Source organism: Populus trichocarpa, chromosome 16 (genome assembly GCF_000002775.5).
Source record: "Populus trichocarpa isolate Nisqually-1 chromosome 16, P.trichocarpa_v4.1, whole genome shotgun sequence".
NCBI lineage: Eukaryota > Viridiplantae > Streptophyta > Magnoliopsida > Malpighiales > Salicaceae > Populus > Populus trichocarpa.
In genome coordinates this window covers 11,403,247-11,460,844 of record NC_037300.2, presented here as the reverse complement: position 1 = coordinate 11,460,844, position 57,598 = coordinate 11,403,247, and the positions used below count along the sequence as shown (strand labels likewise).

At 33.7% G+C, this 57,598-nt stretch overlaps 3 protein-coding genes across 29 annotated transcripts; 1 reads left to right on the top strand and 2 right to left on the bottom strand.

The window, feature by feature from the left end:
- The first annotated feature begins 3,456 nt into the window (after positions 1-3,456).
- Positions 3,457-7,541, top strand: LOC7466050 (protein NRT1/ PTR FAMILY 8.1). Its single transcript, XM_024587109.2, has 5 exons — positions 3,457-3,714; positions 4,670-4,787; positions 4,901-5,118; positions 5,366-5,916; positions 6,483-7,541. The coding sequence occupies exons 2-5, from the start codon at positions 4,685-4,687 to the stop codon at positions 7,318-7,320; spliced, it is 1,710 nt and encodes a 569-aa protein (XP_024442877.1). The 5' UTR covers positions 3,457-3,714; positions 4,670-4,684; the 3' UTR covers positions 7,321-7,541.
- Positions 7,542-8,473: 932 nt separating this feature from the next.
- On the bottom strand, positions 8,474-12,764 carry LOC7487453 (pentatricopeptide repeat-containing protein At3g09060). 27 transcript variants are annotated; one of them, XM_052448017.1, is made up of 7 exons: positions 10,514-12,764; positions 10,173-10,343; positions 10,029-10,083; positions 9,843-9,956; positions 9,492-9,557; positions 9,204-9,321; positions 8,474-8,990 (listed from the first exon to the last, which is right to left on the bottom strand). In XM_052448017.1, the coding sequence occupies exon 1, from the start codon at positions 12,598-12,600 to the stop codon at positions 10,516-10,518; it is 2,085 nt and encodes a 694-aa protein (XP_052303977.1). In that variant the 5' UTR covers positions 12,601-12,764; the 3' UTR covers positions 8,474-8,990; positions 9,204-9,321; positions 9,492-9,557; positions 9,843-9,956; positions 10,029-10,083; positions 10,173-10,343; positions 10,514-10,515. The 27 variants fall into 27 exon arrangements, with proteins under 27 accessions (XP_052303977.1, XP_052303976.1, XP_024443686.2 ...); XM_052448016.1 differs by lacking the exon at positions 9,492-9,557; XM_024587918.2 differs by having other exon boundaries at positions 9,443-10,083.
- A 24,736-nt stretch (positions 12,765-37,500) lies between these two features.
- LOC7466049 (protein OCTOPUS) lies at positions 37,501-39,952 on the bottom strand. Its single transcript, XM_024588019.2, has one exon. The coding sequence runs from the start codon at positions 39,757-39,759 to the stop codon at positions 37,690-37,692; it is 2,070 nt and encodes a 689-aa protein (XP_024443787.1). The 5' UTR covers positions 39,760-39,952; the 3' UTR covers positions 37,501-37,689.
- Positions 39,953-57,598: the final 17,646 nt, after the last annotated feature.

Below are 57,598 nucleotides of genomic sequence, written 5' to 3'. Positions count from 1 at the left end.
TCACCGTATAAAGGAATTTGATTAGCTCATGAATTTCAAGTTTAATTAGCTCTCATTAATTAAACAAAGAGGTGCTAGACAAGGAAGAACTTTGAATCATATATTTAGCCGTCATTAGAGAGAAAGACGAATATAGTAGTAGTATAGTGTCAAAAAACATGCCTTTATAATACACATGCACATATATATTAGTGAAAGCTCAAGTATTTCTAGGAAAGGTGGGATCCTACTGCTCAAATATAACAAAATTGTTGAGTTTTGGGGGGTTGTTGAGAAAGATTAGGCTAAAAATTCTTCGTGATAATAGGGTTGATATTCTTTTTTTTCTTGAGAATTTTCTAATAGTAGGGTTCTTTTTTTTTTTTCTTGATTGTAAGGTTTAACTGATATTTCTTGATCGTGGGGTCTGAACTTGGTGTTTTCTAATTGTAGGGTGGACCTGATACTTCCCGATCACGGGGTTTGAAAACTTGGTGCTTTCTGATTGTAGGGTTAACCTAAAAATTTTTTCTTGATGACAGGGTTGATCTTCTCATTTCTTGAGAATTTCTTAATAGTAGAGTTCTTCTCTCTTTCTTTCCTGATTGCAGGGTTTAACCGATATTTTTTTATTACGGGGTCTGAACTTGGATTCCTTGTTGTTATAGATCAAGGATTTTGTCAACTCTGATTCAACAAAATCTTGCTGGATTTCAGTTAGGGTCTTTCTGAAAAAATCAAAAACATATATGCAATGATTTGGGGTTAGAAGATTTGTTATTTTTGGTTTCTTTCGAAACTTTTTCAAAAATAGAATAAAAAATTAGGTAGCAACAATTCTCATGGATTTTCTTCACCATTTCTATACCTTTTGCGCTAACAACGTTGCCAAGAAAAAAAAAATTATCCATGCAAAAGATACACTTCTTTAAGTTGACATAGAATTTCTCATTTCTTAAAACATCAAGCACATAACGTAAATAGTTAATATGCTCATCTAAACTTTTATTGTACACCAAGATATCATTAAAATAGACTACAATAAATCTGCCTATAAATGCATGCGATATAGAATTCATCAATCTCATAAATATACACGGTACATTAGTGAGACCAAATGGAATAATCAATCACTAATATAACTCATATTTAGTCTTAAAGACAATTTTTCATTCATCTTTTTCTTTCATCCTAATTTGATAATCACTTTTTAAATCAATTTTTACAAAGATACATTATTCATGTAACACATCTAACATGTCATCTAGCCTAGAAATGAGATGAATTTAGACTTGAAATTATAGTACAAATACCATATTAAAAATAGAGGAATAAAATATAAAACAATAAGAAATTATATGGCTTTCAATTTGGTTTAAAAGTTTTGTTTTCTATTTTTTCAAGCCCTAAGTTAGAAAGAAGAGAGAGAGACTCGCTTGAAAATGCAAAGAGAGAGTAAGTGATCGGTTTGGCCATTTTTTTATGACGAAACTCATCGTCTTTCGTGTCAATAAGATCCATTTGACGAGAAGAGCTTGATAGTTGTGTGTTTTGCCAATAAACATGCCTAAAAAAAGAGATTGTATTCTATTTTTATTATTTTTATTGGGTTAGTCTTCGCTTTTTTAGGTGATTTTAGGGTGTGTTGGGGTTATTAGGTGCTTTATGAAGGTTTGTATGGTGTTTATTACGAGTTTTTGGGTAAAAATATGTTGAAAAAATAGATTTTCAACCCATAATACCCACCTTTGAATTTTCAGTCATCATTGTGATGGCTAGATTCTAAGAAGTAGTAGGCAAAGCGCCATCTGACCCTTAAAAAAAAAAATTAATAACCAAGGCCTAAGGTTGTGGGCCTGCCCCAGGTTCGCATGTCTAGGCTGATATTTTTTAGGCATTTTTTTCTTGATTTTTTTTTTAAATTATATCATTTAATGTTGGGTTTTTATTGAATTTTTTTTTTTTTTAGTTTTACCCTTCAATATTTAGTTTGTTTTTAATTGGTCTTCATGATTTGTTTTGATTTTTTTTTATAAGGTTATCACGGTCTTAAATAAATGTTGTGATCTTTGGTTTGTGCTTAATTTTTTTTGTTTTCAATTTCATCTTTCTTTTGACCTTTTCTTTTCAATTCTATCTTTTAGAATTTGGTTGTTTTTTAATTGATTCTCATGATTTGTTTCGGTTTACTTTTTATAAGATTATTGTGGTCTCAAATAAACATTGCGGTATTTGGTTGCTGCTTATTTTACTAGCGTCTATTTTTGTTATTATATAATTAAGTACTAAAATTTTTTTAAAAAAAAATTATTAAATCTAGTAAAGTCCACGAGCGAGCCACAAATTTGACAGTGTAAGCCGCAAGACATGAGTCAATCTAATATATCAACGTCTAAATATTTTAAAAATAAAAAACATGCGATCTTAAAAAAAAAAAAAAAAAGAAGAAGCCAAACCATGTTTTCCCTATTTCTTTATCCATCTCCCATGCCTCTCTTCCGAATCTTATCCATTAAGAGGAAGTGGAGGTTAATGATTAAGCATGACAGAATATCAAAGTTCATCAAGGCTGTTGGAATTGTTACTTTATGAAAACTTTTATATCTTTGATAAATATTGCTATTGAACTAATACTCAAAGTCACATTCTAGCCTTTTTATATATAAATATATTATTAAAGTGTTAATGTTCTAGTGATTTAATAGACACAACAAACATAAGCATTTCAAAATATAATGACATTAATATATAGCACTAGCTTGTAGGGGTTAGCAAAAAAATCAAAAAACCGATTAAACCAAGAAAACTGGAAAAAAAACCTGAAAAAACCGAACCGTGAAAAAAAATTGATTAAACTGATTAGAATTTTTTTAAAAATGACCGGTTTGGTTTTATAAACCTGAAACTGAAAAAACCAAACCGAACCCAAACCGGAAAAAAACCGAGCCAAACTGTAAAAAAACAAAGCCAAACCGAGAAAAACCGAGCCAAACTGAAAAAACTGGTTTGAACCGGTTTTTGTTCTAAAATAACCAAACCAAAACCGGTCGGTTTGAACCGGTTTTGGTTTTAAAAAAACCGGATTAATTACTTTTTTTTTTATAAAAACCAAACCGAATAAAAAATAATCAACCCTACTAGTAGCTTGTAACATTACATTCATGACATAATTATCATAATTAAGGGTATGCGAAGAAAATACAATGACAAAGAATTAATTTAATCCTTGTGATTTTAGAAATTATCAACTAATTTTTTAATCAATTGTGACCAGCAACTTGCTAATGGATTCTTTGCCTTAGTAGTTAATACTATTACCTAAATACCAAAAGTAACATCTAAACATTGCAAGAAAACATAAGGGTTCAGCGTGTGGTTTTCAGAACTAGGGGTACTAACTTAATAATTTCTTAAGAATTAGGGGAGTAAGATGTAATTTATTAAACAAAAATAAGATTCATCCTCGCAGTATCTGACAGATGGTAAAAGAGATTCGCCGAATTCCTCCCTCTCTACTGCACAGATGTGCTTGAGTTGGATTCTGACTTTGTTTTCTATATTGGCTCGAATCACTTTTTATTTGCTTTTTTATCTTGCTTTCTTTTGACTGTTTTTTGAGTGTGTTTATATACCAATACCAATACCAATACCATTAGCATTACCACCTCATCACCTTGCCTGCAACAACCAGAACCAAAAGAGAAGAGAAGGATTCCTCTTGAGAAATCTGTCTTGGTGAACTGTTTCTGCATGCATTCAATGCATGATGTTTTTTTTTTTTTTTTCTGTTTTAACATAGCCCTGATAGGATCTTAGTAGTGATGACTGAACTTTTCCTGTTTTATTGAGAGTTTGTGTAGTAAAATTGAGGATTTTTTTACTTTTCTCTCTCTCTTTTTTCCTCTCAAGAATATTATGATTTATTTCTTTTGTGTTTGATATCTCCAAGTATTGTTATTGTATCTGTGTTAATGTTGTGAATTTGGTTTTTAAGAGTAATCTTCTCTTTTAATCTTTCCCTTTCTCAGATGGGTTTCGACCTTTACACTGAAATAATTAGTCTCTAGTGCTTATGGTTTGGCTTATAGCAGCTTTTTGTATGTGTGCATCTCTCTTGATTTTTATTTTATATAAAGATAATTGTGCTTGGAGTCTCTGGCGATTTGTGGTTATCTCTTTGTTGTATTCTAGTGCTTCCTACCAGATAAAAATGACCCTTTTTATTCTTTTTTTATCTGTTGGCACAAAAAAAAAGTTAATTGGGTTTAGTTGTTTCCTCTGTTTCTTTTTTCCCTTTTTATATAAGCATGATTGCCGAGTTGTGTGTTGAATCTACAAGTACATTTTTTTTTTCCAACTTGAATTCAGGTGAATCAGATTCTCAAATTGCTCTGGATTAGCTTGCATGGCAAGAAGGAAAAGAAAAATATGACTTGTTATGTGTGATGCATGAAATTCTGCATAGATTTAAGTAGGAGGTGAAAGGGGAAAATTATATGAGGTTCGATTTATGAATGTATGAGTGCATTTTATTAAAATGGTCGTGCTAGGATTCCCTATTAAAATTGTCTTGTAAACAATTTTGTCTTATTGCTCTGAGTCTAACGTTGATTTTAGGGATGCTCTGCTTGTATTATAGATAAACTATAAAAATCAAATATGAAGTCTCAACAGAGAAAGCGTGTTGCAGGTCAGGAAAGAAACTATGGCAGAAACTGATTACACAAACAATGGGACGGTGGATATCGAAGGAAATCCAGCTAATAAGAAGAAAACTGGAAACTGGAAGTCTTGCCGCTTTATTCTTGGTATGATATTTTGTCTATCTTTTCCTGGTCGAGCTCATTGTATGATATCTGACTTATGATTCCCTTGTAATATCCATACACTAAAAATTGTTTTTTTAATAATTTCCTTGCAGGGAATGAATGCTGTGAGAGGTTGGCATACTACGGGATGAGTACGAATCTAGTGAACTATCTTGGGGACCGTCTCAACCAGGGAAATGTTGCTGCAGCAAACAATGTCACCAATTGGTCTGGAACTTGCTATGTCACACCACTGATTGGAGCCTTTCTAGCAGATTCATATTTGGGAAGATATTGGACAATTGCGAGTTTTGTTATCATATATATCGTTGTAAGTTTGCTTTAAAAGTGAACCAAATTTCCAGTACACTTGATCAGTGTCTCTGGTTATCAGTTTGCATCGAGAGTAGTTTGGTTTCAATTTATGCTTGCCTGTTTATTTCTAGCCATTCTAGAATTTCCTCAGCAAAAAGTTTGTCCTGGTTTTCACCTTTTCAAGACATTTTATAGTCGATCAAATACATATTTCTTGCGATATATGTATTTGTGGAAATGATGACATCTTATTTTTCTGGTAGGGAATGACACTCCTAACATTGTCTGCTTCGGTCACTGGTCTGAAGCCATCATGTGATAAGGATTCTTGCCACCCGACCACAGGACAAACTGCAGCATGCTTTGTAGCACTTTACATGATCGCTCTTGGAACTGGAGGAATCAAGCCATGTGTTTCATCCTTTGGCGCAGATCAATTTGATGAAACTGATGAGACCGAGAGGAAAAAGAAAAGCTCCTTTTTTAATTGGTTTTACCTTTCAATCAATATCGGTGCACTTGTTGCGTCTTCTGTTTTGGTCTGGATACAAATGAATGTTGGCTGGGGATGGGGGTTTGGAGTCCCAGCAGTTGCCATGGCTGTAGCGGTTGTGTTTTTCTTCTTAGGAAGCAAGCTATACCGAATTCAAAAACCTGGTGGGAGTCCCATTACAAGGATTGTCCAGGTTATAGTTGCATCCTTCAGAAAGAGTAATGTTCAAGTTCCTGCTGATAAATCTCTTCTTTACGAGACTGCAGAGGAGGAAAGTCAAATCCAAGGAAGCCGCAAGCTTGAACATACCAACAAATTCAAGTAAGTGCCCCAGGCCAATAAGTTTGAGATTCACGATGCAAGTTTCTCGAACCCATTAGGTCAAGTTTAGTCACTTATCCCGGTTGTTTTCTGATATTTTATTTTTTCAAATCCACAAAATTCTACATGTTGATTTTATTTCCTCTCCTATTTATTTTCAATTATCTAGTAGCTCCGAAGATTCCTTGATCAACAGGGTCATGCAAGCTCATTTTGCGAATAAACATGTCAACAAATCTCATGTTGCAATTCATATATCCAAGCAATGGTTCTTCTGGGAACTTAAGAAGTGTGTTTCTGAAAATGACCGAGAAACCAAGCAAGGTCGTTTCATACTTTTCACCTTGAATGGAGAGGGAAGTACTTCGCAGAAAAAGTAACTGATGCGAATGTTCACCCAGATTCATGTTACACCTGTGCTATTTAGCTTGCATGCAAACAGAGCATCTCTTCTATCTATCACACTTCCATTTCTCAAATGCAAACCTTGCTCTGAAGATTTGTTAACAAATTTGTTGAATTATCATTTTCTAGCCTTGATCCAATCAACACTTGTTAAATTTCAGGTTCTTCGATAAGGCTGCTGTGAAAACCCAAGATGACAATATAAAGGGCTTAACAAGTCCATGGAGACTCTGCACAGTAACTCAAGTTGAAGAGCTTAAGTCCATAATCAGGTTGCTCCCAGTATGGGCATCTGGAATAGTCTTCTCAACTGTGTACAGTCAAATGAGCACCATGTTTGTTTTGCAAGGAAATACCATGGACCAACACATGGGTCCGCATTTCCAGATTCCATCAGCATCGCTCTCCCTCTTTGATACCCTTAGCGTCATCTTCTGGGCTCCTGTATACGATCGAATCATTGTCCCATATGCAAGGAAATTTACGGGTCATGAACGAGGCTTTACTCAGCTCCAACGCATGGGCATTGGCCTCGTCATATCAATTGTGTCCATGATCACTGCTGGAATATTGGAGGTTGTTCGGCTCAACTTTGTCCAAAAGAACAATTACTATGATCTTAAGTACATCCCAATGTCCATTTTCTGGCAAGTACCGCAGTACTTTCTCATTGGATGTGCAGAAGTTTTTACCTTCATTGGACAGTTGGAGTTTTTCTACGACCAGGCACCAGATGCTATGAGAAGTTTGTGCTCAGCTCTTTCGCTTACCACTGTCGCATTAGGAAATTACTTGAGCACTCTGCTTGTCACCATTGTTACTAAAATCACAACGAGAGGTGGGAAGCTCGGTTGGATTCCTGATAATATGAACAGGGGCCATCTTGATTACTTCTACTGGCTCTTGGCAATTCTCAGCTTCCTGAACTTCATTTTGTATCTCTGGATTTCAAAATGGTTTACCTACAAGAAAGCTACAGGGCATCCTCAACGAGACTGAATGGTTAGTGGACAATGCAGAAATCACATCTCAAATTTTAGCTCTGTTTCAAGTTCCTTTTGCCTACAAAAAGTGTTTGATAAATACTAGTGGACACGTTGAGGATTGCCAATGTAGCACAGCTGATATGTTTGTTTTGTTATATTTTATGGTTGTATCTAAGAATATTGTTGTTTCTGGCCAAGCCAACAAGGTTTTAAATAAAAAGAGTTCTGCAACAACCGATAAGCTTCATTTGTTCTTAGGAAAGTCGTGTTTTGGTGCATACATTTTCTCACATTACCTTTTATTTTTTGAATTTTGAAAAATTATTTGATGTAATTTTTTCATGTCAAGATCAAAATGAAGAAAGAGTTTCTTTCCGGACTTTAAGAGTTTTTTTTCACTTAAATTATTTTTTTAAAATCATTTTAATGTATTAATGATAAAAATAAATTTTTAAAAAAATATATATATTTTTTAATATATTAAAAAAAATATTTTAAAAAACAATCGGTATTACAATTTCAAATACTATATAAAATTTATATATTAATCATCGAGAATTAATATAAAAAATTTGAATATGTAAATATTGTTTTGTATAATCATACATTATTAAGTATTATTAGGTGATACACACCGACAATGAAAATATTGTTTTGGTTCATATTTTACGACAAAATTAAATATTGAAATATTCATCAATTTATTTTAAATGAAAAGAGAGAATCAAACAAGTGCGTAAAGCATTAGTTTTTACTTTTAAGTAATTTTATATTCAAATTCGAATTAATAACCTTTTTTTTTTCATGTTTTAAACCTCTTAGTTTTAACTTTTTTTTTTAATAGTAACTAATTTGTTAATAGTTTTTTAATTTATTATTATAATTTATCTTTAATTCTCTCTCTTATATACTAAATAAATAAATTGTATATATATTTATAAAAACTAAAATCATTTATTTTTACAGAGAAAAATTAGCTTCTAAAATAAAAACATATAAAAAAATTAGAGAAAATATTTATATTAACATGTATCTTTTCCTTTTATTAGAAAGATCAATGAAAAGATTTTAATAATTAATTAGTATTAAAAATTCTTTTAAAAATTTTAAATTTATTTTATTGTGTAAATATTATCCTTTTTATTTCTTGATTAAAAAAATCATAATAACCCAAATCGCATCTTTTATATTAGAAATTAACTTGAAATTATAGCTAGGGTTAGTAAGAATAGTATTACACTAAAAGATATAGGTCCACCCAACGAAAGGCCCAAAATGAACAAATGCCATATAACGTCCCTCTCCTCTCCTCCCCTCTCTCTCTACCCCTGCCTGGACACTAGAAAGCCATCCATTACAAAGAACTCCATCCTGTGCATTTGCAATTCCAATGATTCCAACTCTGAGGCTTCCCACCTGAAGGGGACACTAAACATGAGCTGCTTGCCAGGATTTCCATGCTTCAAGCTCAAAAGGTCCGTCTCACTGACTACTTGGACGAGAGATCAGCTTATCTGACTCAATTTGCTGAAGAAGCCAATGCTGATGAAAATCATGATAGGCTAAAGGAAATAACAAAATGGTTTTGCTCAGCAATTCTGTTGATAACCTGCTTCTTATTCATTATTTTAGCTTAGCAGATACTGGCAAACATAGAGAGATAGATGCAAGATTTTGAGGAATCTGCAAAATTGAACAGAGTGGAAATTGAGAAAAATGACAATAAGGTAGCAGATATTGAAGGTCAAATGGAGAAGGACCGGTATGAGGGGATGTTCTTCAAGAACCTGGGCCAGAAAGCACCAGTTGATAAAGCAAAAGCCAAGGAAGGAAGCACAGAAGATTAAATATCTGATTAAAGCAAAAGCAGGGTTAAGAACAAGGAAAATCATTTACCTAGCTTTAATGGGCGTCTAGGCATTGCGATTGCCAATTCCTTCATCTCTTCTTCACCTGATTGGAGAAAAGTTGTATTTCTTGGAGCAATTTTAGCAGGTTTGATCAATCAGTTGAGCTATGAGCAGAGATTAACATTAGACATAGAAAGAGTAGAAAAGGAACAGACAGACAGAGAAAAGTGAAGCTCTCCTTTTCCCTCAGTATAATGAATTTATAGTATAAAATCATAGACATACCATTTTGAATGAATATAGCATGATTCAATAACCCCAAGTGAAAACTTACAACTTGGATTTGATACATCAAGCTACTTTCTTTTGCATCATCTTGCATCTGATCTTGCTGATATTACTGCATCACCAAGATCGAGGTAACTGGGTTACCATGCCTGATGCTTTGCCAACTATCCTATAACTGTTATCAAACCATAGTTCTCACGTTGTTATGACTATTTTCTGAGAAATGTTTATCATCATTTTTGTTGTAAAGATTTTTTTCTGGCCAAGCACTTTCGTGAGATTGCTTGAACTGTTCACATATATACAATAGGATGCGGGATGGTTTGCCACTGTACAGCTGAGCAAACCAGAGAAAAAAAGCCCAAGAATTCAAAGGTCGAGGAAAAAGATCACATACTTGGGACTCCTATTGTCAAGAAGCTTGATGCCGATCATCACTCCTCCATAAGGGTTTTCTAGTGGAAGATTCCGAAAAGGTGTACCAAATAATGGAAGAGAAGATTTATGGGCCCTGAAATAAAATGATGAAGCAAAAACTGGTTGTTGAAGGGCTAAATTGGCAATATGGGCTGTGGATACTCACTGTTTGCCTTGCAGGTAGTGTCCAGGTTTTGTCATAAGCAAATATACCACCACATCTGCAAGTTTTTCCATAATATTAAGAAAACAATGTTTGAAAGGAAGTTCCACTATCAATAAAAGTAAGCAAAGTGTAGTTGCTTGTGACCTTCTGGAAAACCTCATACCAGTACGGACACAATTGCTTGCTATTATCCATAAAAATTCCCAGAGCACAGATAGCAATTCCTTTGAAATGGATGCAGAATAACTTTTACCTCCTGAATCAGGGAAATGTACTAATCTTAGCATCACTCGAAACTAGCCACGAGACTGGTAGCTGAAAGACAGTGCAGGAAAATCTTGTCAGTTCAAAATGGCAAATCCTTAAATCTCTAGTAGAAGTAGAAAAGTGTATGATAAGATAACTTCTTTTCCTGTCTTATTGATCAAATCTATGAGCATAAGAACTACTCCTACGTAAATAAAAATATAGAAAAGAATTCTTACTTTCAGGACAATGAATCAAGAGGTCCCAGCTTTAAAACGGCTCTGACAAGTATATACCATGTAATGGAGGTTGGGAGTATTCCGTGTTTCAAGGCATCATCGAAGAGCGCTATGCCATCTGATATTCTACCACAAGAACAAAGCCCTTTGAGTGTAATATTGTAGGAGATTATATCCGGTTGAAACCCATTCTTGAACATGCAAGCCCAAATCACTGATGCCATCTCGCACTCTCTGGCTTTATAAAGCCCATCCATGAGTGTGTTATGCGTAACAAGATTGGGAAGACAGTTTGACTGCTTCATATTTGAATAGAGCAGCAAAGCATCTTCAATTTTTCCTGCAGAGCAAAGTCCGTGCATCAAAATGTTGTGCATGGTTACATCAGGCTCCAAACCCTTGACAAGAACTTGACGCCACAGGTTGAGGGCCATATCAATCTTTTTGCCTTGACAGAGGCCATCCATCAATAAGCTATAAGTGATCATGTCTGGCTTCCAATCTTTTTCTAGCATTTCCTTTACAAAAGAATATGCATCGCTAAATCTCTCTGCCTTGCACAGACCATTTATAAGAGTGTTATAGGAGACAACAGTAGGAGAACAACCTTTGGTTTCCATTTCTCTGAAAAAACAAATTGCCTCCTCAAGTTTGGAAGCTCGGACAAAACCATTAATCAATGGATTGCAAACATGAGGACTCAACTCACAGCCATACTTATCCATCTGATGCACTATGCCCAATGCTTCATCTACTCTCCCTTGTTTGCTTAAGCCATCGACTATCGAAGAATATGCAAAAGCGTCCAGCTTATCTCCTCCATCTTTTGCCTCTTTCAATATTTTCAAAGCCTTATTCAAATGCCCATTCTTACACAACCCGTGAATCAAAACTCCATAAGTTGTAGAATCAGCTCCACTCCCCCTCCTACGCAAGAGTTCCCAAACAGAAATAGCTTCTTCAACCTTCCTATTTTCAAACAATCCTCTGATAAATATGTTATAACTAACAACATTATGACAATTCTCCTTCCCCATCATAACCCACAATTCAAAACTCTCCTTAATCTTCCCTGCACGGCAAAACCCATTAAGCAATGCATTATAAGTAACAACATCAACCACCACACTTCTCTTGACCATTTCTTTATAAACCTCCACAGCTCCATCAACATTTCCCACATCGCATAACCCACATATCAAACTGCTATACGTAAACAAATCCATTTCACACTCATTCTTCTTCATTCTCTCCCACATTTCTAAACTCTCATCAAACCTCCCCATTTTACACAACCCATTAATCATAACATTATAAGTAACCACATTTGGATAAACACAAGACCCTTTAACTAACCTTTCCCAAATCTCTTTCCCCTGAACATAATCCCCTCTCTTAAAAAACCCATCGATCATTATATTATAACACATCACATCAGGAACTAAACCTCTTTCAAACATTTCATCAAACACCTCAAGTGCACTTACCAAATCCCCACTTTTCACCATCCCATTAATCACAGTACCATAGCTATACACATCAGGCTTTAAGTCCTTACTCCACATCCAATCCAACAACCCTTTTGCCTCGACAAATTGTCTCTTCTTAACAGAAATCTTGATCAAAATATTATATGTTTGCAAATTAGGCAAGATGCCCACTGTTTCAAAATAAGCAAGAAAAGACTCTGCTTTTTCTAACAGATTTGCTTCAATAAAAGCATTTAACAAAGCATTGTAAGATCTTATTCCAGGCTTGCACCCAAAAATCTCTTCCATTTTTTGGAAGCAATCCAAGGCTTCGTTTGGCATCTTGCTTTTTGCATAAGCTTTCAAAACTGTTAAAACAACATCTTCTGTGCATTTACATTTCTGGGTTTTGATTAGTTCAACTATTCGAGTCACGTGGACCACGAGTTTTGGATCAGAGAGTCGACGGAGAATGAGGAGAAAAATGTGTGGCGAGTGAGTGTAACCTGGTTGGCGACTCGCTGAGTCGAACAAGGCGAGTGCTGATTTTGGGCTTTTTTCGGCTTTGAGGAGCTTGAAGAGTTGTCTTGCTGAGAGAGGTTTGGGGAGCTCGACCATGGCAGTTGTAGTGAAGGTAATTTTTGGGGTTCCTGTGTCATTTTCTTATGACATGTTGCTGTGGTTGGAGGATTCTAGGTTGTGGCTTCAAGAACGGTTTCAAAAAATATTATACAGCAAAAACAGCATTTCAAGGTCTGTATGGCTTCGGCTTCGGCTTCGGCCTCGAGGTTGGACGGCTTAATCACGACTATACCTAATGTAGTCATCTTTGGGTTACTATCCCTCCACGTAAGCCCATATGTATTAATTCACTAATAACCGGTTATTACCGTAGTAATAGTGTTTTTTAAGATATTTTTTATTTAAATATATTTTGAAATAATATTTTTTTTATTTTTTAAAATTTATTATTATATCAGTATATTAAAATAATATAAAAATATCAAAAAAATTAATTTAAAATAAATATAAAAATTTTCAAAAGTATTTTTGAAATAAAAAAATAAATATACTTTAAAATAAGCAAACCCTTGATATAGACATCCCCATATGCTTGGACAAAGAATGAGGCCTACCCTCGCCAATCACCTGAGTAGCCTTCTAGATTAACTCAAGTCTATGACTTTTTATTTGGTTATATGCATTAAATACATGTGTAATTATAAAATTTATTTAGTTTTGAATATAATTTTTAAATCCAACTTGAAATCAATAAAGAGCAAGTCATAAGTTATGGATTAGATAAATTTACTTGAATTATTCTTGTGAGATGTGTTTCATTCAACTCCAAGAGTTTTTAAAAAGTTTTATGCAAAACAATTTAGATTTTTTTTTTGTCTAAAGCAATATCATTTCCAAATAAATATGGGTCAACTTAGTTAATATGTGACCTAGGCTTTAGATCACGTCTAATAACTATGAATAAATGTATGCTCCATCACATTTAGAATTAAAAAAAAAAAACTTTCAAACACACATGAACATATTAATTTTATATTTTTTTTATTAATTTTCTTTAACAATCATAAAATATTTTTTAAAACAAAAAAAATGATTCAAGTTGAAAATATCATATTTGTTAAAATAAAAACGAGATACATTAATAGAAAATTTTATCTTGATAATTTTTTTTCTCAAAACGATTGTATTTTTAAGTTTAATAACAATGTTAAAGAATTCTCTAAGACCTGGATATTTTTTTTATATTATTTTAAAAGCATTGGTTTGCGTGGATATACAAACTAGTTATAACCTCAAACAAAAATTAGGAATGTTTTGAGGTGTAGGGTAGATTAACTATGATGGTATATATGATAATGGTTAAAGAACATGTATTTCCTTATTGAAATTAGAGTTGAAAAAAATATTAGGAAAAATTTCACAACTAGCTTTTCTAGGTTTTGAGATTTTAGATATATGACAGATTTCATAACTAAATTTTGGTTATTAAATAGATTAAGGTTAGCTTTTGGACAAAAGATCAAAAACTCAACCTCACCAATTATGTTGAACATGTATTTTTTTTAATTAAAAAAACTAATTTTTTTAGAAAAGTTACTTTTCATTGAGACTTGGATTACTATTTATTATAATAGTATAATTACAAAATGCCCTGAATAGAAAAACTCTTTGAACTAGATTTTAGAGGTGAAGTGGTCTTTTCATTATGATACAATTATCTCTTACAAATTATATGGGTTAGATTTGTAATTGTTTTACAATAAAATTACTAATTTAACCCTAGAATAATATAATCTAATGCCTACTACTCTGGAATCTTTTTAGAAACACCTCATTTCCAACCTCATGGCCATGAAACTGGATGTTTACACTCTAATTCTTCCATAGAAGTCTCTGACATTTTGCCCTTGATCAGCTTCCCTGCATTTTTAGATTCTAGATTGATTGAATTTGCACCTTTAAACATATGAATGTGAAGTAATGGGCCTCTAAATTGAGCAAAGTTGGATCCGAACGAAAGGTGTGCACCTCCTCTACCCACGTCAGGTGGTTTTTGATGATGTTTACATTAGAGTTGCTCCGACGAATCCTCAAAAGCGTTCAACCCAGTCAACCTTGATTGTAACACCTATTTTAAAAAAAAAAACACCCATTGTTTTTCGTGTATTTACACTTAAAGCTTCTCAAAATGTTCTTATCAATGGCTTTAAAACCTCCTTCTCAAGATCAAAAGGCTTGAAATAACTCATTTCCCTCTAAGTCTAGCAAAACCATCAAGTACACCTAAAACCAAAACTACCATTGCAAAACCAGTCTAGTACAAGAGCTTCCAGCTGTTATCTTTTGTCCAAAATCCTCTTACTTTGATCAAAAGGTTTAGATTTAATCAATCTATAAGGGAATCCACCAAAAAAACCTATAAATACCCTATAAATACCCCTGGAAATAAGAAAAGAAAAGAAAAGAGGAAAAACTTCGGGAAATATTCTATTAATGGACCATATTCTAAAGGTTCAAAAGCCTAACATAAAAGGTCTAACAAACTTTGCAAAGAAAGAGAGTGAAAGGGAAAAGAGAAAGGAAAAGAGGAGAAAAAACAACAGCTCATAGTCAGCAAGTTTGGAAAAGGTATGACCAATTAAAAACTCAAGGTGGAGTCCATGTGGCCTGCTCATTCATGTTTAAACATCTTTTGATGTTTTTTTAAACTTGTTTTAGTGTTATGATGTTTTCTTGTTTTATTTTGATTAATATTAAAAAAATATTACTTTCATTGTTTAAATTTTGTTTGGAGTTATTGTTGATGTTACCGAGTGTCAAGATAATATGTTTGTGACTAAGTTTGATAAAATAGAGGAGTTTTGGATTCTGCCAAAGGTGGTAGTGGGTGTTTAATGCCTTTTTTGTTTTTGTTAGTTTATGTTCTTGGTTCCTGTAGAACCCTGAAAAACACACTTATATATATATAAAAAAAACATTATGGTGAGTATAATAATAATAGTGCAATTAAATAAAGAAGAAGGAAAGAGTCGGCAACCCACCAAAAAGAAAAGAGAGATTTGAAGACCTAAAGTGGAAGAAACAAAAAAAGGAGGACCAGACTTAAAAGGTATGAATAAATGAGGGATGGGAACATAAAAAAAGGGGGGAGAGAAGAAAACTATCATCCCTTGAAGAAGCAGAGCTAACAGCAGAAAAGAAAGAAAAAGGGAGAAGAAGAGTCACTCACTGCCTCTTCATTTTCTCTCAAGAACAAACAAGGAGAACCACATGCAATCCACCATATGAGAGGTAACTAGGAGTGTGAGGGAAGATTTAGACATCAAAAGACAAGGCAAGAGAAGAAGAAAGCCAAAAAAAAGCTGGCGACAGCAAGGAAAAAAAAAAGAAGAACAACCTAAACATTTGAGGGAGAAAGGGGTTCTAAGGAGCAGAAAACACTAGAGCAATTTCAAACATTATGGGTAAGTTGCATGCATGAAAACAACAGCTCTAGGTTAAGTTCTTAAGAAAATTTCTGGGTAAGTTAAGGTGAGGATGAGTGTAGGGGAGAGGTAGAGAAAGGCTAAGTGATATTCTTGACCTAACTAAAGGAAAAGGAAACTAGGGGAAGGTCTGCAGACCTTCAGCCAAATATTAACAAAGAGGGAGGAGAAATATGTTGAACATGTACTATTTTTTTTAATGATTAAAAAAACTATTTTTTTTAGAAAAGTTACTTTTCATTGATACTTGGATTACTATTTATTATAATAGTATAATTACAAAATGCCCTGAATAGAAAAACTCTTTGAACTAGATTTTAGAGGTGAAGTGGTCTTTTCATTATGATACAATTATCTCTTACAAATTATATGGGTTAGATTTGTAATTTTTTTACAATAAAATTACTAATTTAACCCTAGAATAATATAATCTAATGCCTACTACTCTGGAATATTTTTAGAAACACCTCATTTCCAACCTCATGGCCATGAAACTGGATGTTTACACTCTAATTCTTCCATAAAAGTCTCTAACATTTTGCCCTTGATCAGCTTCCCTGTATTTTTAGATTCTGGGTTGATTGAATTTGCACCTTTAAACATATGAATGTGAAGTAATGGGCCTCTAAATTGAGCAAAGTTGGATCCGAACGAAAGGTGTGCACCTCCTCTACCAACGTCAGGTGGTTTTTGATGATGTTTACGTTAGAGTTGCTCCGACGAATCCTCAAAAGCGTTCAACCCAGTCAACCTTTGATTGTAACACCTATTTTTTTAAAAAAAAAACACCTATTGTTTTTCGTGTGTTTACACTTAAAGCTTCTCAAAATGTTCTTATCAATGGCTTTAAAACCTCCTTCTCAAGATCAAAAGGCTTGAAATAAATCATTTCCCTCCAAGTTTAGCAAAACCATCAAGTACACCTAAAACCAAAACTGTCATTGCAAAACCAGTCTAGTATAAGAGCTTCCAGCTGTTAGCTTTTGTCCAAAACCCTCTTACTTTGATCAAAAGGTTTAGATTTAATCAATCTCTAAGGGAATCCACCAAAAAACCTATAAATACCCTATAAATACCCTTGGAAATCAGAAAAGAAAAGAAAAGAGGAAAAACTTGGGGAAATATTCTATTAATGGACCATATTCTAAAGGTTCAAAAGCCTAATATAGAAGGTCTAACAAACTTTGCAAAGAAAGAGAGTGAAAGGGAAAAGAGAAAGGAAAAGAGGATAAAAAACAACAGCTCATAGTCAGCAAGTTTGGAAAAGGTATGACTAATTAAAAACTCAAGGTGGAGTCCATGTGGCCTGCTCATTCATGTTTAAACATCTTTTGATGTTTTTTTAAACTTGTTTTAGTGTTATGATGTTTTCTTGTTTTATTTTGATTAATATTAAAAAATATTACTTTCATTGTTTAAATTTTGTTTGGAGTTATTGTTGATGTTACCGAGTGTCAATATAATATGTTTGTGACTAAGTTTGATAAAATAGAGGAGTTTTGGATTCTGTCAAAGGTGGTAGTGGATGTTTAATGCCTTTTTTGTTTTTGTTAGTTTATGTTCTTGGTTCCTGTAGAACCCTGAAAAACACACTTATATATATAAAAAAAAAATATGGTGAGTAAAATAACAATAGTGCAATTAAATAAAGAAGAAGGAAAGAGTCGGCAACCCATACAAAAAGAAAAGAGAGATTTGAAGACCTAAAGTGGAAGAAACAAAAAAGGGAGGACCAAACTTAAAAGGTATGAATAAATAAGGGATGGGAACATAAAAAGGGGGGGGAGAGAAGAAAACTATCATCCCTTGAAGAAGCAGAGCTAACAGCAGAAAAGAAAGAAAAAGAGAGAAGAAGAGTCACTCACTACCTCTTTATTTTCTCTCAAGAACAAACAAGGAGAACCACATGCAATCCACCATATGAGAGGAAACTAGGAGTGTGAGGGAAGATTTAGACATCAAAAGACAAGGCAAGAGAAGAAGAAAGCCAAAAAAAGAACAGCCTTGTTAAGCATATTCTTGTGAAGCCTAATCCCTAAATGAACTATGTCATCATGTGTGATTGTTAACATGAGAAAATGATGAAATTATATGGGTAATAGTGGATGAAGAAATGAAAAGAAATGCATAAAAAATGATGGTTTGTGTGCTGAACACCCAAACCGGGAGAAAATCTGGGCTATTATGTTAATTATTGCACCCAGGAATTGACATAAATAGAGGTATAATCTGAAGTATCGGCCTTCATAAAAGTTGTAGTCTAAGATGTTAGCTTTCCGACGAGTCTGGCCCCGCTTAATTTAGAGCTTTAGAGCTCCAGATATAGGTAAAGATCTGAGAGGAGGTTGAGTTGTCACCCCTGCTGGCAAATTTGGCCAAATTGACAAAATGGTGGAATTTTGCCACATTAAGAATATAATTTGTTTTTCCCCCTTTGTAAATATGTAGCATCATGTCTTGACTTCCAAAAAAAAAAAGAAACCATATTTGAAATTGAATTAGTGATATTTGTTATGACTGTTAATGAATCGAAATCCTAAAAGATAATAATAGGAGGGTAAATGAAAAAATAATGGTAAAAGAGAAATGAATGTTGTCACCATTTCTATTACTATGTTGCGAAACGTGATTAAAAATGGAATAATAATGGATACTTGTGGATTCAAGAGGAATCGCAAGAGGAGTACAACAACAACAAGGGAACGCAAACCGAACTTCTATAGCATGTAGGTATTCTACAACTATATCTTCATTACTTAATACGATTCTAATTATTTGTTTGGATTATAAATCTTTTGCCTATGAATGAGACCGAAAGGAGAAAAGATGAAATGACATGAATGTGAATCGAAAAACTAGATTTGATTTATGAGTTCCTCTAGAGAGAATGGACGAAAATAATGAGTTTTCATGGATAATCATCCCTTGGATTTGATTAGTCGATCCCAAATAGGGGAGGCTAATGATGTTATCCAGGTTGGCTAACATCAGTATGACCAATACAGGGAAGGAGAAACATTGGACTTGATTAACTATTCAGGTTAAAAATAGTTAATGATATCGTCGGTTGACATTGGTATCGGCAAACTTATGGAACTTGATTAGCTTTCTTGAGGTGAAAGCTAATGATGTCAAGAATTATTGACATCGACATACCTGAGGATATTCCAAGGTAATATGGAACAATGATTAACTATTTCAATTCAAAAATAGTTAATGACATGAACGGGTTATGTTGGTGTCAGCATTCCCATAAACTTGATTAGTCGATTCTAGAATGAGCGACTAAAGATACTAATGTGAGTCATTAGTATCGGCAATGATCTTTCTGAATTGGGAAAAAGTGGCACGATGATGTGCTCCTGATGAAATTTGGGATGTTTATGAAATGAAAAATAATGGGTGATCCTCAGAAGAATAAATAGGAACATAATCGTAGAAGGCAAATTAATAATTCAAGAGTCATTGTTGTGCATGGATTAGTATATGATTAAATATATATGCATGTATTGTGTAAATTTCCCTTTTCTATTTTATTGTATGTGTATTTTATTTATTCTAAAAATTATAAATTGCAAGTCCTTCCCACTCACATCAGGAGTAGTATTTAGGTCCCCTGGTTTACTTTTGATTGAATTAGGAATGTAAGAATTATCTATGTATTTTGTTCCTAAGTGACCATGTAACTCGGAACGTAATAGTGTCATCCTTGTAACTTTGTGTTTGGAATACTGGATAACATTAGTTTGTGTTTGGAATTCAAATATTTGTATGCTTCTCTCATTTGTTAAGTTATGTATGATAAATGTGAAAGAAATTGAGTAGATAAAATGTCATATCTACATTCTTGAATATATTGTTGAGTTGGACTTGTTGTGGTTGCGATATGATTGAGATGTGAGTATAAGATGTGTACAGGACGATAGTCGATAACTTGGGACCTCCTGGTATAAGAGAGACTCTACCGAAATTTTAGTGGAAATTTCGATAAACCTTAAATAATAGGGAAAAAATTACCCACAAATTCAGTAGTATAATTATGTTGTTTAATCCCATAAATGGGAATGTTATACCTGAGCATGGTTTGGGTTCCAAGTGTTCAAAAAGTCAGTTTTGAATAAAAAAAAATTGATGTTTTTATTGGCTATCACTTGTAGCAATTATAAAGATGGAATTTAATGTATGTCTATGATGATTTAATGTTTTTTGTTTGTTCTTTATATTCAACTATGCTTGGTATTGGTGATGTAGCATGTGAGAACCAAAATAGTGTGTTTAAAAGCCTATAAGGCTAAATCTGGGTTTTGGCATTAGTTCTTCAATTTTTGGAAATTTTCCAAATTTTGAGTTCATGTTCTCCGCATGAACTTTGCCTTTGCTTCTTGTTTTTAAGCTGTTTTGATTTAATTCTTGGCACAGACATGTTAGCTTGTTATCTTTAGCAAATATTCTAGGGTTGAAACACATCAATAACATGTATTCATGCATATAGATTCTAGGGTCATTTCAACTTTTCAAACACAATTTCATCAAATCATGGCTTTTGAGTGTTAATCAAAGAAAATTTACGCTTGATTCTTGATTTACGCATGATTACAAACAAAATATTGCCCTTGATTGCATGAAAACTTGTCAAGTTTGGTATTTGTGTTTTCTAGGTTTCGATTTCAATATTCATCGTGTTCTTCATGTTTGATATATTTTTGTTAGAAAATTTTATGTTTTGTGTCTTTTTTAGTTTTGATCTGTTTTTTGTTTAATTGTTTATTTTGCTTTAGTTTCAGGTCAAACCATAATTTTCGGTTTAGTTCAGGGTTGAACCAGTAGTTTTGAGTCAACCCGATTGGTTTTGTTTTGGGTCAGGTACTAAGCTTTTTTTGGTTGGTTACTTTTGCTGTTGAGGAACTTTTGGCCTAAGGTGTGGTTTGGAGCATTGTTTTGAAACCCGGACCGGCCCGGCGAGTCGACCTGGGACCCGGCCGACCTGGGCATGGGACCGGTCCGGGTCTAAGCAAAAACCCGCCTGGAAGTTGGCCCGGCGAAACCCGGTCGACCCGCTGGGTCGACCCGGCCTATTTTTTTTATATATGCATAGAGGTTAAACAACGTCGTTTTGGCTGACGAAAATGAACAATGCACTGAAGATGCAAGCCTGCAATTGCAAACAGAGAAAACCTAATAAAGAAAAACAATTTCAATCCCGAATTGCAGAGGAGCAGAAGACTCTTGATCCCTTCAATAAGGTTAGACTTTTGCTTCTCTTCACGAATCTCCTTCTTTCACTCTCTCTTTTCTTTGTTCTTTGCCTTTTTTTAAACCCGCAGTTCTTGATTGGGCATCGATTAGTAGTTCTTGATTCAATCATCAAGATTCAAAACTCCCTTCATCTCCCACCGATCAGCTTAAATAGCGGTTCACTATGAAATACCTGTTGATCTTTGGCTATTGTTGTGTCACCTCTGAGTTCACTCGTGAGCCACCATGAATCTCTGCCAGGGGATTCACAATCAAGCCACCACCACCCTGAAGCCGTAACCTTTGGTTCCCCAAATTAATTGTTTCAGAATGGCCATTCCTATCAGCTCTATGGCGCACAGCAGCCGATAATGGAGTACCCCTGGATGAATAAATCCTTGAGTTTGAATACCAGCCTTTTGTTTTCTTCAAAAACCTGGAGCTCAAGAAGTCTGCACCAGGTAGTAAACAACATGTGGTTTTGTTGGAATCTGTGTTGGTCATCCTTCCACTAGATAAAGCCAAATCATATGATATCTCATCCAGCGTCAACTCTAGGCCACGCACTGGATGAATAAATATTATAATTATATAAAAATGAATTAAAAATATTTTTTTGGGTTGACCCGGGTTAACCCGGGTCAACCCATCTGACCCGTGACCCGATCACTGAACCGGGTCAATGACCGGGTCGGGTTTCAAAACTATGGTTTGGAGAACACACTCTTAGACCTATTTTGATAATTTTGCTTTGAATAGAACATAGTTTTTTTTTTTTTTTTGCCATACAAGCCCCAAATAAATTCCAAAACAAAATTCTAAAAATTTTTAAGGACTAATTTAAAATTATTTATGAGTCCTTCACATGTTTTCTCAGCAGTTGTATTTAATATTAAGGTTGTAGACTTATACTGTAAGATAATGACCTGATATTAAAATACCCGCTTTTGGTCAGAATCTTAAAATTTTCTAAAATTTCTAAAAAAACTTTTTTAAAAAAAATACAAAAAATATGTTTTATTTGGTGTGCATACGGCCAAGTCTCTCAAAAATAAAAATAAAACATATTTTGGCTTTAAAAAATATAAAAAATGCATGGTATGATTTAACATCTTTATTTTATATACATAAAAATTCAAAAAATATCTTTGCATGTAATGTTTTTGGATTTAATAACTAATTTATTAAATCCACGAGAACTTGGTCAATATTTCAAAAACTCTAAAAAACTTTTCCAGAGAATTAATGGTCAATATTCTATTATTAATATTAGACCTACAAGTAGGCTGATATTTAAATATCAGGAATTGATTATAAAATTCTTAGAATTTTTTTGGATATTCACCAATTTTAATTGAGAGTATTTTTCACCATAATGTATAAATTGTGGAAAACCCTTTCACTTTCTAGGATAGATGAACCCTGTCAGGACATTTATATGAAATTTTTTTCATAAGAATTTATTTAGGTATATGAACCCATAATAAATTCAAAATATTAGATTTATTCATAAGCATAAATCTTTGTTTTAAGTCATAGACGAACCATCGGCTAGGAATCCATCAATACCTTTAAACTATATCTAGAGCATACAATGCAACTTACCTCAAGTAAGGTGCTTTAGGGTGTTAATACCTTCCCTAGTTACAACCAGTTCTTACCCAATAATTCCATATAAGATCAGTCCATATGTGTCTCCTAGTGACCTTGAACAAGACAACTAGGTGGTGACTCCTCGATTTTGACATCCTGTTATGCCATGCACGCACATGCGACAAGCATTACTATAAAAAAGAGCTCAACTAAGCTCTTCATCATTACTTAAGCGAAAAGAGAAAGTATCAAAACATATATAAAGAGATTTAATGAAGAAATGATCAAAGTAGAAGTCTTGTTTGAACATGTGGCTACAAAAGCCTTAATTAGTAGAGTGTATAACTACTCCTTGTGGAAAAGATTGTTTGCACTCCTAGATGTAATTTTTTTCAAAGTTAAGCAGGTTATAGAGAAGCATATACGGGTAAAGAAAGTGTATGTGTGTGTGTCTTTATATTGCAATATGCAACATGCAACTGAAAATGATATATTTATAATCTAATTGGACGATGTTTCATCTCAAAGATTGAAAGTTATCTCATGGCTAATCTTATTTTTAAAATCAAGAAAAATACACGCACATGAAGATTAAGATTTTATTAGATGGGTTACTCATGTCTACTTATGCACGTGATATTAATTTTATCTTTTGAATATAATTTTTTTTTAATATATAAATTTTTATTTAACGATAAAAGATATGTTTAGATTAATTTACATGTTAATCAAGACTAAATCCTCCCTTTAGATTAGATTTTAAAGTATATCTAAGAAGAATTTAATAAAATAAATTCTACCACAAGATATGTTTTTTAAATTTAAAAAAACTAGTTAATATTAGTATTATTAAACTTAGTATGGCCTCACAAGTTGAATTGGTTACCTATCTACTGACAAGTTAAATCTTATCTAGAAGATACAACATAGGAGGATCTTGAAGAACTTAATATGCAGTTTCCAGAATTCAATACGTAGGCTTGAGAAAGAGGCAATCTTATGACCTTGAATACTGTGAATTCTTGTGGACAAGAATACATTCAAGGAAAAAGTATTGTAACGAGCTTCATTGGTAGTTCAAGAAAGCTAATTGGTGCCTTTAAGGATGCAACTTAAGAAGCACCATTAAATGAAGTATCATGCCTATTGTGATTTGTTGTCTGCTTCATTCGATTAATGGATGTTTCCAGGTTGGTTTAAAGTGTTGGAAATAATAGTGGAAACAAAGAAGAAAGAAGATTGGAAGGATAAATGGTAGAGCTGCAACTCAATACCAGAGGCGATCTTATTATTTCTTTGTTCTGGTTTTTCTTACTTATAACACAGAAGAGAAAAGGATTATATAACAAGGGTTTAATTAATAAAGTCTAGGAACACTTAGACTTCCACAATCTAGGGAAAACTAAAAGAACAAGAGGCATAAAAGTTAACAATAAAAGACATTAAGAATTATAAATTATATTTAACATTGAGAAGGCGAAGTAGCTCATCCCTGGACATAAAGTTTTGATCTACTTCTTCTACATGTGAAAGTCCACCATGATAAATTGGAATTGTTGGTGGCAAACAACCATACAACATCTGAAAAGGAGTCATCCCGGTGGACACATGATAGGTAGTATTGTATTGTAGTTCAGCCCAAGAAAGATAGACACTCCACTTGTGAGGCCATAGATGCACTAGATAATGAAGATATTGTTCCACACAGCGGTTGACCACTTTGGATTATCTTTCAGTTTGTGGATGGTATGCAGAGCTGAGTTGCAATTTGGTGCCTAACATCTTGGAAAGCTTTTGCCAACATTTATTTATGAAGATGGGGTCCTTGTCACTTATGATAGACATTGGCAATCCATATAATTTGATGATTCCTTCAACAAATTTCTCAGCCACAATTTTAGCTGTATATGGTTGAGATAAAGCTTTGAAATGGGTAGACCTACTCAACCTGTCGACAGCCATCAAAATTGTGCCCTTGTTGTGGGAAACTGGTAGGCCTTCAATGAAGTCTAAGTTGATATCATCCCACACTTGACTTGGAATGGGAAAAGGGTTCAAGAGGCCAGCTGGAGATAACATTTCAGATTTCATTCTTTGACATACCTCACATCTTTTAACATATTCTTGGACTGCTTGATGTATTCTTGGCCAATAGAACTGTTTTAATGGCCGCTTGAATATCCTTAAGACTCTAAAATGTCCTCCAATTGATGTGTCGTGAACTTCATGCAGTAGTTTTTCCTGTAAGGCTGCTAGAGAAGGAACGACCACCCTTCCTTTAAAGAATAGCAATCCATTGCGCCATGTATATGACCTCTCTGGATAAGTCTTGGCCATGTCGCTCGTTGACCGGATATATGAAACTATTTCTAAGGCTTTCCTAATTTCATCCCATAAGGATACCTCTGGTACGTATGTCTAGATGATGGAGAATGGGATTGTTAGGCTTGTGAGAGAGGACATCTGCAGCTAAGGGTGATCATTTTCGATTCGGTTCAGTTTTTACCTAAAAAAATAACCAAACCAAAACTAGTTCAAACTGACCGGTTTCGATTCGATTATTTTAGAGCAAAAACCGAAACCCAACCGATTGGTTCGGTTTTTTCAGTTTAGCTCGATTTTTTCCAGTTTGGCTCGATTTTTTTTGGTTTGGCTCGGTTATTAATTTTGGTTCGGTTTGGTTATTTGATTTTAGGCTTATGAAACCGAATCAAACCGGTTGGTTTTTTTAAATATTCTAATCGGTTTAATTGGTTTTTTTTTTCATGGTTTGATTGTTTCAATTATTATTTTTTTCCAGTTTTCTCGGTTTAATTAATTTTTTGTTTTTTTTGCTCACCCCTATCTGCAACTGAATTCTCTTTCCATGAACGATAGATGATCTCATAATCATATCCCAAAAGCTTTGTCACCCATTTCTATTGTTTCAGAGTAACTACACGTTGCTCCATGAAATATTTCAAGCTGCGTTGATCTATTTGGATGACGAATTTCCTTCCCAGCAAGTATGGTCTCCATACGCGAATGGCCTCCACAATGGCTAGCATTTCTTTGGCATAAATTGACCAAGATTGTTTTTTAACTCACAATGCTCTACTCATGAATGCAATAAGCTTGCCTTAAGATAAAACTTCCCCAATTCCATCTCCTGATGCATCTGTTTCAATAGTGAAAGAGTCATTGAAATTAGGCATTGGTAATGTAGGAGTTGTTGTTATCACTTGTTTGAGAGCCAAGAAAGCAGATCCAGCCTCATCATGCCAACCAAACTTTCCCTTTTTGAGGAGGTTGGTATGTGGTTGTGTTATGATGCCATAGTTTTGAACAAACTTATTGAGAGTTGGTCATGCTACAATGACTATAATTTTGCTATCATCAACCTTCACTCATTAATGAGTGACAATGTGCCCCCAAATACTTTAAATTCTTGTTGGCCAAACACACATTTGCTTGCTTTGGTAAAGAATTTGTGATACCTCAATGTTTTCAGGGTCTGTTTAACATGCATTACATACTCATCTTAGGTGGGATTATATATTAAGATATCATTAAAAAACAAAAACCAAGATAAACTTTTAAAGATAAGGTTCAAATATGAAGTTCATGATGGCTTGGAATGTTGAGAGTGCATTACATAGGCTAAAAGACATTACTAAATACTCGTAATGGCCATTATAAGTATGAAAAGCAGTTTTAGTTTTAGAAATATCAGGAGGGTCACTATACCATTAAACAGTTTTACCGACGGACTATTCTTTTCAAACCTTTCAATGTGATCAACATTCAACTTGTTGGAACATATATCTTTGAAGAAATGACTGATCTCCGTTAGTGCATCCCATATCCCCTTTGGCAACAAATCACGAAAAGCTAATGGGATGAGTGTTTGCATAAACACATAACAGTCATGACTCTTCATTCCATATAATCTGCATTCCTCCGTATTAACCAGCTTTGATATGTTCGAGGCATGTCCATCGGGGAAACGCAGACTCTTAAGCCATTTGTAGACTAGTAGTTGTGCGTTTTTCTCTAGCAAGAAGCTTGCTCTTGGTTTTGCGACCCGTGACCCATCACAAACCAACTCCATATTTTTACGGTTACAGAACAGCGCTACATCCAATCTAGTCTTGATGTTGTCCTTTGTCTTCCCCTTCACATTCATGACGGTGTTGAAAATGTTCTCAAACATGTTCTTTTCAATGTGCATGACGTCAAGGTTATGGCGGAGAAGATTGGTCTTCCAATAAGAAAGCTCCCAAAACATACTTCGCTTCACCCAATTATGGGTCAAACCAAAACCAGGAAACTTCTGCTTACCTGATTGGAGACCAAACACAATGTCACCGTACTCTAACACAACATCAAACAATTCTTCACCAGAAAGACGCGGGGGTGCAACATCATTTTCAACTCTGCCAACAAAGAAATCCTTTCTGTTCTTTCTGTACCTGTGGTTATGTGGCAAGAAACGACGGTGACAGTAAAAAAAAGAAGCTTTACCCCCGTTTGTTAGCGTGAATGCCTTGTTGTTCTTCATACAATATAGGCATGCTAGCTTTCCATGCATGCTCTAACCAGAAACCATTCCATAAGCTAGGAAATCATTGATAGTCCACATCAAAGCCGCTCTCATAACAAAATTCTGTTTTCTCAAGATGTCATAAGTCAAAGCTCCAAAGGACCACAACTGCGTCAACTCATCAATCAACGGACGAAGACAAACATCTATATTCCGCCCCGGACTGCTCGGACCTGGTATGACCATAGATAAAAACATGAACTCCGGCCTCATACACATCCCCGGTGGCAAGTTATAAACCGTCATTATGACCGGCCAACAAGAATAAGGAGCAACAAATGACCCGAATGGGTTGAATCCGTCTGTACACAACCCAAGACGCACGTTCCTTGATTCAGCTGAAAAGTGAGGATGCATATTGTTAACGTGTTTCCAGGCTTCACCGTCAGAAGGATGAACCATCACTCCATCAACCGCATGGTGTGATTGGTGTCATGTCATGTGCTCAGCAGTCCTTGGTGACATGAATAACCTCTGCAGTCTAGGTGTGATTGGGAAGTATCTAAGTTTTTTATATGCCACGAGAGTCTTCCCTCTACCAGTTCTGGGTTTGTAACGGGAATGCCCGCATGTCATGCACTCGGTCATCTCAGCATTTTCAAGGTAGTATAACATGCAGAAGTTAGGGCATATATCAATTTTCTGGTATCCTAAACCGAGGGGTTTCATCATGGACTTGGCAGCATAGAAGTCCTCTTTCAGTCTGTTCCCTTCAGGTAAAATGCTTCTCGCCCATTCAATAATATTGTCATAACCAGCCTCACTCAACCCGTGATCTGACTTGATGGTGAACACATGTGCTACGGCTGATAACTTACTGTGGTTCGTGCAGCCATCCCATAATGGTTCGTCAGAATCTCTTAACATATCAAAAAACCTTGTTGCATTTGCATTAGGTTCTTCTTCTACGATTGGACATTCCCTGACATTACCTTCACTCATTCTCATTGCATCTATAATCATATTCCTATAAGGATTATTGTTCTCATTTTCAACTTCATGCATGTTGCTAGCACTAGAAGTTGACCCAACCACCTGTTCTTCCATGCTCTCATCAGGAACAAATAGTTCTCCGTGAGCATATCAACACAGGTAATCCTCCATGAACCATTTGGTTAGAAGATGCATCGTTATAACATCTTAATGCAGAAATTTTAAATTTTTACACTTCCTGCATGGACACCTAATACCGCCATCAGTAAAATTCCTCGGAATAGATGTTGCGAAATTAATAAAACCCTGGACACCGTTACAATAATCCATCCTCCGCAATCCTTGGGGTGAGTCCCGATACATCCATGAACGATCATCCATGACTTCTATTGAACCTCTATAAAACATAACAAAATATTGGTTTTCCCCGAAATTATCCAACAAACTAAAACAACACTTATGTTAAATATTCATTATCAATTATCAACTATCAACGTTCATACATATAAATTTATACATATATAAATTTACAGAAATCACAATTTCGAAATAGAATTGATAACAATTAAACAAGACTCGTTAAACAAGCTATTAATTATTTATTTCATCACAACACATTTAATCCGATGTAATTCAAACAAAATTTCAACAATTTACAAACAAATATAATTTGACAAAATCTAAAACAAACTATAACAACTACAAAATTATACATTCATACTACAAGTTTCTTTGACAAATAACAATTAAATAAGTACAAACATTAACGAAATACATATACTAAAACAATAAAATTCACAATTAAATATTAAAACTAAAAAGGATAGATTTACTTATAAAAAAAATGATAAAATCTACAAGAAATGGATATTGTGACCACGTACAAGATATAAGAAACTTGAGTGCTCGTGTTGAGAATAGTGGAGAGTTGGGATGGGTGGTTGACTGTAGTTTGGGAGGGGAGAGGTGGGATGGGAAAGAAGAAGAAGGAGAAACAGAGGAAGAGAGTGTCAGCAGATGGGTGGGTATATAATGGTTTTTTTCGATGGAATCACCGACGGAATGACTCCGTCGGTGATTCCGTCGGTGACAGTGCCACGTCACTATACGGCTATCTCAGTTTGAATCCCTCGGTCATTCCGTCGGTAAAATCGTTTGACGTCACCACGCCGTTGCATATTTCCAGACAAACTGTATACCCCATCGGCGAAACGGTCGGTATATACCGACGGAATATTTTCGTCGGTATATACCGACCGTTTCGCCGACAGATCTATGTCGTCGGTATATACTGACAGATTTTGAAACGGAATTATTTCCGTTGGTAATTATTACCGATGGAAAAATTCCGTCGATAATTCTGTTGGTTTTCTCTGGTTTTCTAGTAGTGGGTGTACTCTTAACCAGCTCTTAGGTCAAGCTTGGTAAAGTAAGAGGCTCCATACAGCTTGGTAAAGTAAGAGGCTACATACAATTCCTCCAACATGTCATCCACCTTGGGAATAGGAAACGATCCTTGACAATAGCTGCATTGAGTGCTCGGTAGTCCGTCAAAAATCACCAACTTCCATCCTTTTTCTTTACTAGAAGTACTGGTGAAGAGAATGGACTGGTGCTAGGAGAATGCGCCCGGAATTCATCATCTCTTGAACCTGCTTCTCAATCTCTGCTTTCTAAAAATGAGCATATCTGTATGGACGTACATTGATTGGCTCAGTCCCTTCTTTCATTGTAATGCAATGATGTATCTCTCACGTAGGTGGCAAGCCTGAAGGTTCTTGGAACACATCTTCATATTCTTTTAACATTGCTTGCATGCTTGGCTGTAACTCCTATGACGCCTCCTCCAATGATGTAATTGTCACGGTCGGTTGTGGACATACAGCAAACAATGCATGCCCCTAGATCTGATTGTCCCAAATAAATTCCATGGTTAGCTGCTTCTAATTACAGACCACAGATCCTAACATCTCCAGCCATTGGATGCCCAGCACAAGATCTAGTCCTGATAAGGGTAAAGAGAAAAGTTTGAGATAAAATTTGGTGCCTAGTAAGTCTACCAATACTTTGTCAAAACACCCTTGACATGTTAACTTCTCTCCATTAGCCACTCGTACAATGAATCTTTCTGCAGACACCACTAGCAGCCTGAGCATACTTGCCAAACACTCACTGATAAAGTTATGAGTTAAACCACTGTCAATTAACACTACTGCTTCTTGGTTAACTTCTGAAGCTTGTTGAACACTGGTTTCTTTACATTCTACAGCATCCCTCTGATCCTCTAAGAGTAACAATTGAGGTTTCTTGCATCTATGCCCTGCTGTGAAACGATCATTGCAATGGAAACAAAGGCCTTGCGCTCTCCTCTTTTGCATTTCCTCCCATGATATTCGCTTGATTGGAGTAGCAGGTGTCAAGGTGTCATCACGAGCTGCTGGAGGAAGAGCCAAAGGAGCTCGTGCAGGTATGGGTGGTCGTGTCAATTTCCGTTGTCTTCTGAGCTGATCATCCCTCACCCTTGCTAACCCAATAGCATCCTTCAATGTCTTTGGTTTAAACATCCAAATCCCGTCAGTTATTTCAGCCTTTAAACCTCCCATGAATGCTCCTATTAAAGCTTTCTGAGTCCATCCTCGAACTCTGCTACAAAGCTTCTCAAATTCTTTTGGTAGTCCCTCAAAGTCCCTACGCACCTGCTTGACACGTGAAAGAGCTTCATCGAAGTCTTCACAATCTGATGGTCCAAATCCAGCCCACAACTCTTCTTCAAACTTCTCCCATGTAATGATTTACCCTTCTTCTTGAAATGTTCTGCGGATCCATTGCCACCATTGGTTTGCCTCCCCTTCTAGATGGTAAGCTGCTATGGCCACTTTTTGAAACTCTGCTATGTCTTGGTATTCGAAGTACTGTTTCGCACGATTGAACCATTATGTCGGGTCATTTCCTGAGAATTGTGGAAACTCTAATTTTGCTGTTTTAGAGGATACAATCTGTCTTCTGCCCTCATTACCATCACGATAGTAGTTGTCATGGTTAGAGGATTCTTGGTTGTGAAGTAAGATGCTGGAAATGCGATTAAAGGGTCTCCTCCAAATGCAGAAGCTTGTCTGTCATGCCAGTCTCCATTGTAACCTGGCTCTGATACCAATGATGGAGGCAGTTTGTTGAGAACGAGGATTCTATCAAGTGTTATTCTCTTAAGGTGAGAACGAACCACAATTTGAACACTGCTTCTACCTAAGTTCTAGGATCTAACTGACTACTCGTAATGATCATAAACACACGTTCTACAGAAGTGGAGAAAATGCAACAGAGTGGAATTCAGAGCTAGAATCTCTTCCATGCCACGATACTTCATGTCTGCAACCGTTATACGTGCTTCATGTCTGCAATCCTTTCCCACGTTCTTCTTATCCATGATACTTGGGGTTAGTTACCGAACTTTTATTATGAAAGCTTAAGACACCTCAATCCCAAACACACACACGGAAAGCTCAATGGCAAAGCTAACTTGAATTCAATGGTCAGCTGATTCCGCTTTATTCAAGAAAAAAATTAAATACGAGGTGCCACTTTTCCCTCCCCTACATTCTCTTGAAATACAAAACAATAACATATTTTTTTCAATTTATTTTAATTTTATTCATATATGTTAATCTATCCATGTGTCTCAATTTCAATAGTGGTACCAAATGGTTGATACTCTTGACATACTAATGTTTTTACACTAATGTGTTATCAACTTGCTCTATAATTACGTTTTTCTCCTCAATCAACTCTATAAGATTTCAATTTTAGAATCATCTAACCATATTTAGGAATTTTAATGGTGAGACTTAATTTATGCTCCATTACTCCATCATGATTAGAGCGAATTCTTGCAATCTCACTTGCATGGTGCAAGTAGTCAGTTTGGGAGTAATCTTGCCTCCACTAAACACAGAAGAAAATGTTGTTAAACGTTTTTCACTTACTCTTTTATATATGCAGAGAAAGCGAAGATCTCAGTTGTTTCTAAGAAGTGATAAATTGGCAACTGCTTTTGGCTTGGCTTCGAAGAGATTAAGGAACAAACCTGTTAAAAAATTGGATATTGGCCACTCATATTCTCCCAGTTCAATTGATTCTTGCAGTTCACTTAACCCAACAGAGTGTCTTAGTGTGCAAACTGTCCTAAACTCATGTAGTCCCCGATCGATAGTATCGAGAAAAACATTGAAACAATGCATTTATGCTCCATTTTCAAATTTCTTCCCTGGTTAATGCGAATGAATCGATCAACGGTTCATTTTTGGATTCAAGATGGTTGGTGATTGAGGAAGCATCCTCGAGGAATTCTAATAATGAATTGATTCTAGGTTTAAAGTCATTGAGCTCAGAGGAAACACACCGACGGGAGACTACGCTTCTGAATTGTAATAATCGATCAAGACCAGTTATACCCATTGGTCCTGGCTTTCAAGCTGAAATTCCATGAACTTTATCTTGTATGAACTAAATAGCACCTTTACATTTCTATTTCTTTTTTTTTTCTTCTTTTATATTTGTTTAATGAATATTTTTTTAATGTAGAAATAGTGAATACAAATTGTAGAGCGAGAAATATTGTATTACTTAAATTAGTAACACAAATAAATTCTTTTTATTTATTTAGATTATCCACGAAAACTAGTATGTTAACTAGCTATGTGAGTGTTTTGCTGCGAGTTGGATACTTTTTATTAATAAAAGAATGAATATACAAGCTTTTTCAACATGTTTTTTGACATAAAAAAATTCCAATCACAAACTAAAATATACACGCATTTAATTAAATAAATTGATATTTTATCAAGAGATAACTAAAATTAAGATTTTTAATCTTGTAATACAAATCATGTATTGGGTTCCTGAATATCATACACACAACGAAAATAATAAAACAAAATTATTTTGGAGTCCCTAAGATCCTGTTATATAGATCTAGAGTTGTTTAGAGATTTATTACATGAAAATTTGATCTTCTTTGGCTTTGATTAATTCTTTAAACGCTGGATTGTCGCAAACTGCAAGCAGTCCAATTGTCTAGTCTTCAACGGTGATCCACACAATAAGGATATGCTCCAAACAAAGTAATGACCTTTTTAATATGTTATTATAATCTAGCGTAATCAGACCTCCTCTTAGGATTAGACCTGTCCACTAGTCCATAAATACCTCTTCTAGACCATCCATGTAATTTGTTTGGAGCATATCGTTATTTAGTTATAGCAACTCACACTTGATTGCTCAGAATCACCCGTTATCATAAGTCTGCCTACATCATTGACATTGAAAATAGAGGAGAACTATTGTGTGAATAATTTTTTAGATTTTAATTGGAGTTTATTTTTAAGTCTACAGATTGGACAAAGATATGTATTTTAACTCATAAAATATATTTGGAAGAAAAAGTTCATCAAATTATGGTTTTTATATGAAACAGTCGATCGGTTAATATAATTGAATCCAGTCGGCTGACCGATTAAGCAAGATGATTGGACTTTCCCCTTGTCGCATTTCAGAAGCCTGACATTTACTAAATATTGTTATTCCTAAGCACGATTAGTATCTTGTCTCGTTTTAGAATAGTGACATCTAGTTAATCTCGTGCTTTTGAAGCGCGACAGGATGAAAGTATGTTATTTTACCAAATCTTTTTTAAAATGTGTTATTCCATCAATTTTTTATGTTTATTATGCCAATTTGAAAAAAAAAATAGATTTTGGTGAGTTACATTTTTACAGAAAGATTTATCCTTCGATGTGCTATTATTTTTATAATAATTGTAGTCAGTAGAAATAGATAATTATTGATTGAATCGATTTTTAATTTTGGGTGTACTTTATTTTGTATCTAGTTTGCAATTTGCATGGGATAATTGTTGAATGAGTTTAATTTTTTTTATTTTTTGTGGATATTGAAATAATGAATCTAAATTAAAGCGCACTAAATACCATTTTTATTGCATTGCATACTTAGTAGTGTAAATAATTCTTGTTTTATTTTTAAAATATTTTCCTCTCTCTATTAAACTATCATATTAGTAGTTTCTTGTGCGAATTTTGCAATGTATTTCAGAGAGATTTGTTCATGTCAAACTCATACAAGTATCTTAAAAAACTTTTTTATTTTATAAATTATAGATGGTCAAAAGATTTTTTTTTTTAGTTCCTCTACTCTTTATTTGTACTAGTTAACCCTTTCTTGTTCTTTTTTTTTATTATTCACGTGGGGTGTCCCGGCCAATTTGCGCGTACCTCGACTACTCCCTACGGGCCTTGAAGTTAACGATCAGGTAAGCCTCCAGTGACTATCAATATTAACAATCTCAGGATTCAAACCTGAAACCACATAGGGAGCAAACTTCTTTCTTTTTTCTTTCTTTTTATTTGTACTAGTGTTAACCCTCTACCTAATAACACATGTCCAAACTCATTATATTTAATTTCTCTTTTTTATTTTTTTCCACAACCATCCATCCAAACTCTCCACATTGAATCCACTTTAGCCACCAAAAACCTTCATAACCATTGTCAATAACCCATTCCTTCATCGCCAGTCACTGCACCATGAATAGCAGCAGCAACAACAATCTCAACCATCCGTAACCATTGCTCGGTATTGCCTCAAGGACTAATTACAACAAAATATTTTTTATTTTAAAATATATTAAAATAATTTTTTATATTTTAAAATTTATTTTTTATATCAATACTAGTTATAACCACTATCAATAATTGCTTCCAGCACTAACAACAGTTACAATAAAGTGTTTTTCGCTTGGAAATACATTAAAATATATTTTTTTATTTTTAAAAATTTATTTTTAATATCAGCACATTAAAACGATATGAAAACACCATGAAAAATTAATTTGAAATAAAGAAAAAATAAAAAAAATTATTCTTTAATAAAAAACTTTATAAATATAAAAATAAAGGCTCGTAAATGTTTAATTTACCATCCTAACTATGCCCTCTCTTTTTTTCACCAATACTTCTCATTTAATGTAATTGTAGCCTTCATAGGAATTGTTATTATACAAAAGATTTATCGAATCATTGTATTGAAAACTATTTATATTAGTAAAATTATCTCATGGTAATTTTTTGTGCGGCTATTCTTACTCTTTAAAATTAGGTATTGGATAAAGGGCCAATAAAATATCACATTTTATGAAATTTCTAATGAAATTTTAATTTTCTGTAGAGGTCTCTTTAGGAAGCCCAAAGCTTCAGATGGCGTTGCGTTGGATTTGTGTATGAGCATAGGACACTGAAAAAGGGGTTTTGTTCCAGTTGCAAATTCCAGTGGAAGACAAACATAACAAGAAAACAAAAATAAACTGCAAGCCTGTCTTAAAATTATACAAGGCTGTCTAAAACAGTTGACCAGTGAGCTACCAATTACCTTGAACAATTTATTGCTACCCTTTATATGTTTTTTTATATATAAAAAAAGAAAAAGAAATGAAGATAATTATTGCTGCCTACTTCACAGTTCATAAAATTTATTTTTAACATTAGCAATTAAAAATCCAAAAAAATTAAAGAAAATAAATCCAAATTTTCTTTAAAACACAGTATCACAGTAAAAACAAACACAGTTTCGATGGGTAAACAAGACAATCATTGGGTTCCGAGCCCCCTCTTATTTCCTTTTTCTCTTTTTCTTTCCCTCTTTCTTTCTTTATATCCTCTACGAAGGAGAACATGTTGGGATGTTTTCTTAGTCACCTTTTGACTTTAGAGGCAAATTTGTTGATCATATGGAGCCTTTTCAGATATGGAGAAAAAGCAGAAAGCATGATCTCAAGCTCATTCGATTGAAAGTGTTGATTACCTTAGATCCCTTTGATGTCCAAATAAGAGAACAAAAATCTAATATCATATGAAATAATCATTGCTTAGCTTGATTTCTGTTCTGGTAATGGGATTGGAGCCCTACTGATGTTCAAGGAGCATTTTGAGTCGCCTCCTACTGGTCAATCAAACATTATGGCTGGATTTGGCAACACTTCACTGAGCCTTAAAGCTGTGTCCTTGTATTGATTTTGCATATTTAGGCTTTGGCTTGACAGTTAACTCCACCAGAAAAGAATGAGATGAACACTGAGCAGTATAATTTGATAACTCCTACGCTTGTGCAATTTATACTGTGTTAAATTATCCCATATTGTTGGCTGACTCAAAGCTAAGGGATCATTTGGGGTTTGTCAAAAAAAAAGAGCAAATTTTCCATTAATGCAATTGCAGAACTGGATACTCCCAAGTAGGATGCCTTGCAAGATCTCAACTTCATGCGTGCAGGAATAACATGCACTTATGGTACCTGATTGAAAACAGTGGTAGCTGAGTTGATTGATGCAATATCCGGATTCTTTGTCTCCAGTCTGCATGTAGCTAGTTTTGTTCTTCTCTTTTGTTGTCTGTCACGAAGTTGTGATTCTGAAGTCATTACAGTGTTCTTATCACGGAGTTCTTTGCTCATGGTGGAGCTTGTGGTATTTGCTGCCCTTCCATGCTGGATAAATTCCATATATACAGGATTTAAAAGATGATCATGTTAGTTGAGCTGGATATGATTTTTAGCACAAAATGAATGGACTTAAAACATGAGGAAATTTAGGGAAAGAACAAAGGTTGAAATAAATGTTGACATAATCTTATATCCATTTATGCAAATGTATTACCAGCAGAGAGACCCATTGAAGCTCCAGGATCAAAACAATGAACTCAGAGAAACATTACTCAAATTACAGAAAGTTGCCTGATCTGTCAATATTGAATGAATTGGCAGCACATGGTTGATTTGGAACCAATGAAAAAAGCAAGGGTGCATGAGCCCACATCAAAGAGATTTTTGTCCCCAAGAATATGTAATATGCCAAAAATTTGAAGATGTCTGAAACAGCCTTGCAGCCTTCGCACAGTCCATCAGCAAAATCTTTGCTATGTCGGACAAGGATGAAAAAGGAAAACCCAATCAAATTCAAGGGCACGCACATCCGCACGAATAGGCACACATATTCTCCATGTCCTAGCCAGTTTTGGTAAAAAGACAAACTAGCATAAACAAAATGAGGGCCGAGAAAACCAGTTCAGCAATTAACAAGAGTTATGACTGGAAACACTGAGAAAAGAACACTAAAAATTTCTTGTTATTAGAAAAATTGAGAAGAAGCAATGCAACTCACAGTAAAGGCAACAAATTTAGGGGTGTTTTTATCCAACCAACTGATGAAGAATACATTAGGCATGTGTGCTTACACAACAAATGCATCAAAATTAACAACATTAAACCGAAGAAACACCTTATGGACTTGCCAATTCAGTATAATCGCAACACGCTCCTTGCAATGGATTGTGCTTGACTGGACTTACTCTTCCCCCACCCATTTCGACGACTGTTCCTCAGCGGCGTCAAGTAGAACCTTAGGAGTCCATTTTCCATGTTGTTAGGTGAATACCTTGCACTCCTGTTCCTCTCCAACACAAACTCGTCCCTTTTCTTTCTCCCATTACCATTAGTCTCAACACTGCTCTTCCTTGCACTGCTAAAAGATCCACCACCCCCAAAATTATGAGAATTCCTCCAACTAACACTGCTGTTGCTCCTCAAAATCTTCGGGTTAAACCCCCCTCTAACATCTCCATTACGTTCCCCTCTCAATTCTGGCCAAGACTCTGAAAAAGACCTCTCAACCCCATTTGCTCTGCTATACCTATCATCATCATCTTCTTTGTTAACACTTCTCCGGTGTATAAACCCCCAAATATTCCATGCCTTGCTCCATCTCCGCGGCTTCTTAGCCCCTTTCCTTTCACCATTCCCCCCCACCAAAGATGCATTGTCTCTAAACCCCATGTCAAAAGTCTCAGAACAATCATCTCTCAAAGAATTCGAGTTTGAATCCCTAAAATCCCTATCAGGAACCACCAACTTAGGTCCATGGATATAATCCGCAGTAGCTGGTGTCACCTTGGCATTGGAAACAGCCTTCAACTCATCAATCTCCGCTACCACAGCTGCAGCAGTCTTCCTAATAGAATTAGACCTGTCAAGACTCTTCCTCCTCCTCGAGGAAGAATCAGAATAATAATCCCTAGTTTGAGCAGACCCACCAGGGACAGCCTCATCTTCATTGATGGAATTCATAGATATTCGTGGTGGTTCCTCAACTGGGATTTGAGTATCAGACCTTAAAACAACATTAACAGGAGCATCCTCAACAACAGAAACCATTGTAGGCATTCTTGGGAATGTCCTTCCAATCAGATATCCATCCCAAGAAGCACGAGGCTCATCGAAAGAATACCTAGGATCATCAAAAGAAATCCTCCCAGCATCAAGAGAGAACCTCGGATCCGTGTCACAAGACCTTCTACCAAACCCATAATCAGCAATTTCTGACTGAGTCTCCCTATACTGCCTCCCAATTGGCTTCTCTACAGGCAATGTAGCCGAACCAGGACCGTCATTTCTCTGCTTCTTAAGCTTCTGCTTTTGCCTCCATTTCTGCAATTTCTTGCTAAAAACCGAAGCAGCAGACCAGAAACTACCAGCAATCTCTTTAAAATCCCTCCCTGAAGTCTTTTTAGACTGCGAATCAAGATCTATATGGTCCTTCATGGTCTTAAGCTCCTCCAAAACTGCTTCTTGAACTGGCTCTGGCTCTATAACAATCCCTTCTTCGTCGTCTTCGAAGTCGTCTTCCTCTTCCCCTTCCTCTTCCTCTTCCTCTATAATCTCATCAATTGGGTTTGCATTCGAATTTCTCGCTGTCAAATTAGACTCTTCTAAGACCCCATTAGCCAAGACATCTCCACCAATATTGGCATTCACATTCTCATTTTCAGTGTCGGTTTCGTTCTCGATTTCTTCCTCTTCCTTAGACTCAAAAACCGGACCTCGAACACTAGAACAAGAAATTCTGGGCTCAACAGCCTCAATTTCAGGTCCTCCTTTAAAGGGCTCTTTTTTAACAGATGGGTTTCTCTCGCTGTCTTGATTAAAGAGAGACCAAAGAGTATTTCTCACTCGAACGTCACAAGATTTTCTTTGAGGCTCAAAAACCCCAGAAAACCCTTCGTTTTTAGAGGCAGAAAAGGATTTAGTACGGCGGAGCTCGGGAAAAAAAGAAGACTTGCTGCTGTTATTATTATTATTGGAGCTCGACGGTTGAGGAGGCTTGAAGATGGCTTTAAGGGCGGCGGTGGCAGTGGGTTTGCGGGAAGAGGAAGAAGAAGCGGCGGAGGAGGTGTTGGGATCGAGCACGGCAAGACGCTCGCAGAGGCATGAAGGGCAAAAACCAGTGAAATGTTCTTCTGGATGACGGTCACAAGAAGTTGAAGGACGGTGGGGTTGCGGTGGTTGAGGTGGTTCAGTGGTGGGATTCATAACCGGTAGTGGTGTGTAATGCACCCTCTTCTCATATTAGAGTGAACGAAAGAAGGAAAGAGTGAGCGAAAGCAAAGGGAAAAGAAGAAGAAGAGAGACAGATTTTCTGAGAGAGAACTGTTTGGTTCCAACGGACAGTGAGAGAGAGAGAGAGAGAGAGAGAAAGTGAAGAGAAAGTGAGAGTAAAAATGATGGAACCAACGGGAAAATTAAAGAAAAGCTAAGAAAAAAGAAAAAGAAAAGAAAATCTCCGCGTAGAATTTAGAATGGCCCACTTAGACGGTCTTTTATTTTAATTTTTGGGCTTAATTCTCTAGTCTGGGGGCACTCGCATGTGAAAGGACTATTTTGGGGCTATTAAATCCTTAATTTAAAGGCAGTCTGCCTAGATGTCCGTTCTTTTTCTTCATTTCTTTTTTACAATTGAATATGATTATGTTATGCTACCTGATTTTATCTTTGGGACTGTATTTAAATATTTTTAAAAAATACAAAATTAATTTTTATGTATTTTTTAATAATTTTTATATATTAATACTAAAATTAAAAAATATATTTTAATATATTTTCAAACAAAAAATTCTCTTAAAAATACTATATATTATAATATCACAATATCAAATACACACTAAATCTAAATCTCAATCTCAAGTAAACTTTGATTAAACAAGTTTAGAATATTCCTTCACATGTCTATGTCTAGGATTAATACAAGATTTGCACAAGCTAATCCTTTTAGTTCATTATCGTTTTGGAGCTTTAGGACAATTAATTATTCATATGAGCCTATGCTTAGACAATACAACCTTGTTAATGTCAAGATTGTTAAGTTTTATGGTTGAATTTGACTTATCAATGTCAATTGTAACATAATAGATGAAAAAATGGGATTTATTAGCATGAAATGCTACAATTTTTTTTAATATAGATGTTGGAGTTAGCTTGCGTGTACCTCGACTAATCTTACGGACCCTGAAGTTAACAATCATGTAAGCTTTTAGTGGCCTTCAGGTTTGTAGAACTCGAACGGATAAATTCTAAAAAATAAATGTTACATGTTTTAAGTCAAACAATGGTAATGCAAGCTTAATTTGTTTAATATACTAAAAAATAATAATTTGAAAAGAAAAAAAAAACTTAGAAAGTTTGGCAGTGTTTAGTTAATGTTCTAAAACAAAAAAATAGATAAAAAAAAGGAGAAAAATAAACATGTGTAATTGAAGAGACATAAATATAACATAAATTTATATATGAAATAATTTTAAAATAAAATATAAAAATTTAAATCAGAACATTAAATAATACATGCCAAGTGATCTTCATCTCTGTTATTTTTAGTTTTATGTTGTCTTAAAAACAGTGAAGAAATACTATCTTCTTAATAGTAAAATAGTAAAATTGAATTATGAAACTTAAATTCAATAATGAAGATGTCGAGCGACAATCCCACATAAAATCTTATTTTATAAACTTTTTTTAAAAAATCAATAAACAACACTGACAAATTTGAATCGAAAGCTGCCATTAAAAACTTTATCCTGGATCAGACCAAGGACTAATAGCCATGAATATCTCAGTACATGGTTGATCATGTGTTTAAGGTTTTTAATAAATCTCGAACCTGCGATGAAATAAATCCTAAACTTGCAGCCATATCACCTCCTGCACATCAAAGAGAAGCTACTGAGGATTTGGAGGTGCCCAAATGCTAATTCTTTTTCTTTTTTCTTTTAATTTTCCCTTTGTTCTTGTTCTCGTCTTCTCGTAGGATGCCTTTCGATTTTCAAAGATTCCTGTCGAGAGAAAAAGCAAAAGCAAACCACGCCATCACTAGAGGGAGGGGGTGAAAGAGAGAGGAGTTGCTGGGTGTGTGTGTGTGTGTTTTCTTCTTTTTTTCCATCTTTTCCTCTTTCTCTCATATCGCTTTCTTTCTTTTTTTCCTTTTTCCTGTTCTAAGCTCTTTTTGTTTTTCCGGCTTTCTTTTTCTCCCAAACATGCTGACCAATCTGTTTTTTTCTTATGGTTTTTCCCACTTGGATTTATCGTGCCACCAACCTAGATGTCTCACCAATGGGTGCACATATTATGCACACTCCTTGTCAAGGCTCTTACATGATGGAGACCCTAGACAAGATAGCCAGTCTCAAGAACGAGAATAGAGGAATCTCCCATTTGGGCCTTTCATTATCCAAATCATGTACCTAAATTGATGTTGTTTTGCTTTTTTTTCTCTCAATTTTCATGTGGGTTTGGTCGGAGAAATGAAACTTTGAGAGCTTGGCTTTCACTTCGGATTGGCTTGCCCTTTTACATTATATTTGGCAAAAAGGATATAGAAATGATGCATCTTTGTACAAAGGCTCAAATACACGAATAAGTGCTAGGTGAAAGCTATAGGGGAATTTCCCTTTGAATAAACAATCCTTAATTTCCCATCCCCGGAAGGAAAATTGCATGCCCTATTGCAATCAAATGCCTCTTCTCTAAACAACAACTTGGTATCCTATTTCATGTTATATAGAGATAATTCATCAATTAACCCGGTAATGTTTATAGTTATAAAAAAATCAAAATTGTTTGAGAACAAGGCTTATTTGTTGGATAATCAATTAATTTATTGGTTTTGAAAATCCGATATATTATTTCTAGCCAAAATGACTAGTGTCTAGTACTTGCAAAAAGTACTCTTTGATAAATTCGAGGACTCTCTAATGTTTAAGTAAGTTTTTTTTTTTTTGAAAAAAGTACAATGATATTTTAAAGAGACTCTAAAAATAAATATATAGTAGAAAACAAAGATTTAAAACCCTCTCTTCTAAGGATCCAACAGGTCTTTATAATTCATCCTCACTTTTTCTTGATCATATTCCAACATTTTTTTATCAGACAGAAAAATATCTCTAACTTTATCAAAGAAAAATAAAATTTATAACCGGGGCTGTTCAGGCCAGTTTATGCGCACTACGACTAATCCCCGGACTCACTGAATACCCTGAAGCCCAGTAGACAAGTAAGGCACTGCGGGGATGACAGGCGTACACGCTAAGACTTGAACCCAGGATGCAAAGGCAGGAAAACCCTGCCAAGACCACTGGACCAAAAGCCTCGGTGCAGAAAATATTTATATATACATGTGAGCTCAGCATTTAGCTAACCAAATAAATAATGGATCTAACATATTATCAAACCTATATATACCTAAGCTTAAAGATATTGAGTTATCATCTGGTTTTTGTTTTCTTAAAATTAAAAAAAAAACAAAACAAAACAAAAACTTGTTGATTTTATCATGTACATTAATTTGATGCAAAGCTAACATCCATGATTCTTCCTATTCTTAGGATTTGTAAAGTTGATTATAGAGAGTTACAATCGAATCAACATTTGTGGCTGATGACTTCAAAGTTATCATTTTTAGCAGGGAGAAAAAGCTCTGTTTTTTAATTAGGTGTCTTCTTTCTCACTAAAGGGCAAAAAAAGGAGACAAAAGAAAAGGATGCCAAAGAAGCATAACACCTAGTGCCAATTTCTGAGGCACCTTACCGGTTTTGGTGCCTCTGGAACAATTTTTTCTCTATTTCGATCCTAAGAAAATTATTTAAATATTTATTTATTATATGGATGGAATCTTTTGATATATACATAGGATCCTAACCCCCACATACATACATACATACATACATACATATGTGTGTCATGTATTATATTTTTTAAAATATCAATATCTATGGGTAATAGATATAATAAGTGGCAGAGACAACGGGGCTAGTAGGGACTCCGACCCTTGCAAAGAAATATTTTTTCCAATCCCTTCCTTGTATAAAATAAAAAATTTAATCTTTTTAAAATAATTCTTTTAATTTGGCTCTTCTTAATTTTTTTTTCTCCGTCCCTGGATATAATGTTTTAAAGTATTTTTTATTTAAAAATATATTAAAATAATATTTTTTATTTTTTAAATTTATTTTTGATATTAATATATCAAAATCATCTAATTTTATTAAAAAAATATTAATTTAAAATAAAATAAATTTAAAAAATAACAAAACAACGAAATGGCCAACATTTCCGTTGAAAACTCAGATACTAGCAGATTGCTCTTTGAGATGCACAAAATGGAATGGTGGTACGTAGAGAGAATAATGAGCAAATGAGTGGGTAAACGTGTCTACGTATACGGTAGGGCAGTAGTATTTTAAAAATTGCTATATTATATCGTATAGGACACGTCATTCTTGTCGCTCCAGATTGAGATAGATGATCGATCAGTCACGAGTCAGGGAGTCTTTATACAGAGCGTGGGGTGGTCACGTTTCCGTATCCAAACAGCAGAAAACATGGGCCCACACAATATATATACACACTCAGCTACTTGATGATAGGGGCACCCTAATTGAAAGCTAAGCAGATGCATGTGATCTCAAAGCTGTATTTAGTATTCCCACGTGTCGCAAAGACCACTCGGACTAGCCATTCCTGTGCTTTGCTGCTGTAATTTTCTTTTTTCTATTTCGAATTTTCGTTAATTACTGTTTGGCCGGTCTTAAATTGTGTACTTTTTGTTCGTGAATGTTGGATTTTAGTATTTACTTTCTCGAATGATGAAGTCGGAAACTTTAGACAAAATTGAATTTTCCACGGCTGTGTTCTACATCGATTAACTAGCTATTTCATTGATGGTTCACAACCATGTCGGTTGAAAAATAAAATAAAATAAAAGGTTATTAATAATATAGAGACAAAAATAATAAATTAATAAAAATATATAAATTAAAATATTTGACACTGCATTACGAGTTTTTTATCTGGATACTTTGAATGATTTTGTTTATCAAAATCAAACTTTCATTTAAAATAAAAAAAATAGTTTATTATATTTAAACTATAAAAAAATAGTTTAAAATAGAAATATATACATATAAAATTGATTGAATAAAATAAAAAATATATATATTATATTACACATATTATAAATATTATTCAAAAAAATAGTTTTTTTATTTATATAAATCATAAAAAGAATTATAAATGAATTAAAATAATCTCTTCAAAAATTAAACACATATAAAATAACTATCATTTAAAAGAAACTATATAAACAAAATAAAAAGAAGAAGAAAATGTGTATTAATTTAAATATAAATAAAAGAATAATTTTGAAAAAAAATATAAAAAACATTAATCTAAAAAACAATTAGAAACAAAATAACTTTTTTTTAAAAAAAAGGCTAGGCGATGATCCTGTCCCATTTTGTTAGGAGTCACGGGCTTGAGCTCTTTTTTTATTGCAACTAAAGCAAGTAACATGTTGTTCATCCTATTTTTTTATTAAAAAAACAGACGATGCGTTGTCTAATTTTGCCCAGATTCCGGCTGCTATGATGGCTAGAAAATCAGGGTTGATGACTTTTTTACTCAAAAACCTAGTTTTCAACCCATTTTGATCTGAAACATCTTAAACCTATCAATGGCCTAAAAAACCCAAAAACTCGTCTTGAAACCAAAAATCTTCTCAAGCTTACATCTATTTTTAGGCACTTTAAGGGCAAAAAAAAAAAAAAACACATAATATGAACTCTAATAATCAAATGGAATCATTTGACACAAAAATCGATTGTTTTGGTGATTGAAATCAGCGTCAACGATGTTTCTCTCTCTCTCTATCACCAGAATCCAACTACCTCTCTTTCTCATATCTCAAACAAAGGATAAAAATATAAGAAAAATAAAATTTTATATCAAAATTCAATTGAAAAAATATCAAGGGATATAAAATGTATATTTTTTTAAAGGTGAGGACTTAATTAAATTTTTTTTGTGAACTTTGAAATCATCATCCATTTGTGGCGCCTTTTCTAATCTAGTCCCTGATCTTTTAATTTTGTTCTTAGTTAACAAATTTGATTCAATTTCCTTTGAATTTAGCCTAAAAGGATGCAATTGCTCAATAAAATAAATTTGAGGATCAATTTGAAAAAAAAAAGCCAAATTTTGAAAAGTAAATTCACAATAAATATGAGATGATGAGCAGTATATTGGGTACAATGAAATGGACATACCTTTTAGATTTTTAGTAATGTGACTGGGTTTGACCATGAGTCTACAAGTTTTCATGCAAAATAAGTGTTGTGTTGAAACATGAGACCCTCCAATGCTTAAATGTGTGTATGGCCATGCAATATAGAGTGCTTTTTAAATGAAAATATATTAAAATGATAATTTTTTCAGATTATTTTTAAATTTTAGACATTAACACATAAAAACTATAAAAAAAACATCTAAAAGTATCAAATTAATGCCTTTTCAAACAAAAAGTATTTTAAAAAGTAGGTCCAACCATAAAAAAAATACTTCCTATGTTAATAAGTGTAAGAGAAGTATAATGTATATGAAAAACAAAATACAAGAGAAATGTATGTATAAAGAAAAATAATTTATGACCTAGACCTAAAATGACATGATTGGTTTTGACTGGCTTTTATGAACTATAATGATTGGCTCGATTTGATGGTCTAAAATGACATGACTAACTTTGACTTGATCTAAAATGACATGATTGCCTTTTATAACCTAAAAATAACATGCTTGGTTTTTGCTGGCTTTTATAGCCTAGAATATACACTCTACTCTATGAGTGTATGTTGCTAAATTTGACTTTCAATGTCTATGTGGAGCTTTAACTAAGAATCAAATTAGGATTTTGTCTGATGATTAAATATATTGTACACTCAATCTTTGAACTTTCTTCACATAGAGAAGGAGACATATAATTAATGGAGAAATGTGTATGCTACTATTAGCTAGTCGTGGTGGCTTTGTTTATTGTTGTATTATGCAATAGTTGTTGTGTCATGCACGTAATTAATGAATATTTTGATGATGGATAGTATTATTGGCGTAAAAAATAGTGTCTGCTTTGTATAGAAAAACTCATGTGTGCATAGAAAAATTATATACATGAAAAATTTGTATGTACGGCTCATGAGAATCCAAAAAATACATAAAAAGATATGTCAAGGTAGGATAGGACAAACCGGGTTAATGACAGATTTGGGCTGGATTTTTGAACTGGAACTCCGACCATTTGAGCTTGGCCTAACAACTAAAAAAAATTATATTTTTTTATATAAAAAAACAGGTATTATCAGAGAAGCTTCTTTATTACAAAATGTTTCAGAGACGGAAACATAAATTAGATCTTTGCATATGCTGTATTGTTGAGAAAAAAAAAAGATCTTTATTACTTATTAAATGGTTACTCAATATAAAAATTAAATGATTATCCATTAAATTTGAAGAAAAACTTTTCTATTCTAACTCGTTAATGTTTTGACTTTGAAATCGTCCTTTCTCTCCTCTGCTTTGTTTACATTCTTTTTCTTTGGCTTTCATATGGAGTTAATTATGTATTTAGTGTCTGAATTGTTAATCTTTTTCTCTATATTGGTGTATATATTTTTAATCATTGAGTGTTTCAATTTTTAATTTTTTAATGAATTAAATTGACAAATGATATTTTGAGCGAATATTTATAAATTTATAAATTTATTTTTAATTGAGTGTTTATACTTTTATTTTTGTTTATTTGAGTGTCTGTATTGCTATTTGAATTTCTGAATTTACAAAAATCAATTAAGTGCTTTTATTATATTTTATTAGTTAATTATTATGTTCTAAGCAAGTGTCTTAGTTGATATCCTTGCATGGGACATATTTGCCTGTGTAGAAAAATAAAAATAAATGAAAAACATATAGGGTTTTGTTCGTAAGAAAATAAATCAATCTTATCTTGAATATTTGTTTTTATTTTATTTTAATGGAGGTTTTGCTAGATTTAATTAATGGTTATGATTTTACCTTAGTGTATAAGATGGTTGTCTTGACGATGGGGCATGAACAAAAACAATGGAATAATAAGTTTTTCTTTAATGAATTTTGATATAAAATTGTATTTAAAATTGTTATTTTTGTAAAAACTATCAAATTTGTTAACTTATATATATTAGAACAAAATTGAATGAAGCTAAGTTTTTTCCTTATAGACAAATTGTCTTTTATTCTAAGTTTTGTTGTTTAATTAGTATTTTACTCTTGGAAAGCGCACATAATGAAAAACACCATTAATTATAAGAATGGCAATATACTTGTTATAACTTAATTTTTAACCCTCTTAAAAAAAAAGTCACAAGGCAAAAGACAAAAATCAATAAAAAAAATGAAAAAATATTTAAAAAAAAGAAGAAAAAGAAAATGCAATTAGAGATGAGATTAAGAAGAAATTGAGAGAAAATGGTTGAAATTGACTGGATAATTAAAAATTAACAAAACAAGAACCGGGTAGCAAAATGCAAGGACAATAAAATGCAATTAGGGATGAGATTGTAAGGAAATGGCGATAAAAGGATTGAAATTAGCTAAATAACTGAAATTAAAAAGCTAAGGACTAGATTGAAAAATGTAGAGAAATTGAGGAACTGTTTTAATATAATATGGGATGAAATTGAAAGAAATAAAGAGATAAAAAATTGAAATGGATAAAAAATAAAGAATTAAAGATCCAAGGACCAAAATCTGAAACGTGGAGAAATTGAGGTACCACTGCATAACATATGCAAGAGGCTAGCACAATTCTTGGTTGTCATATTTTAGATGATAATTGTTTAGTTTAAATTGAAAGTATGATAACTAAAAATTAAATAGCATATAACTCATAAATCAAAGCAATGTACTTAAATCTGAAATTAAATTAAAACAATTTCCTAGAATGTCTACTAAGCCATACAAAGTAAATTATTATGCCTAAAACAAAAAGGTATTAAACTAAAACCAATATAAATATAAATTACTTACATCTTCAAGGTACTTTAATAAAGAAGAAAATTAAGATTTTTTTATTCATGAGCTAGGAAAAAAAAAAGTAATAACAAATAAATCCAAATGTAAACCTAAATCATGAGACTTGACATCCAAGGCCAAAGCACGACCAAGCTGAGCTGAGCTGAGCTTATTCTTTTGAAACGTTTATAGTAATAATTATTTTTTAAAATTAATTTTGATAAATAAATAAATTATAAAGCTTACCATTAGCACAAACATATGTTAAAATAAGATTACATGAAAATCAAATAAATAACCAATTGCTTATATAGATTAGAGCAAAATTAGGACTTGAAGATACATCCTCCCATACAAATAACTGAAGTTTTATACAATATACGGTGGACAAGTTAACGGATGCATTTAATTAAGGTAGTGCTTGAAATTATGGTAATAATATTTTTTAAAATATTTTTTATTTATAAATTTATTAAAATAATATTTTTAATTTATTTTATTTTTTAAAATTTATATTTAACATCAATACATCAAAACAATCCAAAATTATAAAAAATAATTTAAAGCAAAATACATTCTAAAAATTCTTTAAAATACCTTTTAAACACAAAAATAAATACACAATAAGTCACACCGGGGAATGTCATTGTTGCATGCACTTTTAATTTCTTTGCTTCCACATGCCATAAATGGTGAGCATTCCAGGCAGTTCTAACAAAAATAGGTGGGAGGAAAGGTTCTATCAAGCAGTAGGTTATTAATGCAGATGGAAGCACAACAACATGATAACATGTATTGACAGATAAAAAGTAGATGAAATTGAAGTGAAAACACAAAGAAATCTATTTTTAAAAAAAATATCAATTTGATAAAATTTATATTCTAAAGAGGTTTGTAATGTCTTTTATAGATTAGAAAAACCGATTTAAACTAGGAAAAAAATTAAAAATCCCTAAACATAAAGAATCATAAAACTTTATTTTATTTCTGAAATATCAATTTGATCAAATATGCTTTTAAAGATGTTTACAAAACGTTTTATAGGCTAGAAAAAACTAATTTAGACTAGGAAATAAAATCAAAATTTCTAAACAAAGGAAAATAATATAAAATCCAAAAATAAATAATAAATTCAGGAAAAGTTAAGAAAACTAGAAACATTTGCCCAAACAGCAAATTCTTAGTCTAATTTCAAGAAATTTAATGGTTCAATGAGTGATGTAGTAACTCTATATAAAAAAATAATATATAGAATCTTTTGTATAAATCTGAACTCGATTTAATTGTCAGATATCTTATTATTTTCATTTGAAGTTTTTATTATGTGACCAAGCATTCTCTTAAATTTAAACTTGTTTTATTGTTATATAAAAATATTTTCTAAGCCATTGGATGGTAAGTTTGAAACAAATCCTCAAAGACTACTATAGGGGTTCTAATTAATTATATATTTATAAGAAGTCTTAACCCGACTACATTAACTATTCATTCTGATTAAAACTTTATATATAAATATATATGTGATATTTAAAAAAAAAACAAAATAGATTTATGTTAATTTAAATAAAATGATCTAGATTAAAAATATATTGAAAAATCATATATCATTAAAAACTGAATAAATGCAATTAAAAATGTAAAATTATATCTAAGAGTTTATCAATCATATAAATATAGTTAGAACATCGCCTTTTCAAATTGAATTAGTAAGAACCATTCATACTACGTTTTTTTTTAAAGCAAATAGTAATAAATTGACTCAATTGACCCCACTCAACTTGGTAAGAAAATTATTATTTATTTTTTAAAAAATATTAAACATCACTTCCTAAATATCCCAATAAAATCGTCAAAAAAATTTAATGCAGAAGGAGCTAAGGATCAATTTTATAATTAGATTATGCAATTAAAGAGGAAATGAAATGACTGAATGTGAGAAGAATGCTATCCATCAAGTCAATCCCTTAAAATAAATAAGATGTTTAATTTATTAATGATAAATATTGAACTCATAATTAAAGAAATACTTATTTTTTTTTTCTGTTTTTTAAATTAATCAAACAATTATAGTGACAGATTTTAGATCCATCACTGGTTACATAAAAAAGGGTTTAAACTCTAGATTTTTTCTATTAAGAAAAGAGGTATGAAGAGTGTTGAAGACTGATTCACCATCTTTCTTAAAAAAAAAGGAAAAAAGTGTTGAGTTTTCACCATTAATGCAGTATTAAAGGTAACATTCTTGCAAACCATAACGAACGATTACGAGGGCGAACCGCCGCTGAGTCACGGGATAAATCCGGCTACTTTATAAGAGCTAAGTAGAGCTCCAGCAAGCTACTTCAGTTGGCTATGGCCAGTGGATCTGTCTCTCTGGGTCCATCTCGCTATCCTGATTCTCTTTCGGTTCATCATCACGGGTTCCCATGAACAAACCCTTCGATATTACATTGCCTGTATTTTTCTTTTCTTTCTTTTCTTAAGGTAGGTCAGTTCCATCTTCATTTTCTTCCTGGTTATAGTTCTCTCTGCAATCATCTTATGTAAACTCTAAAAACACACACCATATTGAGTATTGGAGGGCACTCTAAGCTTAACATGACTTGTTTTAAAGGTATTTGTGTTATCCAAGTCTAGTCTTCTCCATCATCCTTAGAAAGAACTTGATTTTAGAAAGATTCATGTGAACCTCATTAGCTATCTAGAATACTTTTTTCTCAAATTCATTTTAGATTATATATAATCCTAAATGATAATCGATAATATCCAAAATAAACTAAAGTTTCTATAAACCTAGGACCATGAACTAAACTGTATATATGTTTAAGGAACATGAGGGACTACGAAGACTAAAAAGTTTATAGGCTAGCCAATTGTATTGGCACCTGGAAGAAGAAGTCCGGTGATTAACGAGGAGATGAGCAACAACTATATACAGCAGTAAATAAATCATGAGCCTTCCTTGGTATACATTTAAAGAAAAGCACCCATTCAATTATGTCTTTCAATTTATTAATTAATTTCTTCTGGCTCGATGCTCCATGCTATATTTTTATTTACTTGCTCTCCTTTGTTACCAATCTCATAACCTACATTAGTTTTCTTAGGTCTTCTAAAAGGAAAAAAAAGACTTACCCTTTTATTTTATTCTTAAAATTAGGTGATTGAAATTTGCACTAGTTTAATTGCGAAATAGTTAGGCAAGATAAGTTGTTGGAACTTGCATCCATCTTATTGCAAAAACAATATAATCCCAAGTAGAAATTTAATTGATAACAATAAATATACCTCTATTTAGCCTATCTAAAGGGTTAACGGGGAGTGATTTTGACTATGAATATGAAAGTGGGTGCATACATGCGGGAAAGGTATATGCAACTTGTCATTGTCGTTGTCATTGGTGGCGGTGGTGGTTGTGGTGGTGGGGGATTGAGGCCATACGGATAAGAATGTATTAATTTGTGTGTCGAATGAGTCGTAATGAAACCCTTTCTCTCTACCTTTACCCTCTTGTTTTTTCAATACAACCTAGTTATTAATCCAAGGAACAACAAGGTTTAAGAGTTTGTCATCCCTTATAATTCTCTTTAGGGTTTGTCTTTTTAGGATTTTGTTTGTTGTTCATATAATTTCTGATATATATCCAAAGTGGACATCTGCCAACAAAGTTTAAGTGGGTTTAAAAAGATCTGGGACAAAAATTCTCTCCCAAGTGCTCCGTGGCCCCATGCCTATGATCCCATCAGCCATATTTTCAAAGTTCTTTTCCATTATACACAAAACAATGAAAGTTGTAGCTATTTTTCAAATAACTTTATCCATTTATGATGTTCATGATGTGCTCTCTAATTTGCGTTGCAAGTTCATGTTTATACTGTGGTAGTCCAACATAGTCCCCACCAAAGCTATGTGTATTAGACAACTTGCCAACCATCCTGTCTCTCTCCAATCAATCATTGTGTTATATGCTATAGTCGTTGGAAATATTGTTTGTATTATTGCACTTATTCCTTGATATTCTTGTTGTCGCTTGATATGGACCTATGCTGGTGTATTATTGCCATTGCTACAAGAAAAAAAATATTATTTGTTCAATTTGTACTTGCTTTACAGTTTACATTACAAATCTGGACATCCTCGACAATGGAGATACTCAAAGGGGTGTAAGTGCATGCAGAGAGCAGACTAAACCATTGGAGGGTTCACGCATCTGAAAGATCAGCAGGTTCTTCTATTGTGTGACGACCGACCTTTTTCCTTGAGATGACACTACTGTTGAAGCATGCAAACAAAAGATTAGGAGGATCATAACATGCTTTTTTTTATTCAGGGAGACAGTTTTTTAAGCTTGTTTTCTGTTCTTTTGTGAGAACTGAAGATTCGGTAGTCAGACTAGTATATAGTTTTGTCTCTCCCAAGCTTTATGCAGTGATAACGAGCTTTATTTCTCTTATTTTGTCATTTTTCTAAATGAAAAGGAACAAAGAGAAATCTAGCCCTTCTGCATTTAAAATTAAACCCCACCAAAAAAATAGCAGTGCAGAACCTTAAAAATGATAAATAAACACACATGGCAAGGATACCATGACCAATGCTAGCTAGTATGGTGGGGGCATTGCTACCTTACTGGAGATTACTACTAAAGTTTCTAGGATGCTGCAATAAATTATGCCATGGATCTTCCCTTACATCATTAATTCATCATCCCTCTTGCACACAGAGCCTTAATTATGATCCTAAACACAGTACTTGACAGCCAATCAGCCATAATATCACCCATGTTAGTACCGTGGGGCAAGGCTGCATTACTGGAATGCATCATCCCCTTTCATGCACAATCGCTGCTCTTTACATGGGAATGCTACGCATATGATTAGACTGATCAATATCTAATTTTATAGGTACATTTCGTATCAAGCTTTACTCCTAGCTAGGATTACAGTAAACATAGAATAGATGGCAGGTTTCCGAGCTGTGGAGTTTGTACAGTTCATTGACGAAGAAAACCCTAATCTCAACTGAATTAGTACAGTCCATTGACGAAGTTTCCTTCGAAGTCATGGACACGAGGAGTGGCTTTAGCTTGGCACAGCTCTTGGCGTTCGGCAAATAATGCAAAGGTAAACACGCGCACCTGATAGATTCCACAAATCTCGCCAAAGCCATTATATCCAATAATGTTGTCTTATTGTAAGCCTTAAACATTATAGTCCATAATTACTCAAACCGATTCTTCCTCGTCTTTAAGGAGAATAAGAGTGTGCAAATACCACATTCAACTGCGAGTAAAAGGGGAAAAGTAATAAGCACATAATTACAAGAGAAATATGAACGCAAAAGGACAATCCATTTGAGAGTCTTAGCCCCCCACATAGACCCGTAAAAGCATATTGGTAAATTGGGCAACGGCTCAAGATTCCCATTTAATAAAAAAATTCTAAGAATAAATAAAGTAATTTTATTGATTATACTTTATAAAATTAAAATGATCTCAATACAAAATAAAAATTGCTTAAAACATCACATATATAAAAACTAAAAAAATATTTCTTAAAAAATTTTAAAAAATTTTATTTATAATTTTGACTCAAGATCCATGTTCACCTTAAACCGGCTATGGTACGGAACACATTAATCAAAGGACTTTTATTTTCCCAATGTGAAAACAATGTATCAAATGATATTCCACTTTAAACAATGCCTCTATTTTGGACCCAGCATGCCTGTCCAACACTCCTTTCACATTTGACCCCATTACTATAGTTTTTATCTGAATTATCCAGGGTAAAGTTCTAAGTGCACATTAACTGGGTAATGTTCCCTACTAGTGACATAATTTATTCCAATTTCCATATAAATATAAGGATGGTTCTGTCTTCTAGTCAATACAACTTAATCATCAACACAGAAATTTCTTTCTGGGCTTATATTTCAGAGGTTCCTATGGGACTCTTCATAGAGTCTAAAATGGCCATGATTAGTCTAGTCCCTGTTAATTAGGCGCACATGAACAGAGTTCCTAAGCCTTGAAATTCCATGTTGCACTAGCCGTCATAGCTTCAAAAAAACCTATGGTAATTATTCATGTGGAGTGAATGAATCCCAATAAAGAATTCAGAGTTTGGCATGTTACTAAAGCAAGACAAAGTCATACATGCATACAGGAGCATATTTTTCAGGCATACCTTCTTAGGGATTTACAGAAATCCGAACATATCTCTGGTAGTGTTATTGCTAGTGCCAAGAGAGCTGCATTATTGACTGACATGCCTTGAAATTTACATGAAAAGGGGGCCAAGGCTTATAGTTTTATATTAAAACTGCACGAAAAATCAAAAGGAGAACTAATTCTCAAAGGTGAGAGATTGGAAAAAGGTAAAGATGATCTTTGCTTTTTCCCTTTTTCTTTTTATATTTCAAAGTAGAGAGGCCCATGAACTAGCAAGAAAAGGATACACATGAAATGATGACTTTGCAAGCAAGAAAGATCCAAAAGTTCTCACCCTTCCTTTTTATAGATGTATCTCGGCCTGCCGATTTCATTGCAGCAAGATCATGGCTACCCTGTGGCAATGAGGCTATCAATGGGCCAGACGAGCACCAGCAGACCCACCTGTTCAAGCTGGTATCCGGCCCGGAATTTGAACCCTTTGTTTCTTTAACATACTGAAAATGGGCTCTCTTCAAGTTCTGGAGTCTAGAACCTTTGGTTTCATGTCCACTCAGCACATTGAAGGTTGGCATTGAGTTCATCCTCGCTCAACAATGACGACAACCGTTTCGGATAGACTCTCAGCAAATGTTCCTAATGAAGGTTCCAGTCCCGAAACTTCAACCCTAATCTTGCATGAAATATGGCTCCTGCATTTCACTAGTTCCGCAGATGCACTGAGCTTACTCACAATTGATGGAATTAGCTTACCAGCATCACCATATAACTCAGCTCCAGGACTGTTTGATATCTCTTGTGTGGAGACCGTAGTTCCTTATTCTGAAAATAAATGGACTGCATTCTCAACTGCATTGTCCAAATGGATTAATGCTTCCCAGCACGCAGTTAGTCTTTGCTGCAGATTATTTCCTTCAGCTTCAGGAATGTGTTCCTTTTAATCCGTGGCCTTTGTTAGTTTCATGTTTAAAGAACCTTCTGCGAGAACCCATTTAGCCAATTCACCTTGTGAGAGAGCGTGAGATGAGATCTGCAAGCCCTTTGGTGAGTTCTTTAGGTCCTGCAAGGAGCATAAACATGATACGGTTTTGATTGAAAAAGAATAAAGATAAATCAAAATGAGATTGAAAACTTTTAGAGATAAATGACACCACTGTTTGTACAATAACAGGTTAATTTCACCACTTTAGAAATCCACCTACGAGATACAAAAAAAAAAAAAAATAGAAAAAAGAGCTAAATTTCATGAACTTAACTTATTGAATTACAATATGAATATAGATAGAAATAAGCTTGAAACATCCCTATAAGAATATGAAAAGCCACAATAAAACACATCAATTAAGTCTTCACATCTTTAATATTTGGAACAAACCTCCAAATAAGATGCAACTAGGTCCATATCCACCATTTAGACGAAAAACTCTTCCATTATGAGCTGAATACCTAAAGCTTTTTGGGCTAATTAAATTCGAGCTCAATCCACCACTATCATCTTCCATGATTGGAAAAAACTCGTTCCTGAGTCTAGTGGCTCATCATCAATATAAGAAGATAAATTAAATATATTGGAAGTTGTTGAAACTTCATAATCATCTGGTAACTTAATTTTGAAAGCATTGTCTCTAATTTTTTTTAGAACTTTAAAAAGCCATCAACACATGGTTGAAGTTTAGGAAATTTCTTGTACGGAAACCTTTCTCTTCTTAAATGGATCCAAACTTTGTCACTTAGTTTGAACATGACATACTTTTTATGTTTATTTGTCAGTTTCTGTATTTTTTCTAATTCTTATTCATTCATGAAGTTTATTGAGTTGTTTGTCCTGTTCTAAGCATCTGCATTCAAATTGTTATGAATTAAACAAAAAGATAAGTTTATAAGACTGATCGAATTCTTTCCATATATAACTTCAAATGAATTATAACCTATTGTTTGACTAACGGACTATTATATGAAAACTCAATATGAGAAAATAACGATTCCCACTCCTATATGTTTTTCTTAATCAAGCTTCGCAACAAAAACCCTTGGTGCAGTTCACGATTTCAGTTTGCTTATCTATTTAAGGATGATATGAAGTACTGAATTTCAGCTTGGTTCCAACTTTTCCCATAAAGTTTTTAAAAAATGACTTAAAAACTTGGTATCACAATAAGAAATAATGGTTTATAAAATTCCATGAAGTCTAACAATTTCTCGATAGAATAAGTCAGCAACATGAGCAACATCGATAATTTTGTTGTAAAGGATGAAATGTGCCATTTTTAAAAATTTATTCACCACTACAAAAATAAAATTTCTTCCTTTATGAGTTCAAGGTAGTCCAAGAATAATATCCATGCTCAAATCTTCCCACCGTACAATTAGAATTGGCAAAGAAGAATACAATCTAGCATTATTGTCATGCTTCTTTGTTTCATGGCAAATTCCACACCTGTTCACAATTCGACTCATATCATAATCTAGTTTAGGCCAATAAAAGTGATATTGCATAAACTATTGCATTTTCTCCCTTCCAAAATATCCAATACGGCACCAATATATGCCTCATATATTATAGCTTCTCGAACAAAACTTTATGGCACAAAAAGTGTTTTCCCTTTTTATAAAAAGCCATCTTGTAAGAAATACTGGGTCTTTGATCCACTTGAACAAGTTATTCAAAGAGAGCTAAAATTTGAATTATACTCGTACAATTCTTTCATCATTTCAAAGCCCATTAAGATGATTTGCATTGCATTTATAGGAGCATATCTTCAATTTAAAGCATTTTTCATTTGGTTTAATTTTTCATATTTATGTTTCAAAACAAATTAAAAGGATTGAAGGAAC

Coding starts and splice junctions, on each gene's coding strand:
- LOC7466049 (XM_024588019.2), bottom strand. CDS start 39,759: ATGAATCCCACCACTGAACCACCTCAACCACCGCAACCCCACCGTCCT.
- LOC7487453 (XM_002322924.4), bottom strand. CDS start 12,600: ATGGTCGAGCTCCCCAAACCTCTCTCAGCAAGACAACTCTTCAAGCTC.
- LOC7466050 (XM_024587109.2), top strand. CDS start 4,685: ATGGCAGAAACTGATTACACAAACAATGGGACGGTGGATATCGAAGGA. Junction 5,119..5,365: donor TTGTTATCATATATATCGTT/GTAAGTTTGCTT, acceptor TTTTTCTGGTAG/GGAATGACACTCCTAACATT. Junction 5,917..6,482: donor GAACATACCAACAAATTCAA/GTAAGTGCCCCA, acceptor GTTAAATTTCAG/GTTCTTCGATAAGGCTGCTG.